Genomic DNA, 72,089 nt, shown 5'->3' with positions numbered 1-72,089 from the left:
AAGTACTAGCATGTTACCATAGAAGAATTGTCATATCTTGTTAGATTTGCATATATAATATGATCTCACGCATGATGCATATAGGGTGCGTCAGCTAGCTTGTCTGAGTCATTTTGTCCCTAATTTTTCACTTTAAATGGTAACATTTCTTTCTTCAATGCTCATCCCTACACTACCTGAGTAGCTTCTGCCCTACTACAGTTTTGTATATTTTTTTGCAGACTTTCGTGTATTTTGATGACTTTGACTTGTGATTCTTTGCAAACCATTTTTTTTTCTTTCCTTTTCTTGTTTCATAAAGTGGCAAAAAGGCCCTTTAAAGCCTTGGACTAAATCCTTTTGATAACTCAGCTCTTGGAAATTCTTTGTCTATAGACCATGACTTTTAATTTGCAATGTACTGTGTAGGCAGCAGTTTTACAGGTACTTGTCAATCTATTTTACTATAGTCCTTGTTCTTGCTATTTTTTTCTTGTCTCCTACTAGCTGTATTCTCTTTTTCATCTTATTTTCCTTTTAACCCTCAATTTTCTCTCTCCTGTTCATGTGAGAAAAGAGGAGATTTTACAGGTTAAATTTAACAGTATAAAGGCTTTCATGCTCCATTATTATCCATATCATGAATACGATTAGACCACACTAGTGTTGAAACCTTTTAATTTCACTGTAATTTTATTACTGCAATAACAGATCTTCCCCTAGTGTTGGACTACTAAAATGCTAAAGTAGACAATTTTACACAATGAAGTGTATGATGTACTTTGAATGTTCCATTAGACTTTCCTTGATATACCAAGATGTATGCTTTATATGGACTGCAAATTATATATGTAGCTATGTATGTATATATGCAAATATTTATGTTGTCAAAGTGCAATGTTTCTTTGCTATAAATGTCCCTGAAAAAATACTCTACATTTAAAAGACCATCAATCTGTGAAAGCATGCTATTCTCAGTAACCATATTGTATCACATCCTCTTCATACTTCAGAAGATTTGTAATGCAAGTACATAACAGGGGAAGAGCTAAAAGAGAAGTTGTATGCTTAGTTTATTTTTAGTTTGTGGAAGTTCTTTTTTTGGGGAGAAACAACCTATGGAATTATGAAATTTGGCTGGGGTGAAAGCAGTTAAAACCCAATTTAGATAAGTAAAGGCCTTAGCCACATATAGAAGACTATGCTTTGATATGGTATATAAAGCACATACATAATGAACTTGTAAAAGCAGCTGTAGGAGATCCAAAATTACTTGCAATTCATGTTTCAGTAGTGAAATAGCTGCTGTAGAAGTAAGTAAATTTTGAAAATTGTCTGTGAAGTGCTTTGACAATTTCTGGAAAGGAAACTTTTTGTTTTGAAATTTTATTCTTGTTATGTCGTAATGACTGAAATACTTTCTGTTGATAAACGAATTTATCTTCTTTTCTTCTCTTAAGAAGAAGAAAAACTTTTAATAATTTATTTTTCAGTTCAAGGGAAAACTTGTGCAAGAAAATCATAATCCCTTTATCAACCATCTTTAATGAAGAAGAAAATCTTCCTGATATACTAAATAATATAAAGTTATGCTTTCAAAAAAATAAATATGGAGGGGGGGGACATCTTTCATTACACCCTCTGATACTTTCTCCTTGTGGTTATATGCATATAAAATACAACAAATAGCTAGAATAAAGAAAAAAATTCAACTTTTGTAATGAGTCAGAAAATCGATGACGCTACAAGTAACTTCCTCAGACAGGAAAACTGTACCTTCATGTCTTCCACAGAAATAAGAAGTTCCAAAACATTTTCAGTTAGGAAATACTGACATGTTGGACATCTTACTGAGAATGATGGAAAATATTCTCTTTATGCCTCATAGCCAGCTAAGTAGAACTCCAAGAGATTAAAAACTCTTTAAAAAGTCTGCATGTTGAGGAGTAACTCATATATTTCTTATTATAGCATTCAGTTTGGCCAAATGTTTGATAGAATATTTTATCAATATTTACATAACATTCTAGGTTGTCTGATATACTACATATACTGGTCACACAACGTGAGGAAATCCAACTCTTAAAGAGTTAGAAGTTCACCTGCAAAATAGCAAACAAATACTTCCAGTTTATCTCCAAAACACATATACTTTCCATTTCTTATCATTGCAATAAAACTTTAAAATAACCGGATAGTAAAAAAAAAACAAAAAACCACAAAACGCAAAATTAGACAAGGAAAGGTGGAAATGGGTTTTACAACAAGCTGCTGGAGTTTTCTACAGGTAAGCATCAATTTCATCAGTGAAGAATAAAAAAATCATTTTCTTCTATGTCTATATTATTCTATCTGAATCAAGAAAACATCACAAAAACACTGGCAGTTATTCAGACCAATTAAAAATCTTCAGCTATTTGCAGATACAGATTTCAAGGATGTTTAGAAAATGTTAAGTGACTAGTTTTAAATATTCTCTTATCTTCAGTTGTTTCTTCTTTTATTTTTCTACAGTACTCTCTTTCTACCTTGAAGTCAATTTTTAATTTTTTTTTAATGCAAATCAGCTTTTAACGTTACTTTACAAAAGAATCACCCATGAGTGCATTTGGGATTTTAAAGTATAATTTTTTTTAAGTGTGCTCTTCAGATATAGACTTTTTTTACTTATTTTCTGTCATAGTGAGTTTTTCAAAACTCTCTGAAATTTTACATATCTGAAAATCATGAAGAAAGGCTGACAAAGACTGAATTTTCATCTTAGTCCTCTCTTCTTTCCTCCCCGTCCTCCAATACCTATTCTGAAAAATTTCTAATAAAATAAAATTCTGAATCAGCTCTGTAATAACCCAGTTAGTTCCTCAATCCCAGTGAAGCACATTTTCCTTTTTCTTTTTTTTCTGGAAAAATTTTTTTTTCTGGGATTCGAGATACCTCTTTTGGAACCAGAAACAGCACTGTCTCTCTCATGGTCTTGACAAATTCTTCTGCAGTGTACAAAGTCTAATCCTTTCCTCAGCACCTGCACAGTGTGACCTGGTGAGAACCAAGAAACATGAAATGGAGTGGTGTCAGAGTTGGGCCTCTGCGGCCCCGATGGTCAGTAAAGAAGAAAGGGTCTGAACACTTCGAGGATTGATGCGAAAGAGAGTTTTTTATTAACATGGCTCCTGTCTTTTATAGGGCAGGAGCAGAACTTGCTAGAAACATGGGAGGGGTATGCAAAATACAACTGTATAAGGAAAGACAGGGGTATGGTTTAACCTTTTAGGGAAAGGGTGACCATAAAAGGAAACTCTGCAATGCAGTAAACTTTGGCCAATGGGGGAACAGGATCAAGGACACAAGGGATATAAGGGAAAACTGGAGTACAATATAAGGGAAATTGTATAATAAGACATAAAATATAACACAAGACTTGAACACTTATTTCCAAAATGTCTACACTTGCTTATCTTAATATATTTGTCTTTTGGATATCTCCCACAGAGTGGTAAGATGCCCTGAGAATGAATTCAGTGCCAGACATTGCTGATTCTTTCTTTTTATCAACTGTGTGTATGATAATAAAATATTATATTGTCATAGTATTATGAATGCTTTAATTGGAGGGAAATGTTCCTGAGGCAATCTTGTAAGTGGTTTCTTTACCTCATAAAAGGTTTTGTGCTTTTTCCATGAAAAACAACATCTTTCATAGAAACAACAACTGAAACTATTAATTAGTGTCAATTTTAATTAAATTATGCTCTCCATTTAACAGTGATTAAATTGCAATAGCCAGATAAATTAAGATAACAACATTTAGTTTAATTAAATTAGGTATAGTATTACTTCTTATAACCACTGTGAATCACTAACACAATGGAACTACAAATTTCTTTGCTTTATCATTCATTTCTTTGTGGATATAAATGTACTTTATCATTAAATGAAAATTATTTACAGGCTTAAATATTTTTATATTTTAAAATACATTTTTTATTTGAATTAAAAAAACATTTTAATACCTGAAAAAAATACTATAAGAAAGTTACTTAATTTTTTAATTTTAAATCCAGGAGTCCTATATGTTTGTCAATATACTCCTAAAAAGAGTATTATACACATTTTTAAAAATATAACTCTATTTATTTTGAGATTTTTTACAACGGAAAACTTAATTTTTACTACTAAGTAAACAGTACTACTCATTAGTCCAAACTTAGTTGCTATCAACAATTGAAGATTAAACTGTAGTTTTAAAGATGTTTTTACAATTCAAGAAATAGATGAATGCAAGTACAAAGTAAATTTTATTTAAAAGTAACATCCAACCAACTGACCCACTCACCCACTCCAGTTTCATTTCTAGAAAGTAAGTGAAATGAAACTAGAAAGCTTGAATTAGGTTTGAATTTGGCTCCAGATTCTTGATTTAATGTTGACTTGACTAGAGAAAGTTTAAAAAATGCAGCTTGAAACGGATGTACCTCTGTATATGTTGTATGATACAAGGTAAGAAGTACGAAGGAGTAATAGCAGAAATCTGAAACAATTCTATTTATTGAGCTTATCAAACTAGAAAGCTAGTTTTGTTTCATACACAGGTATTTATTTTGTATTCCAAATCTTGCACCAAGCATTTATTTGCTGCTGAAAATAGGTATCTTTAAAAACAAAACAAAACAAAATACAACTCACCAACGTCAGGATTGGTTAATCTGATAGCCAAACTCTTAGAAAAGTAGTGTGACACGTGCTACATATGATTCCAAAGCAAAAAAAAAAAATCATGATCCTGGAAAGCAGCTCCCTTTATCACAGGAGTTATTCTTTCAGCATCTCTAAAAACACTTGGAGTTATTAATATGCAATTATTGTTTCAGCAGTTGCAAACCTAGAATTAATTGACGCTTAAATATTTGATCTTACTTACCTCTATTGCTTAGAAATACATAGTGGAAGCATCTCTTTTAGGTGTAGTCCATCTGCTTAGATGCTGTTTTCAGTTTGTTGGTTTTTAATTGCCTCAGTGTTTGTTTTTAAAAGAACAAGAGAAAGAATAAAAAATTATCTTGCTTTAGGCATGCATTTTTATACTTATCAACATAAATATTCTTTAAGCATTTTTAAGAGGGAGATAAATATTAACATTTTCATCAGCAGAACTGAACTCTGATAAAAGAAGGGAAAGTGTGTATGCATTAAACCAGTGACTAGACAAAGAAAAGCTTCAGAAATGTAACTTAATTGATGTCTTGAAGTTCTGAAACATCTGGAAGTCTCATCTTTGTATTGATGTTCCTTACTTATCCTAGTGATTTTATCTAGCTGTGGGGGAAACACCTATTTCTTACTTCCTAGTCACAGACAAAAAAAAGTGTTGAAGATACACAGAGAAATATTTTGAATAATTATCCGCTTTTTGAAGGTCAAAGGATTCCTTGAATATCTAGGGCAGGGTGTGACACAACACATCAAGCATCTTCTCTGATTAGAAACTAAACAAGGTACTATTATTTAGTGACCTTAAGTCACTAAAAGAAATATACTTGAAGTGTTTAGTTTTTTGGGTTTTTTTGCCTTTGAAGTGAAATGTATTGACGTAAGAAATCATAGACTCTGTGGGCAGCAACCTTATAAATTAGCCAGATATTACTCTGGTAATATAGCCTACTGCTCCAAATAACACCAGTCACTTTACCCCATGAGACTGTAATAGAAACAGAAAAGAAAGAGAAAAATGTAATTTCTGCTGTTTGCTGAGCAAGTATAAGTAAAAGGGCTTTTAAGAGTACTGCAAATTCACAAAACCTGCATTTTCAGCTATAGCATTTGTGGGGAGAAGACTGAAAAACAAAGTTCAGCAAAAAGGAGTGCATTTGCTATAGTTCACCCAGGAAAAAGTGTTTGCACACCTTAGGTGCAGAAATGCTAAGGGGCCTCCACTCTAAGGGAAACATGAAACAAAGAATGGAGTGGCACCAAGGTTTTCCACTCATATTCTGCTGAGATCAATGGAGAGATGAAAAAAAAAGGATGGAGCAACACAACAGTGTTGAGGTTATGTTCCATCTTAAACAATGCAAATAATGGAACTAAGCCAAAAGAATGATCCAAATGGTAATCAAAAGCTGAATTTTTCTTCATTAATTTGAAAATACAAATTACTTTTCACGTCCCTATATATGCTAATGACCAAAGTCACTCAAACTCCACCTAAACATGAAATTATATCAACTGTAACTTTACCTTTGCCCCTCCCTCAAAGACTGGTAGATAGAGTGATCAAATATCCAATATAAAGTGTTCAAAGAAATCCCCCTTTCATGAGACAGCATTGAACAGAACAGATGTCTAAATCCTCTCTTTTCACTGTCATCAAACAGCCCAATAAAGTATTCCTGATCTTTGAAAGGAGATACTTTTATCATCAAGCAATACAAACCAAGATGTTAGTCTGAGATGTTGTACAGAGATGTTTGGAAGGATTATTTCAATATGATACTGCAAGACAGTAGACTGGGATGATGGATACAAGTGTTTCTAAAGGCAAAGAGCACAGAGTATTAATATGACTTATTGCCTATTTTCTTTTTATGTAAGTGAAAATTACCATTGGCTTTGTGAAAGCACAAATTATATGAACCAGAAAAATTGTTTTAATAGGACATTGGGTGGTGTTGTATAGCTGGTACTGTATTTTACAGTTAAAAAAAAAAAAGGTAATAAGGCAATATTGAATTATACTGATACTTTGAAGATGTCAGTGAATGCATCATCTCGGAGTAATGTGTAGTGGAAAAATAAAGCTGTAAGTCGATTATAAAATAAATAAAAGGAATACATATATTGAATGTGTGTATATATATATATATCACCAACAGAGATTTCATTCTGACATTTATTCATTGGGTAGCACAGGTGTCCTAACATAATCCTTTTTCCCAGCAACCTTGTATAGTGTCTTGTGTATCTGCTGAGAAACAAGATGACTGAGTATCTTGCTAAATACTGAATACTCTACTGCATGGATACTACTGCTGGGGTTAAAATAAAAGCCCTGGAGTCTATGAAGGTTTGCATTTGGCTCCAGATTCTTGATTTAATGTTGACTTGACTAGAGAAAGTTTATGAAATGCAGCTTTCAAAGGATGTATCTCTATATATGTTATATGATAGCAGGTAAGATGCGCAAAGGAGTAATAGCAAAAATCTGAAACAATTCTATTTATTGAGCTTATCAAGTGGGTTTTTTTTCCTCTTTGAATGTATTTCTACAACATTTAGCAAGCTGTGAAAGCACAGGAAAGATGACAAAAATAAAAGACGTAAAGGGTAAAACCAAAGCATATTCATAAGTTTTTATCCGTGATGCAATTACTTGAAAATAATGTCTTTCAACAAAAAGAGTCAAGAGGTTTGAAGTTGTAAGATTTGACTTAAAAAGTAGTTAAAAGTTGTCATAATTTTATCGGCAGATAAACGGTGGGTATGTCAGCTTTCTGAAAATAAACTTCATCCTGAATACAGTGCGTGGCAGGAGGCAAGTTCAGAGGTCGAGCAGCAAAATGAATATGGAAGATTAGCACTGCAAACACAGATTACACAGCTCCTACCTGAAGACATGACACCCTGTGCTACAATCATCTTCCATTATGTAAAGTAAACAAGGCTATTACGTGGGTATTCCAGTGCTGCAAAGGACCTCTGCTGGAAATTCTACTGTTGATTGAGAAGGTGATGTTCTTTTCTGTAAATCAAAATTAAATCATCATGTCTACATAGTTTTAAAGTACTTAATATTTGCAGGATATTATATATAGAATTTATATAGAATTTAAATAGTCTCATGGATAAGATAGGATTATATTGCTTCAAAGCAGAAGAAAGATACTGACTGTTGATCCATGATTAAAACATTACAATTGATCATTGCCTATCCTTTCATTGGTCTTTCTAAATTCACCTAATCCCTGTTGCTATTTTACTTCATTCATAAGCTCTACAGACAAAATTCTGTGTGCAATTAAATGGCTAAGATCTCTGCTGGACTTATTGGGCCAGTTTATTCATTTGCATGCAAAAGTCCTAAACTACTGTCACTGTATTTTCTAATGTGGTCCACTTCTGCTAAAGAAGCCTTGCTGTCGTGAGCACAGCTCTCAGGCAAACCAGCTCAGGTAGTCTATCATACAGACCTGGTGGATACCAACAGGGCTATACTGAGACTGAGTCTTCATATGCCCAGTATAGCTTTAAAAATCCTTCCTTCCATCCTTCCTGTATCCTCTATAACTCGTCACAGTGGCCACTTGGAGATAATGCAACATGTGTGGCTGTGAGATACTCAGGAGCACCTCTGCATGCAAAGGAGGTTACCAGCACAGCTGGAGATAAGGGACTTTTCAGCATGTACCTAAGACAAGAGCATAATGAATCAGTTTGAATCTTCTGTGCAGCACTTCTTTCCAATTATGTGTACTTTAGATGGCTGAATCATTTCTGCTGCTGTTCGTCATCCCCTAATAATCAATGTCTTCACTCCAGGATATCTGAATGCCATTTGTGTGCTGGCTTTAGGATAGACAGCATGGTGCAGTAACCTGTTGTGTCTAGACATTTTCTTGGACAAAAACTAAACACCATTTAAAGAAAGGAAAATATACCATATTTTCTATTTTAAAACTATGATTTCATCATCAGGAGTCCAGATACTGATTACAGAGCGCTCTCCATCTGAGAGAAAAGAATTTTCAATGGAAATGTTCCTCAGATGAAGGAAAGTTTTTTTGGTCAAATGTCTTATTTTCAACCTAGAATTTCTTTTGTTGTTTCATTTATCCACACTGTCATCTCTCTTGAGCCCACTCTCCTGTCCATTACCTAGTTCAGTCAGTCCTGTCCAGTCTTAGAGGTGCCTCCATCTTATCACATTCATGTTGCTGAGGTTGGTAATAATGGCCCCCTCACACTCATCTTTCCTTGACAGTTCTCTGCCCTTGCCACTCACCAGAAATTATCAAATGAAAATTTACATCATTCAAAATATAATCCTGAGAAGTCCGGGTCTTTTCCAAAGTTATAAACAGTTATTGTAGCTGAAGTTCTATTTAGTAAATAGCTTTTTGTCCCTTACTTGCATATACAATTCATGCAACCAATGCAAACTAATTCAAGTAGAGGAAGAATGCTGACTTCATATCTTAGCTACAAAAATTATTATAAATGGACTTTCTTAGAGTGACTTTAAAAACCTTTTTTTTGCCTTATTTGTCAACAGAAAATGAGAGGCTCATTTGTTTCTAAAGACTAATAAAACAGTACTCAACATAGAGCAATATTATGCAAATTGAACAGTAATTTCTGCTGAATTTTCATTATAATAACGTTTAAAAAAACCCATCCAAGACAGAAGCCAATGGAAATGAAGAAGGTACACTGAAAAGATAAACTCCAAAATAATTTGGCTGTATTTGCCTCCTTTTTTTAAGAGTAAGTGTATATATAGGGTCTGACTGAGATGGAGCTCATTTCCCCATAGCAGCCCTCACAGTGCTGTACTTTGCATTGGTAGCTAGAAGGGTGTTTTGGCTACTGCTCAACACAGCATCAGCACTGTAACATTCCTCCCTCAATTGAGGGTAAGATCCTGGGAGGGGAGACAAGTAGGCCAAAGCTGACCCAAACTGACCAAAGGTATATTCCAGACCACATGATTTCAGCTCAAATATAAAAGCTAAGGTAAGGAGTAGGAAGGCAGGCTTTCACTGTCTCCAGTGGCTGCCTGCTGAGGAACCATCATGTGTGCTGAATCCCTGCTTCTTGGGAGTGGTCGACCATCACTGCTCATGGGAGTAGAGAATAAACCATGTTATCTTTCACTTTGCTTTTGCATGGACAAGCATTTGCTTCTGCTTTGCTTCTGCTTTAAATAAACTGCCTTATCCCAACCCACAGGTTGTTTTCACCTTACTCTCTCCCCTGTCTGGCTGGGGAGTAATAGAGCAGCTGGGTAGGCAACTGGTATCCAGCCAAGGTCAACCCACCAGTCTATAACAAACATTAAAAATATGTATTTTCATCATAAAAGAATGTGTTGAATTGCTAGGTAGAAAAGATGCACGGAGGACTAGGGCTATTATTATAAATAATGCAAGCCAGCATTACTATTATATCAAAGCTGAATCTCAGAGCTGCTCAAGGTGATAAGCATTCACATCATCTTGTTTCATAAATGAGTGCTTAAACTCAGAAAATTTTAAGATGGAAAGACAGAACAGTTACATGGAAAATGTCAATTACTATCCAGGGAGTCTGATAGATTGAGTCTGAAATGGGAACTAGATCAAATTGTAGTGAAAAAAAGGTAGACAAACTGATGATCAAAATAAGAATAGGGTAGGCAACCTCCTCTGTCTGCAGGACACTCTCCCTACCATTGACATCTTGTAAGAGACAGCTGAAAATCTCCCTAGAATATACTGATGATGTGAACTTGATCTCTCCTAATACCAATGGAGATGCTTAACTTACAAGCATAAATGTAAATCTAGAGGTCTCAGAGTTAAACAAAGTCTCAGCCATGCTGACCAGAACAACTCATCTACTTCCCAAATAAAATATGTAATGCTATTAATATAAGCTTACTACTGCTTCATTTTTTTTTTTTCACTCCAGAACCTATTTCGATCTTTCTAGTCTTCTTTAATTTGTACACAGTATTTTTATAAAGAAGAGGAACTGGAGTGTTTCTGTAGCAAGAGCATCTACAGTAACTTCCACAGCCCCAAATTCAGTCTCTCCTAACTGGCTTTTTTACCTATTCTTATTAACTATCACCTGTAATTATAGATTTTATAATCCTGAAACATCAAATAAGTGTTTCTTTTCTTATAGAACTTACCTTTGAATAGCCAAAAAGGGGAAAAGATTTAACACTCCATTATCTTCATTTTTATCATCAATACACAGTTAAGAAAATAACATATTTTGGCATTAATAGAATGGCAGCTGTTTGCTCTAATGACTGCTTAAAAATACAAATCACATTTAACTTAATATTATAAGGCAGCTGGTCTGGTTTAAATGCTTGCCCATATAAGTTTATTTATTCCATCAAAACTAGGTCTTTATTGTGTTTATTATATCATATCTAATATATTAAAATTAATATTGATGTTAGTCTCTGAGCTTCAGAGAAAATTATTGACTGTTTATAGATCATAATCATATAATTCATTAGTAATAGTCAGCTCATTCTCAGTAGGTATTTTGGATAATGTTGCTAAAAGGAATTAAAATATTGATAGTCAACATTTTATCTGATATTTTAATACAACTCTGTCTATTTCATGTGTAAGATATTCTAAAACCTTCAATATAAATGGAGTGACTCAAAATTTTAAAATTTATTTGAAAATAAGAATATGTGCATATTGTATATTAACATGCTAATATCCTATGAATGTTATTAGATTTAGTTAGCAGCACCCAGTATTTTCAAAACTTTGGGAATTTTTAAAGGATTATTTTATGGGTTTTTCTGTTTGTTTGGTGGTTTGGGTTTTTTTCACTAGGTTTCATGTACGTGTATTGCATGTTTTTAAATTGCAAGGAAAATCCTCTTTTATGATTTTTTGAGTAAAAATACTCTGAAATAAGAGCAGGAGGGTCTTGTTCACATTTTAAGTCTATGTCCCGATCACCACACAAGTAAGTGTGTGAAAGAATTCTTCTTTCTCATTCTTCTTTCTCTACCTTTCCTCTGAAAGCTTCAACCACACATATAATTCAGGGAAATGAGCTCTATTGTTATTCATCTAAGATATATGCATTAGGCTTGCATTTAAAAAAAAATTCTATTTTTTTTGCTTTAAGCTGTGATGTGTAGTATATTAAGGCTGTTAGGTTTATTATTCTACCATAACATTTTATACTGTAACAAATTAAAAGTATTCTTCAAAGCTTCGCTTAATTTTTTGTCATGAACCATATAACTCTTGTAATAATGCTGAATGAATTCATAATGATTAGACATTTATAATAATGAGAAACAATGCATTTTATGTTTTAAGCCTTAATTATTTACTATGAATCAATTCTAATAATACTGGCAATGTATTCAGAAGATATCCCTGTAGTTGTCATATACAAGGAACTTGTGATAGGTTTCAGTAATTTGATTGCCATGTAATTTAATGGACACTTTCTTTATCTTGGTTGTGATAAAATATATTATTTTTTAAAGGATGCTATTAGAATGCAAGAAACTGTAAGAACTATTTGCAAGATTGCTTTTCAAACAATGTTTCGAATGTATTTCTCAAGTCTACAAGAAGTTCAGAGAAGCTCACAGTTAATATGCACCAGGAGTCCTTAAGAGACTTCTGCTCTTTGTAGACTATTGCAATTACTTCTACCAATTCTTGACTTCAATGTCAAAGCAGGGACAGCCATTTCAGATTAGCTGCTAGACACACTATTTCTATTCAAAAGAAAATCTCCAATTGACTTCAGAGGAGTAAGTTCAAGACCTTTGTGGGTAAATAAACAACCATGAATAAGAAACTCTCTGATGTAAAAGGTTAGCACACTGCTTCCTTGACATACTCAAAAATCCTTTCTTTGTTTAAATAACTATCTGCAGTCCTACAATAGCTAGCAGTATCTTAAATGTGTACATAAATAATGAAGGTCACTTGAGTGTTACAGGATAATTGCACCATGATTTGCTTTACAGGACCTTTATCTTGGTGTGCTCAGAATATCACTGTTGTTGCATGTAGTCAACAATCTGATTTATCTGAAAATCCGGAGTGGATTAAAGGGCAAGAATAAGAATCTTGGTAATTAAAAAAGTTCAATGGGACCACATCTTAGATGCATCCTGTATGAATATATGAAACATATGCTAATGTTTCATATTGATTATGTGAATATTGGATAACACAAGTTCAGCAGACTACATATGACCTACAAATGTGCCAAAGCAGCAATTACTGAATCAGAAATTATCAAAAAGAGTACACTGAGGCTGAAGATGGATTACTGGGAACGGTGGTAATTGTCTGTGCTCCTCCTGACAGTATATCTGTCTGAAGAAAGAATGGCAGCATTGTCACAACAGAAGTTAGAACAATTGCCCTAAAACAGACTACAAGCCATTGAGCCACTTATTGCTTTACATAGAATAAGTCCTTGACACAAGACACAATGTAGATACAATGTAGACAACTTCCTTTTGAAAGGAAAACAACACATACATGGATTCATCTATCACAAGATTACAGTAATTATGAGGGTTTGAATTAATTGACTAACCTGATTAACACGTGTAGAATCGAGTCCAAGAAAAATGTGCTAACAGAACTATCGACAAAAACAAGTGGCTGTTTTTCTCGTTGTGAGTCTGAAAGATTTCAGTAATTCCTATTTTAGACCAGACCTTTCACTTCCATTGAATGGAGATAAACCAGCAAGTAGATACTGTGCTCTCTAAAAAATCTTCAACAGTTTGTATATGCAAATACTTACATATTGTCTGTGTAGTATATGTATACCCTATACATATGAAATTCAAACAGTGCTATAAAAAGTGATGGTTTTAATACTTTCAAGTTTCTCACATGAAGGGTTAATGCCACATAATCCACAGTGCAAGAAATAAGAATGTATGGTGCTGAAAGTCTCCAAGAAAAGAATTGTGAACAAGGTAGCTTAGAAAAACTCCACCACCTGTAAATATTTTATACTATTTTGATAAATGAAAAAAAAACCACTCAATTTCTGAAAAAATGTGCATTTTAGCATATGAAAACGGAGAACTTTTGGAAGTAGTAAATTCAACATCTAATCTCTGCTGTCCTCTTAAAAAAAAATAAATGATTAAATCTCCTTTGGAGTGAACATTTTTATTTTCTTAAATAAATAATTAAATGTTTACAATATTCTATACTGACTCTACTGTTAGAAAAATCTGCTAGACTCTGCATACATTTCACTCAGAGTCCTGGTTCTGAACATTCTAACAGTGTTTTTTTGTGCTGTAAAATGTTTTTTTGGTCCAGGCCCATGAACTTAACTTGTACGTGGACAGTATGAATTTTGAGAAGTTTCGCCCAAATAAGAGTTTAGACATTTATAATATACAGAAATAAACCACAAAACAACTCCTCTGAAGGAACATGAGAGCATTTCTGCTATTGCGTTACTATAGAGTTAATTTTTTATAAGCAATATCTCTTCTAGTGAGAATATTCGCTTAGGGTTTTTTTTAATAAAGTAAGGAAATAAGTGGTTATAGTGAAATACAGTCAATGAATCTTGGTTTCTCACACCCTCAATGTCTACCTGTTAATTTGACAGTTCACACCTGGTAGTACTTGATTGACCACCATTGTTTCCCAGGGATAGTCATAATAAGTGGGACTTAAGTTCCCACTAAGGAAACTTCCTACTTCCAAATTGTTGTCTCACCTTAATGGGGAATTAGGTGTTGATATGCTGTTGCAGAAAATGGAGACGATTGGGAGAGATATGAAGCCTGGAGGAAAATATACAATCCATAACAAGGACTCTTATTACTAAGCTAGACATAAGACACTAAAAAGGACATTATCCCAGAGGGGCAGTTCACCCCTGTTATCCCCCGTTATCCCCAGTTTATGCTTATGCAGTTCTGATGTTATGTATACCCCTGGTTATTGTTTTAAAAATCCCATTCTCCACATTGTCTTTATCTCCCCTCATGATTTTCCCGCCAGAGCCTGTTGCTCTCCCTTGTTTTCCCGCTCCTCTGCCTGTGATTGGCCACTGTTTGGTGCAGTGCAGAGGCAGCTGTTATTGGTCCTTTCCCCTAGATACCCAAGAGTTACCACCCATTCCCCTCCTGAAGCCCAATCCCTGCCTTTTCTGACCTGTCAATCCTTCTCTCCTCCCCTTGCCTGAGTCCAGCCCCTGATCCTATCCTATATAAGCCCGTGTTCCCCTCAATAAAGCTGGCATTGCTTCCTCACCCTCAGCTGTGTCCTAGTCTTTTCTGCAGTGCCCTATCCTATTCCCTTTCACCCACGAGCTGTGGCAATATGCTATGCTATGCCTTCACAGATTCTCAAGGCATGCAGCATGAGAGCCACTGCTGACTTAAACTTGTCACTCCACTGGTTAGGTTAAGCAGTGTCACATGAAATATGATCTTCTGTCCCTTTGTGCAGATGTATAATTATAAGTATTTTCAGAAAGTACCTTTGGGTGATAAACATGCATCAACTCTAGTTAAGCTTTTGAGAGTGATTCTTGGTACCTCACAGGGTTTCTAAATGAGATTTTTGTGTGTTGCACTGAAAGTCCATGAACAATTTGTTAAATCCAATAGGTCAAACACACAAAGCAAAGTACCGTGTGAGAGATTTGTAATTCTGGATCTGTAGATTTATAAATATCATAAAATGGTGTTAAAATACTCTACTGAGTTACTCTAGCTCATACCACAGAGCCCACAATAAAAAGCTATCATTAAATTGTCAGAACAGTAAGAGTATTTGTGGTCTCATTACTAAAGAAAGTATTAAAAGCTCTAACCTCTACCTAGCAAAGACCTTTGCAAGCTCAGTTAACTCACACAGAGTTTGAACTGTATGTTTCAGCTACAGCTGACCACATCTGCTATTGAGAAACTTCTTATTCTTTCCAAACTATTAATGGTTACTTTCAATAGTATATAAGACAAGGTGAGGATTTTGCAAATCAGGTGATAACAATATTTTCTTGCAATAGGTTGCACATATCCCATATATATGCACACATATATGAACGTACACATATATTCACCATATGTTCAGTGTGTGCATGTGTATATTAATAAACACAGGTTCAGTTTCATATATCCCGTCTTTAAGATTGTCTGCAAAAACAAAGATCTTGGTTTAATATTGTTATTTCCCCTGGCTCTTTGACATGGTGGAATTTATTCTCATATCATGTGTGCATGGCTAATGATGTAAATCTCTTTCTTATTAGTCTCGTAGGCAACAAGTACATATTTTAATTTTGACTGTTGTATTTTTTACATAAAGGCAAAAGCTGCATTTTAACTTAAGAGTTTTGCTATGAGTCTTCTATTTCTGCTATGTGGCTATGCAGAATTTGAAGAGGATATTTATTCAGGTTTGGTTTAGCATGATAGCATTCAAAGCTTGTCAGTTATAGTGAATCTGACGAAAAAATACATATATACAAGTTGAAAAACTCACAATGTCTTCAGTATGAATAATTAATGTTTGGAAGACAAAGTCCTCTGTAGTGAAATTCACTTCATAAAAAAAACTAAACACCTGGCAGCTACCAAACATATATGGTCTTGACTGTTCCTTTCAGAGAACAGTTTTTGGGGCATCTCCAAGGCCTGGATTGTCCACAGGATGCTAAAAGAAGGTGTGGTCCATGGCTATGTGTTTCTTGTTTCCTACATTCTTTTTATCAGAGAAAAAGCTAGTATAGGTACTAAAAAGATGTTAGAAAAAAAATTGAGGAAGTTTTAAATATGTAAAACTAAAGCTTCCCTGGTATGTCTTAGTATAATGAAACACACATAAAAAAAAAATCTTTTCACTTTTAGGAGGCAATACATCAAATCTGCCATGTATGTCACTGAATCTCTATTCTTTTATGTTCACATGTCAGCATGGAGTCAGATCTTACATTTGAACCATGACTGCTTACAGCTGGGTCAGAACTGTAAAACAAAGTTTAAAACAGAGAGTGCAGGGAAATAACATAGTTTCCTGACTGTAGAACCATTTTTCTTGGGTAGAAAATGGAATTATAGTCTGTGGACAAACCATTAAGGAGATGCAGTCCTTGAGAAAAAATATTTAAGGAGAACTTCTAATATGTTCTAAGGTCTCTTAGGACATACGGTATCTGAGTAGTTGTTTGTTCATTCCCTACTGAGATACATGATTTAAAGGAAAAACATAAAACTGGACCTATGTGATTGCCATTGTTTTTGTAAACTATTTTCTCATCAGCTTCTACTTTTACAGTATTATTCCATCAAATCCATTTCCCTGCTACTTCTCTTTTTTTTTTTTTAATCTACATTCCTACTTGCTTAATTCCTCTGTTTCCCTGCCCCTCCAGTGCAATAACAGGATATTGCTGACCATGGAGGCCAAGGTCTTAACCAGGTACCACTTCCACTGGCATTCAAATGCAATAATATCTCTTGTCCTCTGGGGGAGAAAATTATCCCAGACACAGCTTCTATTTATGTACAGTAATCAATTTGTATTTAAACATGGAAAGCTTCAGTGGAAATGTTTGCATGAATATACAAATACAATTTCCAAGACTGGTCTGGAAAATGTGTCCTGTGGGGAAAGCACGGAGTTAAAATGTTTGTTCTAACTAAACTGCCTGTTGGCCTTGTATGCTTCTCTGAAAATGATATTATAAACAATTCATTGTGCATTGTCTCAGTGCAACTGCTGTGAAGACATGTGAGGGAGGATCTGACAGGCCTTGCTTGACTAAGCTGAATAGAAACACCTATGAAAGCCATTCTGTGAACAGTTGCTAAATTCAGAAAGCTTTGCAAAAAAATCCCCCAAAAGTTGTGTTTTACAGTTATATCAATTTATAATTTAGTATTCAAGTTTTTCAAATCCCAACTGGCATATTTATGTGTCTTTATTTTAATGTGTATATGTGACTCCCTTTTGCATATGATGGAGATTCCAATTTAATTTGCCTGATTTTTTTACATTCTGTATGGTAACTTTTGAACAGAAACTAGGTGAATCATCTTAAGGAGGTGAAAAAGATGTGTGACAGCTTTAATAATTACTGTTGCTGGCTAGCAATCAAAACCTTAGTGTATTTAATCATAGGCTTCTCTTTTATGCAAAGCTTTTTATGAAATACTATTTGCATGTGCTATTTAAGCACATGTATCCTTGTATACCATATAGTTCCCATCTTCAGTATATTTCTAAATTAACAATATGGAAATTGACATGAGTGAGATTACAACCTTGCTTTCTTCTATGGGAGTCCTATTACTCTGCATCAGAATAGGTATGTTTTATCTGCACTATTTCTTCTTGCAGACGGACTCAAATCATGTAAGTACCATTTGACAAGTACACCTTCTGCTTGGCTTTAATAGATCAGTCATTTAGTCTACATTCTGCATGGGGTTCATATTGCAGATCTCTGTAACTGTACTAACACAGTGCAAAGACTTCAAAACATAATAATGATTGTGTAATGGTGATTTATATTTCAGTTCTTCCTGTTTGTTGTAAATCTACTTTAAAGTAGAGACATATGACAGGAGATCCAAACAAAGAACAACTTTTGTAATGCAGCGTGCAAAATGGGACTGAAAGTGCTTGGCTACTTCAGCAAACATCAGGAAAGGTTACCATGTGTTAATAAATCAGGCAGATAAACATCAGGCAGTGAAAAGAACTAGTTAAACTAAACGGCAGTAGTAATAGGAGAACAGGTGAAAACAAACTGTCAATTAGTAAACAGAGGTTGAAAATCACAAGGAGAACAATGCAGAAGAATAAGATGATGAAACAGGTTTTTAAATAGGAATCAACATTACCTGCTTTGAAGCATTCATTTAGTGCTTGAAAAATGTTATAGGAAGTGGATATCAAAAGCAAACCTGAACAACATGAAATCAGGTCTTAACTGAGGCTCCAAACAACCAGCGAGTCCTGCAAATCCCAGACGCCTTTTTATTTATCTGGTTTATAAACAGAAGGTTTTAAGAGTTTCCATTGTATAAGACAGTGATCAGTTGTCACTGTTTCAGCCACAAGTCCAACTGTATCTTTGTGGTGCTTCATAGTCTTCTAGTAATTTTTCCTCTAATACTTTTGTGAGCATAGGTAATATGTAACCAACCAAAAAATAAAATATGTCTCACTTCATTCTGAAAGAAGCCTATAAGCAACATTGTACATAATGTTATTGAACTCATAACAAGATTTGCTGTTAAAAATTATACCTTTTCAAAGCTGTATGAATTTGTAGGAACACTCTTCAAATGAGTTGTTGTTATAGAAGCTGGTTTTACTCTATCTAGGATACTGAATATTTACATAGTCCTTCAGCATTCATAGCAATTAATTGCATTCATTTCATCCTATTTACAAGACTAGACTGATAATTCAGATCACTGTCTTTAGAAAAAAAACCACTTCCTTGTCATGTTTGTAGTTTTCAACGCAACATAAATATTTACTACTTCTTTAAAAATATCATGACAGTGATTATTTGAAAGACAATATTTATAGAATTCATATTTTTCACATGTGGGAATGCAGAACCCACAGTAAATATGACTGTAAACCTGAACTGCACCAAATGATAATCTATTTTTTTCTATTGAGAATATAATGATTATATTTAATGATATAAATATCTATACGAAAATGTCCGATTTCAAGAATTGCTTTCTGAACGACACCTTGCTAATGATCAGACATATCGCGTAATGAAATGACATCTAATCATAGAAATCAAGTGTGTATATATATATATATATATATATAGGCAAACAGTAATTATGATAGAAAAGTTGTTTGAAAAGAACTTGATGGAAAGGGTCTATTGGTTTCCACATAAATGTAGAGCAGGGTCATTAGGCCATCTTATTAGAGACATAAAAGCAGTGCATCTAAAGTAATGTGGACTGAGCTAGTTTGGTTTTCAACTTCATGGGCTTTCTGTACAACTATAGTCAAGTCTGATAAAAAAATATATTTCTGTACTGAGGTTAACTTGGAAAACTAAACCTCGTTTTAAATTCTATTATTCAGTCCAAGAAACTACCAAGCATGATGTGTCTAACATTATTAACTCTACTACATATTGAAATACATAAATGCAAATGAACTGACTAGTCATGAATTGCAAAACAGCTAGTAATATATTTCTAAGGGGATGTTTTCCTTGTTATGCTTCCTATGAGAAGCTTATTCCTTGGAATGCCATTCAGAGTATATGGTATTTATATATCAATCTTACCTTGAAAAGGGTTTTTAAATTATTAATCCTGGAGGAACTCATATACGTCACATTGATACACTTTTTCCTAAGGTTTTTTTATGCTCCTAACCATCAGAGGATCAAAGTAACTGACTGTGCTGCAAAATAAAAAAATCTGAAGGTAACATTTTTGATTGGAATATCAAGGCACTAAGAGATTAGATGGACTTTCAAAGCCACACAGCAAGTCTTTTACTCTTTAGGGGATTTGAGCACCATTCTACTTGACTGAAAACCGTTGTGCCACCCTTCCTCTTGACTTAGAAGTTGATTCTGAAGTTTAATATTAGACACGGCTACAGAACCTTTGAGGAAAAAAAAGTGGAAGTAGGTTGGGGAAAGTAGCTGAAGATATTTATCTGGAATTTACAGTAGCTGAATATAATACAGTTTTCTAGAAATTCTGAAATTTTTATCATGGAAATACTATGTGCTATTTTGAATGGATCTCAAAGGTCAAGTGTTCATTGATGTCAGAATTCCTCAGATATGAACCTGTTCGTCCCAAACAGTTGCTGAAGCCACAGCCCAGCCCTGACCCCGCTGGTATGACAGCATCCAGCGAGTCCTGCATCCTAAGCCTGTGCCACACACTTAGCCCAGCAGTCCTGTTCCTTCTCGCAACTTCAATTTGATTTTCTGTCCACTCCTGCTCCCATCACCTTGGTGCACACAGGACAGACCATATCAGAACAGGGTGCACAGCAGTCTGATATCCTTCATGGTCCCTAAAGGCCCTGGTCTCAGGATGGGGGAGCAAGAGAATGGAAATACTCATCAGATGTATAAATGTAAAATCAGCACTCATATGATTTATTAATGATAATAAATAACTGTAGAAGTTAGTCAAAACTGGACTAAAAAAAAAAAACCAGAAAGAAATTACGGGATTCAGTTTAATATTCTGGGTTACACAGGTGCTCACTCACCCCGTTTACAGTGTCTATAAGGACTGTAGCTTCAGATATCTACACATTGTTTCTGCATCAAAGCGCTCCCCTTGGGCAATGCTCAAAAGGAAATAAAGAGAAAATTTCTTGTTTATTCTTAGTCTATGGCTCTCAGGAGTTTTTTACTTGTCAAAAGGTTTCATTTTTCTTTTTATGTCTTCTGCTGACTAGCACTCTACACTCTTCTACCTTGCTTTTGTCTTCTCCCCTCTTCTAACCCCCGATAAGCTGCACTTTGCCACTGTCACAATTTCAAAACCCTTCTGCAGCTTAAAATAATTATCAGAGGTTTGATTTTGGCACTGCTGTAGTAATGCTGCTGAACCTTTCCAGATGTTTAAAAGGAAAAAAATATTTAGAGCTTACAAAATAAAAAACAAGTTTTCAGAGGTTCACTCCATCTGTCTTATGTGGATCAGGATTTTCACCACCACATATAAAAAACTCTTCTCCTCCCCTTCAGCTGGAGTGGATGGTGCAAACCTGGCCTCAGCAAAGCAACCTGCTGCTTTGCAAATGGTCAATTGCTTGAGTCATTAACCATCAACATTTCAGTCTCTCACAACCTTAAATGACCTTCATGGTATTCTGTGGTTCAGAGGTAGATACAGTTTTGACACAGAAAGACAGAGATTCTTTTTAAGTTTCATATGTGGGGCCCACCTTGAACATAGGCAGAAACAAACACCAGAGATCCCGACATTCTACATTTATTTAGCTTTGGGAAAAACTTTTTCTCTTAGTACCTACTTTGAAGCTGTTGTGAGTTTATGTACATGCTCAAGTTGGTGTGCTCTAACAAGTTACTGTTCAGTAGCTAAGGTTGATTAATTAAAGCTATAGACATTCTTACCCAGTTTCAAATAAAACTAACTTTACCTGATGAGAAAGGTATTTTGTAACAGATACTTATTCTTTTTCCCCTATCAATTATATCCTTGGATTTTAATTTAGAACCTCTAATTTTTCAAGTTGTATAATTATATTCTTTTACCATATCTTCTCTTTTACATGTTTTATAGTAAATCTTGATTTATCATAAGAATTAAAATCAGAACCAAAGAGCATTCAATTCTAGTTATATCTTCTGTATAATTCCCAGCCTCATTCCTACCTCCACTTCTCTACCTCACTGCTAACAAGAATGAGGTCTACTTCTGCCGTACACATCTGAATACCGTCATCTGGAACCTTCTATTCTATATAATATCAGCTTTTTTGAAGACACATTGTAAGTATGGATGTCGATTCTTGCTGTTTCTTGAGAGAAATGCCTATTTTTATTCCTCACAGTTTAAAACAGGTGATGGGACATCTCTGAGGGGAAAAATAAAGGAATAAAAAGAAGATCAGGAAATTTTGAATAGTGTCTTCCAAAAAGGCATATGGAAATTATTTTCCTAGTGTCAGTGACCAGCACACTACATTGATGTTGGTCTAATAGAGGTATGCACTGTTCCTGTGTCTGAGATCTGGCTGAGTGCTCTATCAGAGCATAGCTGAACCCCTGAATTAATAACAGATTTTTATCACTTTGATGAATGCATAATAAGTAGACTGACAATGTGTTGTACATTTTCACAATTCTCAAGTTCTGCAGGAATCACTGTGGAAATGTTCTTTGTTCTAAAGTAAGAAAACTGATTGTCAAAATGTGTATTTTACTGGGAACCTTCTGTTTTGTTTTGGGGTTTTTTTTTGCTTATACTTATATTTTTTCTACGTGTCTTCTTTGAAGGCTGTTTACCTGTGATAAGTATAAATTCGGAACACAAAAACGGTTTACTCATAAAAACTATTTTGTGTACTTTGCACATAGCGTAAAAAGGGGAGGAGAGAACTTTATTAAACAGTCTTGGATTTTTTCCAAATGATACCTCGTGTTGCAGCCCAACATATAGGCATTAGACCATTATATCATGGGTGAGAAATTAGAATATTTCAGGTCTGTTGAACACTGTGAATGTTTCACAGTTGATTAGATTAAACTGCTAGAATGCAGGTGGTTTTGTATGCTGAAAAAAAATCCAGTGTTTAGTGGTCCTCAGATTCTTACTTTCACCTGTGCAGAGTGCTCGTCTAGTAAATAACATAAACTACATCTGTTAACACATGGACTGTTAATATGTAATATCATTATGCTGCCTTGTTTACAAGAGAATGCTGCTTTTATTTTCCTTTTTTCTTTTTTCCTATATTTTCTTTCTTTTTTTTTTAAGAAAACCATATTTTAAATAGCTTGGCTATGTAGCTTTTTAATTAGAAGACTCCCATACTACAGAAAGAAAGAAATGTGTTTCTAGTAGCAACGGTGGTTGTGTGGAATACATTTAAGGAATAAGCTGGGTAAACCAGCATAAATTTTTCACAGTCAATTCACAAAACTATCAGTAAAGAAGCAACCTCTCCAAATCTCTTTGAAGCAGACAGAAATCTCTAAGAAAACTATCCAAAGACACACTTGTTATTTTAGGTTTCAGCTTTTACACAGAGAGTCCTACAGTGCTGACCTAGTGGTCAGCAATATGACAAAAGAAAACTTTCTTTTCTTTCTGGCACTTTGAGATGTTAGGATAGTTATTCATAGTCTAATGCACAAAAATAATTCTAAATGTATTAGTTTTGGTCTCCACCATAATATCATCTTCATTTGAAAGAAGTTCTGTAGTCATAAATCTAAGACCAAAGGAGACAGAAGAATAGTTATAAAATAGATTCTAGGAGGAAAACAATTAAGTTTCCACATCCTACTGTGGGGAATATGTAAATGTTTGGGTGATAATTCAATGCAAAACTGGTGACCAGAAAAATGGTGACCATTCATTGAAAGGGAACCTTTTATTCTACTGCACATAATTGCTTGTTTTGTCCACCATCCAGATTCAGACTTTTTTTACTTGCTTTCTTGGTACCCTGACTTGCATTTTCAGACTCAGAGAAAGCCATCACTGTGACTGAACCTGAGTGTCTGTAGCTGACCCCTCAGCTGGACGAGAAATTACAAAGTTGAGCAGTACAAAAGATTCAGTTGGTAGAAGTGCTGTCATTGTCAGTGTTGGTTTTACATGATTCTGAATTTAGGCAACTTCAAAACTGCTTGTTTTCTCTTACTAACCAACTCCAAGTGATTTCTTCTTTGCAAACAAGATTCTGGGGAGTTCGTTCTTCCACTTTCTTAATTTATTTCTTTTTTAAATTGACTTTTTGAGATGGGTAACAAATGGTTTTGGCTTAAAAAATAATTTGGACTTCAAAATATTTGGGTTCTCCCCATTGTGTCTTTACTCCTGTTTTCATACATGAAGAATAGCACAGAAACATAGAATGGTTTGCATTGTCAGGGACCATGTGGTGGTTTGAAAAACCTTTTTTTTTTTTGAGGTAGTAATGGTTTACTCTACTGATAATACTGGACCAATCAATAGTCCACATGTGCCCTACGGAAATTACATGCCCACAGAAACTGAAGAGAAGGTAGTGAGGATAGTGTAGAAGGTGGGTAGCCATGACCTGAGCCATGAGGAGGCAGGGGGCCAGTGAGCCCCTCTGGGGGCCAAGGGCCAAGGACCCCCAGATCCCAGCTGAGGCTACAGGAGACCCGGTATAGTGTCAAAGCTGGACCGGGTCCCGTAATCAAGAGCTGGAAAAGTTTTCTTACTGTCAGCAGCAGCAGAAGACACTGAAAGCGGCAGCGGAGCAGTCCTGAACAGAGACAGTAATGGCTAAAAGCCAAAAGATAGCCAGGAGCAACGAGATAACGTGAAGCTGGCTGAAAGACCCAGAGATGTTCCTGCAGGAGGGAGAGCTGGCAACAAAACAGAGGAAAACTCAACAGAGCTGGTTTGGGGTAAGATTGTATTATTTTCCCAAAAACCAGAGACTCTCTGAAGAGGAGGAGTGGACTTCCAAACCCTTAGGGAGTCCCGAAATGCAGTAGCAGCTAGAGAGAGGGAGAAAGGAGCTGAAAACCCGAAGCTTGTCCTGAGAGCTAAGCCAGGACGGAATGTGGAGGAGGTGGCCATGCTCTCTGCTGCTGCTGTTGCTGTTTCTATCAAGCTGTTGAGCTGAGACAGAGCAAAAGAGCTTTGGTAAGACTGAACTGAAAGCTGCCTTCAATGTTCTAACCCAAGAGAAGTGAAGATCTACAAGGAAATCCCCCAAAGGCTTGGGCTCGGGGTTGAAATTTCCACAAAGTAAGAACAAAAATCCTGACTGCCATACGTAAATCTGCTGCCTCAGGAAAATGAAGGACACTAACCAGTGCCACAAAAAACTGAAATGAAGGAACTGTGTCCTGAGAGGTGATAGAAAGGCTTTTCTCTTTTCTTCTTGGACTTTTATTGAAGAAAAGGAGAAATTTAATTTAATGTAAATATATAGGTGGGTATAAATAAACCTTTGTAAATATTTTCCCCTTCCCCCAGTAATGAATGGTTGTATTTTGTCTGAAAACTCTCCACATGGGGTGAACAAGATATCAAGTCCATCCCGTCACTAAACCCTCTCACAGAGGCAAACTGCGGGAGGGGGGGTTTGAACTTAAAAATTAGATTCTTAGGAGTTTCAAACCACCACAGACCAAAAAGATCATCTCACTCCAACTTCCCTGCCATGGTCAGGGACTCCTTCCACTGGATGAGGTTGCTCAAAGCCCCATCCAACCTAATCTTGAACACTTTCAGGGATGGGGCATCCACAGTTTCTCTGGACGTCACCCTCACAGTGAAGAATTTCTTCCTAATACGTGATATAAATCTAACCTCTTTCAGTTTAAAATTATTTCCCCTTGTCCTATCTCTATATATACCCTTGTAAAAAGTCCCTTTCCAACTTTCTTGTACATCCCCTTTAGGTACTGGAAGTTGCTATAAGGTCTTCTGAGAACCTTCTCAAAACTGAGCAACCCCAACTCTCTCAACCTGTCTTCATAACAGATGTGCTCCAGCCCTCTGACCATCTTTGTGGCCTTTCTCTTGACCCACTCCAACAGGTTCATGTTCTTATGTTGGGGGCCCCAGAAGTCAGTGCAGTACTCCAGGTGGGGTATCACCAGAGCAGAGTAGAGGGGGACAATCACCCTCCTCTACCTGCTGATCACACTACTTTTGATGCAGTCCAGGACATAGCTGACTTTCTGGGCTGCAAGCACACGTTACGGGTCATGTCAAGGTCCTCATCCACCAATACTCCTAAATCATTATACTCAGGACTGCTCTCAATAAATCTTACACAATGTAGCATGTTGACTACTGTCCGATACACATTTTTGTAAAATATAGGTTTTTTGGTAGCAGAAAGAGGGTAGGACAAGAACACATACTCTGTAAGTGATACTATAAGTAAAAGAAACAAAGACTACCTCACCCAGTCAGGGAGAGTGAAGAAAGCACTACAACAAATTTTTGATTTTGTGAGTTTATTTCTATTTAGACTTAAATTCTTTTCTTCATTAATATAAATGTACCTTATTTTTTAGCTAAAAAAGCAGGTGAATTTCACTAGTCTGAAAGGAGATATATGTAGGTAAGAAAATATATATAAGAAGATCATAAATTCCAAGAATTATTAAATATTCTGTAAGGGTAAAAACATGATGATCAGGCTGAGATGCCTTTTTCAGTAGCATTGCTTGAGGTGTTATTAAAGCTCATAAACCTTCATAATGGATCAGTATCTTTATTATAATTTATTCAAGGTGTGTTACTTAACAAGTTTTTACAGATATGAAAACAGACCTGTTTATACATCTAGAAAATGTTGCTCCATATAATTGTGATAAATATTTCACAAGGAAAATGTTACTATTAATTATTTCACCCAAAATTAAAAAAAAAATATTCATTACAGTTCAGAATTATCATACCCATTAATACTCCCCAAAATTATTTTAGTGAGAAAGATGTTAATAAAGTGTGTAAAGAATTCTTTTAGAGAACTTTCAGCATTGTTACCAAAAGGCATGGAAATCCAATTCACTCACCTGTAACAAATGTCAGTGACCAAACAGCAGGACTACAGATAAAGTTCATGCTTAATTTCTGATAATGTTGAGACATGTGCAGTAGATTGACTACTCTTCCATCAGCTGCATCACCAGTCTTGAACATACATAGTTCACATTTTTTTAATTTTTGCTAAGTCAATGAAGAAGATATTAAATCATATACTTTAGTTTCTCACAGTACTTAGGGTCCCATAGAATTTAGAAATTGCTTTTAACTTCTTCATTGACTCCAAACATTGCATTCAACATTCATTACGTTAGTGACTTTATTTTATATGTGATCTGTATCACCATGCTCCTGCCACTTAGGGATCTATCTTTTCCATATTTAAGAAAAACTTGAAGTAACTGTTAATATTCTAAGAGGACCAAGATTTAAACATAGGAGCTTGCTGTTAGCATGTTGTGCCTTGAGGAAAAAATTGAATAAGCAAGTTGGGCTGTTCAATTATTTCACTCTTGAAAGAATAGTGATTCAGTTGAGACTTTGGGAATAGATTTTTGGGAGGGGACGCTAGCTCCATGCCTGAATATGTATTTTGCTTTGTTCCTAGGAAAAACAACACAAGATGTGGTGAACATATTAGAGTAATTGATTCATGGGCATATTTACTAAGAAAATACCATTAAAATAATATTTTTTTACATAAATATACCAACCAAATGAATATCCAACCTGGGCTTCTGCTATTGTATTAGATGGGATATGATCAAAGTGATTATTTTCCCTTATTCACCAAAATCTACTGATCAAAAAAAAAATCCATTTACTGCTTAGCACTGCAGACAAGCCACTCACACAAACATTTGAAAACAGTCTCTTCTGCCAGAAGCAGTTGCAGTTAAGGAGAAATATGAGTATACTGGTTGCCAAGAAGCAGGATGGACATCAGTTTGGCCTACCTAAAATAACTCTCCATGGTATAAGGCGTACTGTGAAGTCTCTGCCGGTGCTTCTTGAAGTTGATTATGGTATTGACTCAAAGCTTTTCAAACATTGCTTGTCTTTTTATAGCGTACAATTCATCGCTGTCACGTGATTGGCAATTTGTGTGTGACTTCGCACATGTAATATTTGCCATCTAGTTTATGAATCAAGGGGTTTACTTATTAGTCTGGTGCACAGACCTATCAAGTAGCATAATTCATCCAGAATAATTTATTCTATGTTTTACCTAAGTCTACTATGTCTTTAAGTTAAGGCAGGTTTAACTTGCACTTCAGAGATGTCTGGTATGGAATTTTCTCTTTCCAATGTAAGAAGCACAATTGACATTGTAAGATTCACAATATTCCATAGCTGTCTGGAAAAAATGCATATTCTTAGCTCAGCATTGTTAATCTGATTCGGTTCACCAAATACAAAATAAGTCATGTAGAAAGAATTGGTCAGGTTTCAGGTCCGCTTAGAAGTTCACATTCAATTTATGATTGCCCTGAAATTTTAACTCATGTTAAAATCATATTATATTATTTTTTTAAGTGGATTCATTTAATTAGATTAACCACATTGAATGGTTTTGTGTAATGGATATAACTTTACTTTAAATCTTGTCCGTAAGTAGAACAAGTAATGCAGTATGGAGAAAATAAAAACAAATTCTTGTGGCCGTCAACAACTAAGTGATCCCAGATGGAGGCAAGAAACTGGAATGGTTTATTCCTACAAAAACTGGTATTTTATGGCTCTGGGGTACTACATATTCATGGGGGGTTTGCATATTCATCGGGGGATCAACCTATTACAGTTGGAAGTCTTAAAATTTACACCATAGGGGAAAACCCACTTTGTCTTAGCGGAATTACATGGGGGTAACAGGTAACACAAACGGAGAGATAAAATGCAATAGGTCTTTTGCAGATGCTTGATAACATCAGGATATGGTCTCTCTGGCTTGAGCAGGGCACTCCACTCCACACCAGTGATGTCCTATTTGCTTCTTAAACTGAGTTTTTTTCCCCAACCGCTCAAATTCATAGAATCATAGAATCATAGAATCATAGAATCAGACGGGTTGGAAGGGACCTCTGAGATCATCAAGTCCAACCCTTGATCCAACACCCCTGCAGTTGCTAGATCATGGCACTCAGTGCCACATCTAGTCTCATCTTATAAACCTCCAGGGATAGAGAATCCACCACTTCCCTGGGCAGCCCATTCCAATGCCTGATTACCCTCTCTGTAAAGAAATTCTTTCTAATATCTAACCTAAACCTCCCCTGGCACAGCTTAAGACCATGCCCTCTTGTTTTGCTGATAGTTGCCTGGGAAAAGAGACCAACCCCCACCTGGCTACAACCTCCTTTAAGGCAGTTGTAGAGAGTGATGAAGTCTCCCCTGAGCCTCTTCTCCAGGCTGAACAGCCCCAGCTCCCTCAGCCTCTCCTCAGAGGACTTGTGCTCAAGTCCCTTCACCAGCTTTGTTGCTCTTCTCTGGACCTGCTCCAGCACCTAGACATCCTTCCTGAACTGAGGGGCCCAGAGCTGGACACAGTACTGCAGGTGTGACCTCACCAGCGCTGAGTACAGGGTAAGAATCACTTCCTTGGACCTCTTGGCCCCACTGTTCCTGATGCAGGCCAGGATGCCATCGGCTTTCTTGGCCACCTGGGCACACTGCTGGCTCATGTTCGGCTTCCCATCAATCCAAACTCCCAGGTCCCTCTCTGCCTGGCTGCTCTCCAACCACTCTGTGCCCAGCCTGTAGCGCTGCATGGGGTTGTTGTGGCCAAAGTGCAGAACCTGGCACTTGACCTTGTTGAACCTCATCCTGTTGGAATCAGCCCAACTCTCCAACCTATCCAGGTCCCTCTGAAGAGCCCTCCTGCCTTCCAGCTGATCGACTCCCCCCCAGCTTAATGTCATCTGCAAGTTTGATTTTGAGATCCAACAAATTCTCCTTCATTTGAATGAATCCAGAGCAAAATCTACTTTGAGATACTCAAGTGTACATTAACTGTTAGTGGAGAGATTGGAGAGGAAACGTATCTAAAATCAAAATCTTTGCTTAAAATTCAGTTTTGGGGGAAAATACAAATATTAATATCTATAGTTGTAATGAGACAATAAGTATAAAGAAATAATGAGGTCCGGAATTTGCAACCTTGTGCACTAGATATTAGATATTACACTGTACTAAAAATTGATAGGCCTGATAGAGTCCACTGGACCTCTTGTTTCACAACCACTGAATAACATTTTATCAAAAACATAACGTTGACATGAGCAATATATTTGCTTTGTGAATTTTGTTTGAACATTTTCCAAATAGATATTGAATGTAATAAAATTGAGAAAATTGAAAGAATCATTATGAAATTCATTAGAAGCAGAATGGAAATGATTCATTATGAAAAAGGTCAAGATTTTAATGATATTCTGATATTGAAATAAAAAAAGTCTTTCGAAATTTAATATTTTGGCACCTGATCAAAAGCTACATATATATTATTTTATTGTTACATGGAACCAGTTTTCTGAACAACTTTTCTAACACTACACAGAGTTACTCTTGGATATATGTGGGCGTGTGTGTACCTCATTTCATTTACTCCCATAACCTTTGTTATGTAGTGTTCAGAACCCCCAGCTGAAATTAAATGTGTAAGCTATGATAAACCAAGAGAGACGACAAGGTGTTAAAAGTTTCGGGTGCTTGTGTTATGAGTGATATGGCTTGTGTTATGAGTGATATGGCTGTTTGTGGTAGATATTTTGCAGTCTGTTTAAGATAAGAATCTCCATTCAGCTGATACTTGTCAGAGGACCACAGAACTTTAGGATTTGCAGCTTACAAATGACAGTTGTGAGGATATGTATATAATTTTAGCTATTTCTTGGACATGTAGATCATGATAACATTCTAAGGATGATAAAAGAGTAGATTAAATTTAGCCATGGCAGTTTAAATCAATCTAATTCAGTTCTTCTGAGACTCTGTTCTGTATGCAGTCCCCAGATAGTCATCCAGTCATGCAGTTCTGCTCTCTCAACAGTTTCAGTGTAAAGCTGGATAAGCATGAAAATAGTTCTTACAAGTGCCATCGTAAGTGAGGGACAGGATAGCACAGCTGAAGGACAGGTGAAAGCAGCAATGATAGACTTGAGGAGTATTTTAGACTCTGTTCATGAAAAATTTAGAATTGTAGAATAGTTTGGGTTGGAAGGGATCTTTAAAGGTGATTTAATCCAACCCCCCTGCAATGAGCAGGGACATCTTCAACTAGATAAAGTTGCTCAGAGGCCTGTCTAACCCAACCTAAAATGTTTCTAGGGATCAGACATTCACCACCTATCCATGCAACCTGTTCCAGAGTTCTCATGTTTATTTTAAATTATCATGCTAAGGATATTCATAAGATTTAATTTTTAAAAAATCAAAGAACCGTGTTTTGAATGGAATCTTAAAAAGTTTAAGATTTTAATTCAGTTTGAAAAGGTATGTCAAGTTAAAGCATCCAAATACTCCCCTCCCAAAAGGGACAGAATGGGGAAAGTGAAACATGAAGTGATTTGCTGAAGGGTATAACCAGGTGACAGAAAAATGAAGAAGAGAGCAATTTCCCCCAGCTCTTCAGTACGAAATCAGATCCCAGGTCCACTTTAAATGGTAGCTCCTTACAGTGCTAACTTCAACAACTCCAACTTTCAGTCTTTTCAAGCTTCAGTTGCATTAAGAGATTTTAAAAAGCACAGTTTCTGACAAAAAGATCTTGATGACTGATACATATGATCTTTAGCTGATTTCATTCATCATAACCAGAGGAATCCTAAAACTGTACTTCCATCATCCTTCCAAATGACAATTCACTGTAATCAGGTTTCCCTTGCAAGATTTACTCCTTTTTCCAACTCTGTGGGTGAGACTTCCATTGAAGCCTCTGGAAAAATACTTATCATTTTTGATTTCTTTTGAAAATACAGGTAAATTATCTGAGTAGCTATTTTAATAGATTTTTCTACTCCATGTATCCTTTCACTTCTCTAGCACAAACAGTTATAACACTACACAAAATAACACTGATATTTATAAAATGGAAAACAGTCACATTTATTTTATAAATGAATTTGAAAAAGTATGACCAAATATTTTCTAATATGTACTCTTTTTCTACAGAGAAGGAATATCTTGGCACTTTTATTAAAAGACTAAATCAGCATAAAATGACCAGAGATGTAGTTTCAATGTCTAAGGCAGTTATTGGCCTTCTTTACAGAGTCTAATGAGTGTATCACTTCTAGAATTCAGCCCTCTTTTTGTCATCACACACACACATATATACACATATTTGTAGTGAGAGGAATTGTAAAAAACAATAGTAATTCATTTTGAAGCAGTGGTACATTTACAGCATGAAGTTCTCTTTTTTAGACTGCCACAGGTTTTATGAACAATCTAACTATAACAGAATTGAAATTTAATACAAGTTAAAGTGATCGATAGTACATGCTCAACATTATATTTAAAAATAAATAGTCCTTGCCACAGTCGCTTGTGATCTGACTCATTATCTTCTTATCACATTAGGACACAATGGCTGTGTATCTACTGTTGCTCAAAGTCCCAGCCGAATCTAGACTGCCCACATGCTGGCTTGCATATTGATACAAATTACAGGCAAGTGCTGTGGTTTTTTCAATTCTTCTGAACTACCTGTAAATAAATTCAATCATGAGCTTGAAAATGGTTTGAGCACAAGTCTTATATGACCACCGTGTCCCTTCAGAGAGATGGTACAGTCCTAGACAGAGATTGGACAGGTCATTGCAGTGGTTCCTGCTAAGCTGCAGCTTGTGGAGTTACTGGATCATGAGGTTGCTCTGGGCTAGTTTCCACTCCCTGACCTTCCTGGAGATCAGAGAGAGAGTCTCTCTGATGCAGGGTCATGGGTCTACCCTCCTCAGAGTCTTTCCAGAAACTCTGTCACCTCAGTAGGCTAAGTTTTCCTTAGTTATAAAGAGTAGGTAGGTATACTTTGCCAGAGGCTAGTCATTTCAAACCACAACGTTGTTTTCTGTTTTTTTTAAATCCTTGTTGGTGCTTAAAATATGCTTTTTCTGGGTACTTTTCGACACTTTTATGTTTTCTGATGTTCAAACAGGTTTGCTTGCAGAGCTTGGCTCCCTATTTGCTTGAGCACACCAAAACTATTCTGTCTGGGAGAGATGCTTCATTGTATTTCATCTACTGTAGTTATAGAAAAAGTTGGTAAAGTTCACAGGTCTATGTTAACAGCTATGCTAATTAGACCTCACTGCTATACCTTCTGATTGAGAATCAGGATCCTTTATTGCAGTGGCATAAGCTGAAAAATAGAACCTTGTATGTCCAGACACATTTAGCACAATTATTACAGAATGATTTCCTCCTGTTTCTCACAGAATATGCAAAATGCATGGGAGATCAGGATAATATACAACGTCATGCAGACCAAGAGTAAAGAGGGTAATTTTGAAGGCATGAGCATCAAGCCCACAACCTAAATAGGTGTCCACTAAGCATTTTTGATCCTTAGTTATTTGTCCTTCTTGGTTTCACCACATTGCAGGAGGCAGTATGTCCCTACCTGAGCCTTGCAGGTGAAATGGCAGTAAGAGAAAAATTGAAACAGAGCAATTGCTAGAATGCTCAAGGTACGTTGAGCTGATAAGTTGTTCCCAAACTTGCTATATGTTCAAATGTTGTTTTCCAAAGCAAGAAGCACTGATTTCTACATGAAAGGTGATACATCGTGTTGAAAAAAAAGACTATAATATGAGGTTCATCTACATTCATAGTGTATATGAGTTGTTGAAGTGTCTGAGTAGAATACATCTTCAGTTAGAAAAACTAAGGAGTCTACAGAGAAGTTGTTTAGTGTTAGCCCTATTCTGAAGATATGGTTAATATAGTCAAAAGAGTGTAGAAAGGAATTTATGTTATCATCCAGGAGAAGTATTTTTCTAGTAAACAGAATGACTGTTTAAACTCCAATTACGAGATCTCCACTGATTATAAATGAACCTTAAAGTCATTAATAGGGACCTCAGTCTAAATGTTTTAATCTTGACTTGATTCTCACTCTGGGGATTTGGTTCATTTACCTACACAAAGACATCTATATTTCTTAGAGATCTAAGACATGTTAGAGATCTAGCATGAAAGATGATAAAGGATCATGGAAGACCTATGCGCTTCTGGATAGGCATTTGGAAGCCATAACATGGTACACAGGACATCTCAAAAGACACTGCATTCGTGATTAGGCAACAAAACTAAGCCCTGACTTTCATGAGCCGAACACCATAAAGAAGCATGGGATATCTAACAGACCTACATTCTACACACAAGCAGTTGAAAAAAAACCAAAACAACCAAGTAAAAAACATCCAAACCCCAGTAGTCAACTGTGATACATTTCATTGTATTCCCACTGTTACAACCCGATGATAATGTTTAACTAATCAAGAAACAGAAGAAGATAACATGGTAAGAAACAGAAGAAGATAACATGGTTTGGAATGATCACAGAACTGGTTTTGCAGCATTTGGGATGAAGAGAGAGAGCATGTGTGGGGAAAAGTAGTGTCTAACTAGAATATTTCTACTGCCAGACCAGGCGCTGGCCAAACCTCTTATGCTTGGGTGGTAATTTCTGGTAAGAAGTGAATTCCTCACAAATAGTAGCCACATCCAAAATTCAGAACATTACATTACCTTATACCTTAGCTGGTAACAGTGACTCTAATGTTCATCTGTTCAAACTCAGAGCAGAGATCAGAATCTCACCATCCAAGTGACTCAGATAAACAGTTACCTATTCACCATTCTCTCCTGCACTACCTGTAAACAAATCTGTAGTTGAAATAATTTTTAAATGAAATGTAAATCTCTTTTTTTTTTTTCCCCAACCAGCCTACTGATCCTCTTCTTAAATAAATTGTTCTTTAACAATTGTTGCTAATTGGAGAGGACAAGACAAGCATTTGCAAAGTTTTGTAAAGACAAAAGAATAAAAATATTTTCCCAGAAGAGATTCTAGAGTGAGTTTAGCAAAGTCAAATTCTGTGAACAAAGCTGGCTGAGTGATGGGAACAGAATCTAAAGAGAGTCAGCTCTGCTGTTCAGAAGCTGTATATCTTCAAAACTTTAATTTCAAATAGATGTGTGTAAAATCATTTATTCTGAAGGTTGGGTTCTCACATAGAGATATTTATAGCTAACCTGGAAACATTGCATTAGGAAGAATAGACTGTTCCATATTTTTCTGGGATTTATATTGCTAAATTGATATCAAATTTTTTCTGTAAGTATTCCAGAATGAATAGACATTGAACATTTATTTTGGTTTTTATTAATCTTTACTTACATAGTAGAAGAACTTTAAATGTAATTAACTTAAACTATAATAAAGAAGAAAGCTGATGTGACCACCTTGAAAGCAGAGTATTCAATATTTAAAAGGAAATTGTAACTACCAATAGCCTTGACATCTATGAAACATTTTTTTCATTAAATAGTACACTTGTGAACACTTACATTATTTTACCCTTCAGTGTAGAAATATTGTACCAAATTACACTGTGGAGAGTGTTTAGGATTTGTTGCATTAATTTTTTTTATTGGTGCTGTAACATTTCCATGAGCATTTATTATAATAACAGACACAAAAGAAATACAATCTTTCTACCACTTAGATTATTTTAACTCTGAATGTCACAAGTCAGCCTAATATATTTCTGAAAATTTTAACTTGTGGTCTTGAAGATTTGTATTTGTACTAAAATACTTGATATAAATGTTTGTATAATCCAGTTACCTAAATTTTCTTAATACTTATTAATCACTGCATTTAATAGGACATACAGGTTCCTAAATTCAAGACTTAACCCAATGTACGATAATGTTCTTAGAGATGATGTCTTGACAAATGCAGGTAGTGTTGTCCCTATTAATTGAAACCATTATAAATATTTATTTTAGACACTATTGCTGGGCTAAGTCTGCAAGTAAAGCTGTATCTGCATTAATAATCAGAAGTTATTTTCATATTTTGCTCCAACTTGGCTGAGAGTCTTTTCTTCTGTGTATAACAAGATGCTGATTATCAGATAGACAGAAAACGTTGTCTTTTAAATATTTTCCATAAAAGATTATTTTGTTACAATTGTCTTAAAGCTTTTCCCAGTTCCATTTTATAGCACCTGTTTCTGTTATAAAACACTAATTTAATCTTTGGTTAAAAGAATGATTCAGCAGTTCAGTCTTTTCGACAGCATTTGAAAATCTTACTAGATGCAGAGAATCTCCAATCTCTCTGGAGGTAAAAGATTTTGTTAGAAAGGGAGCTTGGCATTTGTTGTGCAGGAATTTTATGAAGATAGAATCATAGAATCATAGAATCATAGAATCATAGAATCGATTGGGTTGGAAAAGACCTCCGAGATCATCGAGTCCAACCCTTAAAAAAAAAAAAAGAAAAAAAAACAATGGCAAACTGCCCCATGCAGTACCTCACTTGGATGTGTCTGCAGTCTTGGAAGCTTGACTACCCTACGTTCTCCTACAAATGGACCTTGAGCTTGTTTGGAGGTTCTAGCAGGGGAGCGCAGTTACCGTATACCCTTGACCGATGAACGGTACCGTCTCTATCGGGGAGGTCGTCCTCTTCGACCGAGCGCGCAGCTTCAGGAGGGACGCACATGGAGCGTTGAGGGAGGAAGGGGACACCTGCCTAGCCAACCAGATCAGCCGAATAAACCCTGGCGATCAATGGGGTGACAGATGTCGCAGCCAGATCGCCCTCACATCCAAGATAAGCCCTTGGACTTTTAAATTGAATCTTTTTAAACACAATTGATGTAGGTAATTTTATAATTTGAGGCTTACTCTTTAAAATAGATTTTTAAGAGATTTGCTAGTTATTGTAAGGTTATAACTACAAAAGCAATTTATAGAACTAAATCTCTCCAGTTATTTTCATTGACTGTATAAAAAATGCAATACTTTTGAAGTAAGAGTTTGCAGTGAACAAGTCTTAAAAAGTAACACCATTGTTGGTAGAGTTGTGATACAAAGAAGGATTCATTTTTGAGGATTCAGTCAAGTGGAGCATTAGCCTGTTAAAGTCATCCTAGCCGTTTCTACTCAATGATCAAGGAACATCTGGTTGCAAATGTATGGTTGATCTCACCTTACCCAATGAATTTCTGTCACATAATAACTGATATATTAAAATAAGATAAAAGGAAGGATATAACATTATACAGACACATTAATTATAATAAATTATTGATATGATACAGAGTGGAGCCTGTTGTTGATCACACAACTTCCAATCATCTGTCTTCACAGGAGATCAGATGTAAATACAAATCTTTGAGAGCAGGTGATGAAAAAAGAGTTTTACAGAATCATAGGATATTCTGAGTAGGAAGAGACACATAAGGATCATCGAGTCCTACTCCTGGCCCATACAGGGATTAAACCCATAACCTTGGCATTATTATTACCATGTTCTAACCAACTAAATTTTGAGGATGTCTGCAAATTCAAAAAGCTGGGAGGGTGAGAGAATGGCAATGCATAACAACCCATTGAGATTTAAATTCTTAAGAGACAATACCATGTATTAATAACCATGAGTGTAAATCCAACACTATGCAACTAGAATATTTCATTAAGTTCTCACAAGCTCTGTAAGCCTGGAAGAGCTGTTGAACAATTGTTCAGGAAATTAAGTAAACCTAAGGTACTAAAAGAACATTATATCTTGAATTAAACTTTATAGAATTTAAGGTAAGAATAATACAGACTAAATGTGCATCCCTGTGTACAAATGAGAACATCTCTTTACATGAGAAAGATGTTTGTTCTCTCACCTTCCGCTGCTGTTAAGAGAGTATGTAATCTGTAAACCTTCATGCTATATAATAGACTTTCTTCTTTTTCCTTTTTTTTTTCTAAAAAGAAAGGTAACAGTTTACTTTTAAATTTTTCCCCTAGTAGTATTTCTTGAACATCCCTTTACAATGACTTTAGAATACTGAACTGAAATTAAGAATGAGTATCTTCTACAAGTGCTTCTATATTAAATAAAACCTAAGTATCATAGCATGTATTTGAGATGCTTCATAGCCTATAAGATTTTAATACACACATTTTAAAGATCGGGTTTTATGTATGTGTCTGTATGTACACAGGTGGGCATTATACATATATGTTTGCCTGATTTGAAGTGAAAGACACAATATTAGACACAACCCAGGGCAAACTATATATAGGCACTAGAAATTGAATGTTAACATTATGCCATACAATTTAGTTCTTGCGTTATGGTAGTTCTGATGGTCATGATTTATGTTCTAAAACTGCTTTTGATATTAATATTAAACTTCATAATTTAAATTATATTAAATCAAAATTTAACTTCTCAGGTGAACTCTTCAGGTGTAAAACCAAAAAAAATTGCTTTGCCTTCATGGATCATGATTTTTAAGCAAATAAGAATCATCCTATCTACACATTGTTATCAAAGTCAAATGATGACAGGATCTGTTCAATCCCTTGGCAGAAATAAAGTTTGAACAACATGCACTGTATTATGTTTCAAATGTAGACAACTCTTCTGGAATCTAAGTTTTATGATTTCATATCCAGATTCACAGCTCAGTTGTTGTCTTTTATTGTGATCCTTAGGTTTGGTTGTTTATTTTTTTTTGTGTGTATACATAAATTTTAAATTTACTTGCATATTCTGCAGCACTTGCAAATATGTCTTATTTGAAACCAGAATAGAAATCACAAATGGAATAGTGCAGAAGAAGAGAATATGCAAGAAATATGACATCTACCTACTATATATTCTGATTTTCTGACTATTTAGAAGAAAATAAGCATTTGTTTTCCATGATGTCTTAAAAATAAGGATCAAATCAAGAATTGGTTCAGTTTAATTTTCTGTTTGGTCTTACACAGGTACTCTGATTCATACTCTTTTCTTCACTTGTCCCCACAGTTTGTTTCTGTCTCAGATAATGAGATTACTGGAATATACTAAAACTACATGTGTGTCTGAGTATATTTGATAAACCCAATGTACAAATGTAGAGCTCAGCAAGAAACAAGGATTCCATTTTGCCAGAATATAATGCACCAGGCTTAGTTTTCATCTGCACTGGGAAAAACCTGACATCTATTGCAAAGATGCAAAGAAAATGTACACAACATTTATATTAATATCAAAATTATTTATTAAAAAATATAGTCACTCAAGATATAGGAAATTGATTCAGCTTTGTTTTCTCTGCCATGAAGGGATTTGAACCATTATCTATTCCTGCCATATTGCAATTATCACTCTATGAGACATTCCCAAAGTATAGCATCACACCATTTTCTGGACTCTACACTATTCCAATGTGAGTAGCTATCAGTGTTACCCTCCTGACTCTTCTCATGGTTTTTCAAGAAAGTTTATGTTGGAGCTGTATTTTCACATGGCACACTGTTCCACCCAAATTGCAAAACTGAGCCAACAAAGTTTTCAATTCTAGTCTCAGGAACTGGTCAGTGACTGCACACCACTGTATTTTTTAAGTTCAAGTTGTGTGGAAAGATGTTTATGTTACTTTAGTAATGGTTCCATCCCTTTTCCAATAAATATCCACTTTATAATTCTCTCTTTTTTGACATTATTCTGCAAAAAGTGAACAATTTTGCATACCTTATTCTCTTCTCATTTCTCTATGCGTCTCAGAGGCTAATGAATCACAACCCTTTTTCTTTACCAAACAGTCTGCGTCTTATTAGACATCTATCTATAGCCCAAAATGCCTCTAGGGAGCAGTGAAAAGGAGTAGATCACAAGTAAATTGTATTTATGGTTATTTTATGGGAAGAGATCAGACATGATAGGAATCACTGCAAGAATACAGATAAGTGAGTTTTACCGTATACATTATTTGACTTTTGGTAAGCATTTTCCCCCATAGTTTGCTTTTTTTCCTCTTCATACAGGAGTTGTTATTTTCCATTTTATAATTATATTTAATAAAAATTTGTAATATATAATTAAATAAAATTTATAATTTTATTTTAAAATTTTTAGTAACAATAGCAACTTCTAGCAACTGTTTGTTCTTAAAGAAAGATGAGATAAGATCAGGTTTACACCTGTTTGCAATATAATAAATTCATTACATTAATTCATTGTATAATCACAAAATCTGCTTAGAATATTACTATCCATCTATTATCCATATACTCTCTTTGGTGTTTATTCTCTGACAAACTGTATGGGTTTTTAATTAGATATCTTTATTTTCCCCCTTCAAATGCAAAACGAAGACATGAATCCAAAACATTCCTCATTATTTTTATTGACAGAAAGAACTAAAATTTTTGTAAAAATCTGAAAACCAAAAAACTTCTGTCAAAAAGAATTATCTAATTTCCACTAGGGAATGTGAAGTCTAATATTCTGACACATGTCAAAACCACCCAAAATACTGTGTTTATGAACACCATTAAATGTTTGTTTTAGAACAGTTTGACTATAGGTAAAGTCAGCCTACTATATTTCAACACCCCTCAGAGCAGAGTAAAACTTCTTCATGTGTCTATCTTCAATTACATATCAAGTTTCTTGATCAGGCTACACTTGCAGTGATATATCTTTTTGTCTCATGTCTTACTAATTGTGGTGTTACCACAGAAGTGACATGACAGTGATAAAACAAGTGTGTCCGGACACAGTCATGACAAGAGAGTGGTGTTCAGTGCATGACAAACATGAGGCTGTTCATGAGGAACTATGGGTTTTAGATGGCAAAACTGAATAATGATGTGGAACAAAAATTTCCCTAGAATCATAGTTTTATTTTATGAGTTTGGTATTTAAATAAAATTGACATTTTGACATTAAAATAAAATATGTATATTTTCTATTTTTTGTATACACAAATTCCTAAAGACAGGGGAATTTCAGATGAGAAAAGGCTATGGAAGTGTTTTGCCTCATACAATAACTGTATGTTTTGCTACATAAAAAATAAATGTAAATACAACACCATCTGTAGTTGAAATTGTTTTAAACCTCTGAATGTTTCTACTCAGGAAAGAACTTCTTTTGTCACACAAAATCTATAAAATTTTCTTTTTCTGTATAATGTCTTTTCAATACATTATGTAAGCCACTATATTATGGAATTCCCTTTTGTATGAGTATGCAACCAGATTTAGAAACTGTATCAGATGCCAGTTGTATAAAACCATAGACTTGCAACCACTGGAAAACAATTTTTTCCTAATATACGAACACATTTGAGATTTCCAGAATGTTTCTGTTCCAGTTCAGATAAACTCAGCATTTTCATACTAGTATTAAAATGTGATTCTGTATTGTTTTTCCTTTCAGAACAGAGTAAATCAAACAAAACCTAAGAGAAAAAAACCTCAGACTAACCACTACCTTTGTGAAGATAGTTCTCACACTGCTTATAGAATGCTCCTTTTGGGTGTCCTACTCTGTCTGTCTCCCGTGTCCTGCAGAATATCTCAGCTACAGAGCTAGTCTCCCTTTTGGCATTTCTCCTTTGTCAGGCAATTCTATTTGGGGCCTGAGAAATTAAAATTAAATCAAGTTTTAAAAATAATGATTAGTCATTGGAGTGAAAAGTTTCAGTTTTAACAAAGTCATATTTTTAAGAAAAGTTCCTACCCTATTTCTATTTAGAACGGTGTATTATGTCATACATCTCCAGAAACGAAGACATGAAATGGCAGGTAAAATATCAAGTAGCTAATGCTTAGCATTTTGAGATTGTTAATTAGTTGCTTTCGTGCTTTTTGTGTGATGAATATTTTACCAATGGTTGCTAATTATTATAGCAATTAGGTTTAATAAGTTGGGAATTTCACAAGCTTAGGTCTTCTGGGTTACACTTTAGCAAGTAGGGAATGGGTGTTAATTAAGGACAAAGAAAAGAGGAATTAAGAAGATTTGATGGGTTTAAGGAAACAACAATTAAAGAAAGTGCTAGAGTAATTTGCATATTTTAATAAGTCAAGAACTCTTAGATATTCAGGAAAAAAATTACATTTTTGTTACACAGTGTAATTTTTTTTAAAAGGTCTTTTCAGATTTTAATGCTTTGTCTCCAGAAATATGAGATAAATGTAAGTTTTACAGTCTTTATTATTAGTGCTTTAAAACTGGTTCTAGACCTCAAATAGGTAGTATTGACATAAATATGATCACTAATAGAGCTTGCTCTTATTTACAGAGAACCACTGTATTGTTCTGAGTATGGTATCTATTATGAAGGGCCTGCACAGGCTTCCTCACCTGCACCTATGACGGGCTACCAAGCACCAAGAAACTATATGTCCGGTAAGGAGCAGATACATACATATTGAAAAAAAAAAAAAAAAAATCCCTTTTTATGTCTTTTTCCCTCTGGTGAAAACAACAGAAAGGATTTGTAGGGAAGCAAATTTATCTCCATCAATAAAGAAAAAATCACCATATATTCATCAACATCAGGACACTATCAAACTTATAGATAGTCTTTTTTTTTTATATGCAACAAATGAACAACCCAGCTGTTGGTGTGAGGAAAACCCATCTTACTTCGAATGCATTAGAAATAGCTCTAAACAGACTACATAATAGTTATGAACATCCACAGTGATGTGGACAAAGAGTAGAATGCAACCCCATTGTTCCATGAAACAGTGCATTTATGCCTGGGCATTTTAATTCTTTAAGACTTTAGAGCCTAGGAAAGGTCATTGTAAGGAAAAATCAAATAACGTGCTCTGCTAAAGCATTTGTTCAGAAACAGCTTATCAGAATGGAAATGTTAACAAGTAGAAGATGATCTATGTGCAATTCATGCCAGAAACACCAGTTTCTTAATGGTTGTGCTACTGTATGTTTACAGAGCCATTGTATTGTCTACTCCTTTATATGGGTCTGAATCATGGGTCATTTACCACCACCACTTGTGACTCTTAGAATGCTTCCATCAGCGCTGTCTCCGTACAATCCTAAATATCTGTTGGACTGATTACAAGACTAATACGTCTGTTCTAGAACAGGCAGCAGTCACAAGTATTTAGGCCATGTTGCTGAGAACACAGCTGCGATGGGCAGGGCATGTCTCAAGAATGAAGGACCACTGCCTCCCTAAGATTGTGCTCTATGGTGAATTTGCCACTGGCTGCTGCAAGAGAGGAGCCCCAAAGAGAAGATACAAGGACTCCCTGAAACAACATCTCAGCTTTGGCCATATTGATCATCATCACTGGTCTACTCTGGCCTCCAATCAGGAGACATGGACACACACTATCTATAACACTGCTTTTTCTTTTGAGAACACACGCAGAATCATTCTTGAGGAGAAAAGACAACGCAGAAAGAACTGTGTCTTGTCAATACCACCTAAGGAGACTTTCCGCTGTACCTTTTGCAACCAGACTTGTCTATCTCACATTGTCCTTTTTAGCCATCAGAGTGCTTGTAGCAAGCATGGATAGAATCCTTCTCAAATCTTCATTCATGAAGCCTAACCATGATGATGATGCTATTGTGTGGCAATTTAACATTCACAGTATTAAATTTACATGAGCCAAGAGGGGTGTAAACTATTTATTTGTCAGCTAGAGGAGTTGATATGAAGAGTCGATCATTAGTGTAACAAGAACCATAGGTCTATAGAAATCCACTAGAAGTTTAAACATCAGATGCTGAAAATGCCACACAGGTCTCTGACTGAGGAGTAGGACAATGCTTCCAGGGTGCCCTTTTTGGGGGGATGCATGATCAGGTTAATTAATGAAGAGGTGAGAGGGAAATGAAGAGAAGTAAGAAATAAGAGAGAAAAGTGTGAGAGGTTTCCATGTCTGTGGATCAGATAAAATAATCATAGAATCATTGGAGTTAGAAAAGACCTCCAAGATCATTGAGTCCAGCCTTTAATCGAACAACACCATGTCAACTAAACTATAGCACTAGGTGTCATGTCCAGTCATTTCTTGAACACTTCCAGAGATAGTCACTCCACCACTTCCCTGAGCAGTCCATTCCAATGTTTGACAACCCTTTCAGTGAAGAAATTCTTCCTGATGTCCAGCCTGGTGCAGCTTGAGGCCTCTTGTCCTGCCACTAGTTACCTGGAAGAAGAGGCCACCCCCAGGTTGTTACCATCTCCTTTCAGATAATATGGTATTAGACTGTAATATAGAGTGTTCATTGAGCAGGAAGAGAGGAAGAACATCTGCCTGTGCTCCCCACAAACACAGTGCCATTTCTACTACCAAAATTGAACAAAAATATAATTATGTTCCTGTTGTAGACATAATAACAGAAGAATTCTCATTTTCAGTAATAACACAGGCAACAAACACCTGACCTTCTACTGTTATAGCCTTTCAATTGCCACTTATCATGGAACAGACTGTCATAGGAAGTTTTAATGTAGCAGCACAATAAGAATAGGCATGACCAAAATAGAACTACACAAAGTTAAAAGTTATCATTGATTGATAGAGATAATAACACAAAACCACTGCTAGTCACACAGGTTTAGCCATCTGCTGCTGCAGTTACTACATCTTTCTTTCATGGGGCTAGGGCACTAGCAAACATAATAAAACATTTGTTCCATTTAGAAAGAGGCAGTTACAGTAATGCTGCCATAGGCAGAATAATAACAAAACCACTTTCCATCTCTCCAGATGCTCTTTAGTTTCAAAAAAATTAATTTCTATGTATGTGTTGTCATTTCAAAGGTGATAGTCAGAAATTCAGACTCGAGATAGTCTTCTTAATTTCTGAATCCCACTTATCATAAATAAAGTTGCATAAATAGTCATTTACGTATAAATTATCACATTTCTGAGTCTGTGAGTGAAAATGTCTTCTGCTGACCTAGCTGATAAATTGGGAGATGCTTAATCAAAAAACAGTATAAAGGAAATACCACAGATCCTTACAGAGTAAAGATGGTGTTCCCAATAAATGTGCTGCCTAATCAGACAAAATTTAAAGATCTATAAATAGAGTTTATGGAAAGCAAACCTCTTCTTCATTTTCACTGAAACCCTTTCATCATGGAAAGTAAAAAATATCTCCTTTAAGACCAATTCATAATACCTAAATCCAAGCTTTGCTGAATATCACTTTTATTTTCATTTGCCTTTTACAGTCATTCTGTGAATAGTTTACTATTCCCTCCTGGAACCACAAATTTGACCATCGGTTGCCCGATCTAAGAGAAGTCTTCTCTATCATCTCATCTCACTACTCCTTTTGTCTGCAATGCTCTCATTTCCCCACTGATGAAGCCCCTGGTAAAAGCAGTGGCTTGTGAGGTGGAAGGGAGGAGTGTCAAAACTTCTCTGTGCTCAGTATAGCAGTGGTGCACACTTTAATTGGTGTGACACTTTGACTGAAAAAAGGAAAAGACAGACCTTTCTTCTATAGTTATCCAAACTGTAAATCTCCCAAGATATATTTTGACCAGGCTGAAAGCCTGCTCAGATAAAATGAATGTTGAAATAAAAATAAATGTAAAAGTAGGATTACAATATGAGAACTGTGAGGTTCCTTGAAAAGGTGGCTTTGAAAAAGTGTTAGATTTTACTGTTAAATAACACCATATACATTACATTCTTAATAGTATTGCACTACCATAATAACTAAATTATTGCTCTGTTATCTTATAAGAAATCAGTGAAATCAGGGTAATTTTGTATAGATGGCAAGGTCACTGTAACACTACCCCAATACTGTGCATATGGCTGCAGAAGTGCTCTCAGTAAAGAATGGGATATGCACTTACAAGTCTTAAAAATCAGCATTTGCTCTGATCCGTACAATCATCATTCTGCAATATACCTAGAGCACATCTACATAAACAATGTCTACATTGCATTTGATCACACAGTGGCAAATTTTATCTGTGTGGTGAATAAATGACTGTCATACATTATTTGGAAGATTATTTTGCAATTACCTCTGATATTGAGTAGACAGAATGCTATTGATTATCAGTGATGATCATACTCAGTCTATTAAAATTATTTGTTGATAATAAATTAGCTCATGACTGCAGGCTGAGGACTTCACGCTTATGACTACTTCCTTCTTGATATTGAACACTGCTAGAGGAAAGACCTTTAGTGACCTATGATAAAAATGTCAAATCTCATGTTTCTGCTATTCTGCAGTCAACAGCCCATGCCTAATGAATGTCCTAAATTTCAAGACAGAAACTCAAAAGGGCACTTGAATAGGGGGAAATATAACAAGGAAGACTAAAGACCTCTTGAAAATCTCTAATAGATAGGTGAAATGCAGGAACTTTTTAATTCTGTGTAGTGATTCATAACAAATGAGATTTTTGCTGTGTAAGGGTTGTCTCCATAAGAAAATTACATTAGTTCATTTGGTGATTTACAGTTCTTCCGAATGAGAATGTGTAATTGCGTCAAGAAAGACAATCTATTTCCTCTTTCATTATACTTTTAACTTTTGAAAATCTGTGAGTTCCTTTGGTCATCTATCTTTCTGACAAAAGCCTTGTGGCAATGTTCTGATACTAAAGGCAGACTTGAATCAAGAGATGGATCTTGTGTTTTAAAGATTACAAGATTTAGGCTCACTATGATCATCAAGGAAAGGAACTTACACAGTCATAAACCTTCAGCTAATTTACCATTCAAATCTTACTCCTCTAAGAAACATCTCTGATGGAGGACGTGGAGCTGCTAAAAAATAATGTGAATACTCAACTACAAATAACAATTCCAGAACACAGGAAGTGTTTCACTACTATTGTCTTTAAAACTGCACATTAAACCAACTCACATTCAACTGGACCATTCATCTAATTTGTTAAATGACACTTGACAGATAAAATTACCGGAACTCTCTTTTTCGAGAATGACAGCACAAATAAAAGCCTTTGGAGAGCACAAAATTACAGTAGGAAGAAGGTAGAAAAGGTACCTTTGTTTTTTCTATTAAGAACCCAAATTTTCATGGTGCATATAGCAAGGTTCAGCTGTTAAATCTTTCTTCTGATCTCCCCATTCTTGACATCCAGAGCGTGTGATCCTGACAGGATAGAGCTGACAACTTCATTTGTATCCCACATCTCTATATTACAAACATGCCACCTGGAAAGACCTTGAGTGCTTCGAAGTCCCCCAGACCATTTATATCTATGTCAGTACATCAAACTCTACAGCAGTCATGTTTACCTCAGTTCTTTGTCAACCTTGTTGAAATATGAAGTGCCAATTTGTTTATTTTGTATTTTACTTTCAGAAAGATGTCATGTGTGTGGTTTGGCATTTTATTGACAAAGAAAATGTATTCATATCATCAGCACTAAGAACTGGCATCAATTAAGTGTCTGATGAATACAACTACAGAGGTATAGAGGAGAAAGTAAAAGAAAAAAATTAACCTAATACAAGGAGAATAGATACCAATTAGGTATATGACAACCCTGCAATATTGCTATAGCAATCAAAAATTAAAAATTTTTCCAACCAAATAAAAAAATAAAGCTTAAAAAAGAGTACAGGTGTGTAGGGGAAAGCACTGGATTTCAAATGATCTAATAAAAGATCATAATTTATTTTTGTTTCTAAAGAACCCAACAGGATCATAAACCAATATATGCAATGGAAATACAAGATCAATCTAAACACTACTGAAGTAGAACAAATATGCCGAGAAACCTCTTAGCTCTGTGTATAAAGTAGTGTTAAAAATCCAATTTTTTCAGAAAAACAATGCTACAATAATTTTATATAGTAAAAATACTTTTTAAAATAAATTATCATTTACTTTCTAGATTCATATTCTGTCATTATTTAGCATGTCAGTTTAAGCCAGAAAGTGTCCGAAGATATTTTATGTTTCCAGTAATAAATGGCAGACTAGGAGACTACTTTTGCATTAATTTTCAATTTTTAAAGGATTTTCCAGCAGTGTGACTGTCACTTTCCTGGCATATTGATCCACTAATGTTCCAGATGTAAAACTATCTCAAAGCCTGTGTCGTGGCTTGGTTGTTTTCGTTATGTTTTGCTTTGGTTTTCCTTTAAGAGATTTCATCTAATTATTGACAGATGAACTGCTAGTATCTTGTAAGATCTGATGTTCTAGGACCACAGTAATATGGTTGTTCTATCACTGTGTCTTGACTACAGAAAATCTCACTTTCTTTTATAAGCATCTTTGACCATCACACTTTAGATTAGAGCTCTAGATTACACTTAGTGTTCAGTTCAGTGAAATGCAGAAGCCTTTTCTTCTTCTTGCCTATACACTCAGTAAGAAAATCCATGACTGAGGTTTCCTTTTCCTGGAACTAGATGATCAGAGGAGTTGCTAGACAGTAAACCAATAAAAAAAATATTGTTTTCAAGAGAATTGTTTTTAGTGAGAATGTAGGAAACTGCATTTAATTGAAAAACCCACAGATGCAGACAAGAGCAACAATTTAAAAGAAGGTACATAAATGTCCTATCTTAATAATGTCAGTTTACATAAAAACATCTTCAAAAACTTTTTTATTATTGGACCAGAAGTATTTGGTGCTATCTGATTTCTGTAGGAGTACATTGTTTGTGAGTTTTTGAGGGATATTCTTTGAGTTTTGCACATCTGCATATAGTGGTGATGGATGAAGAGCTCATGGATATGTATGACCAGCTGATGGATTCTGTAGTATCCCTGGCTATCCACTCCAAATAGACCCGTTCATCTCACAACAAATCCTGCCACAACAGACGCTGCTTAACAGCCAATATCCTTCTAAGACTTGAAGCAAAATTCTAAGGAAAGAAGAAAGTTGGGTCAAGGTATTCCTCTCTAGGATACCAGACTTTCACATGCTTTTTTCACCATATGTCCCCAAAATTTTGTTTGTATATATGGGTAGGGAGAAAATAAAGTAGGGACAGCAAGTAGTGATAACTCATGGGGAAAAGCCTATATACTAATGAAGATAATTCTGCTTTGACATTTCTGTGCATATACATCTAAATTTTCCATGATACTGCTTATTTCAAAGTAACAAATCTGTCAATGTCAGCTTTTGTTACACACAAATATACAGTTTTGATGTAGCTGGTTCCTCGGACTGCCTGTCAGCCTGTGTGTCTCACTTAGTTTGCAGATGAAGGATAAGGACTTTCGCAGCATGGAAAAACCAGGACACTGAGAAATAAGATGGTTTTGTTCTGCGGGCATTCACTTACACATGAAAAGCTCTCTTTTTGCTTATATGAACACAAGACAATTCTGCTTTATTAAAATTTTCTGGTTCTGTAGCACACCTAACTGCAGCATACCAAGTGGATTAAAATGCCTAGTATATAAAAGAGAATGCTTACAAAAGTATAGAGATGTGCTATTAAACATATTAGAATATAAAAAACTGGTTATTAAAGGTAGGTTAATTTTCAATTCTATGATAACTGATTGCCTAAAAGAATTACTGAAGCACATAGAACTGCCTGTCACTAAGAATGCTCAGGGGTCTCACTTAAGACCGTCTGTCTGTGTGCATCTATATTCTGTCAGTCTAGAGTTCCAAATTCCCTCATCACAGAAACTACATTCGTTTTAGCTCTTACTTTGATTCTGGGTTAAAACACTTTTCTTCCAACAAGGAAACCTAGGCCTGAGAATGGACTATGTCACATTTAATTCCCCCAGCCACAGAACTAATAGTCTCAGAGATTCAAGTTAGACTTCAGTCTAAAAGTCTACACTTGAGATAAGCAAAGCCAAGAGAAATGAGAACTCCTAGACTCTAAATGAGATATCCACCTCATCTCCAAGAACCCTCCATAACATAAACCCTGGAGTAAGATTCACATGCTTAATTTCGTATTTATGTGGTATATGAATGCTGATGGAGGAGAGCCACCAAACTGGTGTAAACACAATAGTAATGATCAGTCTTGCATAAAATATATTAAGTGATCAGAGACCAATATTTTTGCGATTTTAAGTTCTTAATTCATACAAGTCAAGTTGCTTCACTGTTTTTGACAGGATTCATAACAATAACTACATTTACATATATTTATTTATTTATATTAGACATAAACCATCTGAATGTGCTGTGTTGAATGGACACATTAAGAACCTCAAAGAATCTGATTTTAATAGTTTTTTTATTTCCTCTGATCTCAGGAAGAGGCTGTAGAGAATTTCTACAATCATCTATCCTAATCATAATTCATTTTATTTTTATTTTAAAGAATTATGAAATCATATTATCTTTTTATATGCATTTTTTTACATCAGGGTTTTTTGGGTTTTTTTCAACTGCAGTCAAAATCTGATTCCTATCTTTGAATCATAGAATATGCTGAGTTGGAAGGGACCCAGCAGGATCATCGATCATCAAGTCCAACGCCCTGCACAGGACACCCCAAGAATCATACCATATGTGTGAGAGTGTTGTCTAAATGTTTCTTGAACTCAGACAAGCTTGGTCCTGTGACTATTTCCCTGGGGAACCTGTTCAAGTGCTCAACCACCCTCTGGATGAAAAACTTTTTCCTGATCTGGCCTGAGTAATAATCCAGAGGGCCCTCAAAGTCTTCTATCCCTAGCAAATTTTCAAATTGTAATGGGAACTTTCATTTTTTGTGTAAAAAAGTTACCACCAACAGCACAGTATGCCTCCCAGTGACAAGACCCATGCAGAAAGGGACCAAAGACATTTGTGACTTTAACTACTCACACAGGTAAGAATTGTGTGAAAGGGTAGGCACATAGCCTTGCTGAATGTGAGCTGGTGTCTTGATTAAAGCTATTTTTTCGTACTTTCCTTTTCCCTTATTTTTGGGTTGTTGGCTATCTCTCAGCAGAATAGATTATTTTATCCACCTCCCTCAGTAATCCTCTTTGACACAGAGTTGTCAACCTAATCCACAAGAATCTTTCTGATTTTCACGTATCAGCCTTACCTCAATGGGAGGAAAGCAGGGCGGATACGCATGAGCTAAGGTTTTAAAACTAAAGCAAAGATGATTCGATATTTTCATTTGTTTTATGTAAAGATCTTTCAATGTGGTTAATTCATTGCCACCAATCATTCCAATGAAGTTACCAAGGTAAGGTAAGCACTGTGGTTAATGATACAGGTGTGATCCCATCTGAAAGTTTTAGAGGACTGACACATGTCCGGTGTTGTCATGGTTTCTGGAACCTGTATGCATAGTTCTTGAATTCTGTGTGATACTGGGAACATGCCTCTCAGCGTGTGAGATTTCCCTGTGGAATTTCAAACCTGAGTTTTCATTTTTATATTTTCATCAAGCTGAAAATTTCAGAGTTGGTAATACTGTAATATTACCTGGGGGTGACAAATTTAGCCTCAATGAGCTGTCTTCACATGGAAGCAACTGTCATGTGGAACAAACAAATTGTTTTCAAATCTAATTGAATTCTGATACAGAAAGTAAACAAGAAACCAACATATAATGAGGAGAAACAATACCATCAGATCAGAGAGAACATCAACTATTTAAAAAATTATTTGTAATATTGCAGCTCTGGGAAAAGGCTGCCAAGCAGGATCTACATTCCTATAGTCTATCTAGCAGCTACGAGCTGTAATTACTGCTTGGAACTTTCAGAGAGATTAAAACACTGTTTGTGGCCAAAACTTCCACAAGTTTATGCAAAGAGAAAACACACTTATACTTTAACACTATTTAGTCAAAAATTCTATATTTTCACATAAAAGGTCTATAAATATAGTATATTTAGGGGAACAAAAATATTTCCAAGTGTTTTAGTAAATCTTTGCAAACATAATATAGTTATATAGTTATATAATTATAATAATAGCTAGTTACTGTTATTTCGTATGAATATGAATGAAATCTGCTTTGTATATCATAGAAAAACAAAAGTATTTAATAAATCACCTTCTTAGTATATCAAGTAAGAATGGAAGTATTTCACAAATTATCAGATATGAATAATGTTATATAAACCTTTTAAACCAAAGAAAGTATATAAGTTAGTTTCTGTAGAAAAGTTACTTATTTCATGATTCCAAATAAACTTAAAATCAGAATAATATCCTACTATTTCTCTATGATAATCAAGATTGAGCCACATCTCACCTCTGGTAATATATGGTCTAGCAGGTAATGCTTAGTGTTCTGAATTTATCTAATATTTTAATATTTTAACAAAATAACAAAAAAAAACAAGTAATAAAATTGCTTGGTAATGCTTCTTAACATTTCCTTGACATCAGTGAGTCAATTCCATAAAAAGTTTTCTGTAAGATGTTACATAACAAACTGTTTCTTCAGCCCCATTATTTTAAAGAGAAAGGAAAAACTTCCAAAACTACACTGAAAGAACACCATTTTGAGGATTTTGAAATGAAGTACTTAAAAGTTTAAATATATCTGCATAAAGATGGCTTATGAAAATTAACTCACGAAGTAATATTGCACATAGAACTACAGACATGAGTATAGATTCCTTTTTCTACAGAACTCCAGTCTTATTCGGCACCTAAAGCCATGAAGTAGTGTTGGGTCTTTTCTATAGGAGTTTGTCACAGAAGGTGAAGAACACAGTGATGATCGCAAGGAGCTAGGATTACTCTTCTGATATAGAAGTTCAAGGGAGTATCAAGTACATCTGTTTTGTCACCTCATCTCCTTCAACCTATCCACCAGCTAGACCCCATACCGCTGATTATGACCCTCTGGAGTCTGCCAGCCAGCCAACTATTAATCCATATCACTGTTCACTCACCCAGTCCACACTTCCTGAGTTTTCCTATGAGGACTTTGTGAGAGACAGTGTCAAAAGCCTTTTTGAAGTCAGGTACCTCACCCATCCAGGTAGTTGTTTCATGGTAAAAGGCAATAAGGTTTCCTTATTTTGGAAGTGGGAAAATTTACATGATTTTAGAAAGTCAATTCACATGCTTTGGTCACAGAAATGGGTACTACTGTAGAGGACTATGAAAAATAATTTGTTAAAAAACTATTAAAATGTCTAATATCTGCTTCTAGAGCGAACACTTTTTTTTTCGTGTTGGCTTTTGGTAAGAAAAACAAATATTTCTATGTAAAAAATCAAGGAACAATGGAACAATGTTAGCAAAGGAGAAAAGTCTTACTGAGATGTGGGTGAGTAATAAAAAAGAGAAAGCTAAAAGGTGCTTGTAAAGGTCAGTTTTTCTGAAATATATTAAGATCCTTTATTGACTGGGGCTTTATTTTGCTCCCATCATGGCTAAGGATATATATTCCAAATCAGTTAAAAATTTTCTAGTTTTTGTAACATCAGTAAGGTTGTATGTGATGGATTCCTGCAGGTTTTAGTTCAGATCTAATGAGATCTGACCCAATTATAAACTTATTCATGGTAACTGAGAAGCTACATCAAAAAGATGACTTCAGGGAAGTTGCTCTAAAAGTTACGGGAGGTAATGTTAGAATTAGAAAATTAAATGGGGACTTCTTTACTTTCTGTGCTTTAAGTTAGAAATAATGGAAAAAAATGCAGAAAATTTCTCTTTTAGGATAGTTTTATTAGAGGAAGTAATAGACATGAAATATAGACTGAAGAAGGGGCAGCTCCTCTATTGCATTTGAGAGAAGTACTTAAGTGTTAATGTAACTACTGTAAGATGGGATATGTTGAGTTACATTGCTGAGTTTAGTGCACTAAAATACATAATTCTGATTTAGCAGTCTTTGTTGATGATGGTTACTACATTTAAAATTGTTCTAGGCAAAAGCGAAATGCATGAGAAGGCAAGAAAAAAATTGTAAGGTTTTGAAATTAAAATTAATATAGAGTGTAATAAGTTCTTAATAGAAAAAGTAAAGCTTTATGAAAACCCAAAAAAGGCACATTTACATCAGGAAAATGTAAATTATGCAACGTGGTTACCTGGGATATCTCTGCATTCATATTAAAGACATTGTAAGATATGTCATGAATTTTTCAAAATTATACCAGAAAAAAGTATTATTCTATTTTTTTTCTGAAAGACATGATAAAAGTCAGTTTAAGGGCCTTCAGTTGCCAATTAATGCATTAGATCTTTTTCCTGTGATGGCAAATTCACACGAACTACTGTTAAGAAACATTTACGAATCAATAAACTTTCCTGCAAGCAATAAGGTGATGTAGACCTGCTATTGTTGGAAAAATCTTCCAGTCTTCTGCAAAAGCGAAAACACTATGCTCAGGTTGAGAAAATACTTAATGCAAATTCAAGCAAAATCTAGATATTTTTGAGGTCCTGTTGAAATACAATCCAAATATTATGAGACATAACAAATCTGCAAGAAGGTTTGATACTTAAAAGCTCACAGTAATTGAAATGAAATCAGGGGTATAAAACCTAAATATAGTCCACCTGTTCACCAGAACAATAATTTCTAAAGGACAGAATGAAACATGTATCTTATGGCTGAACTAGAGAATAACTGATGTCTGATAGCCTGTGAGTGTTGACTTTTTACTCTCATTTACTGTGTTGTTGCAATATGATACTACATCTATCAGTGCTGTTTTCAAAAGGTGACATTCCACTGACAAGGAGTAAATCTATTTTCTGTTTCAGAAAATATTGTCCAAAAATTTTTAAATAAGCTTGTAACATTTTTGTTTCATATGAATATGTTGTATTGTAATCCACATTAATTTTACTTTAATATTTTAAATTAATATAAAGGTTTGGGTTTCTCAAAAATGCCGGGTATAATGATAGGACCAACTTTCAGTATTCACTGTTAATCTAATTGCAGTTTATTTGGTAATTAAGAAGCTCAAACTGGAGTAAACATAGTCAAATTAATTATTTTAATTTTAATGATTGCTAATATAAAATATTCTGTCTGAATTTCAGAGATATTTATTTTCAAATTGAATTTATACCTCTGAAAATGGTGTTTGCATTTGAATAAGAAAAAAAATCTACATAAAGTAGGTTCATAGCTGTCTCTTAAAAAAAGTCCTAGATATTATTTATTGCTTCATAAGTGACAATTTAAATGTTGAAATTTAAATTTTAATTACATTCTCTATTTGTCCTCCTCCTCCTCTACTCTCTTATGCCTGTTTAGTAATAATAAATTTTTGGTTCTTACTCAGCAATTTACAAGCAAGCTAGAACTGTAATACAAAAATGCACATAGACTGCTTTTAGTAAATCATAGAAACCAAATATTTCAGGAAATAGGATTCTATTTTACACTGAACTTAACTGGATGTGGCCTTCAGAAACTTTATTTTGGTTACTGAGCGAAGAACTACTACAATGTAGTCAGATTTAGGTATATACATGATAATAACCAAGGAAAATTAGGGTATGTATAGGGCAAATTTGGCCTGCAAAAAGTTTTCCATATAATATGGAGAAAAGAAGACTTGCAGTGGTATTCTTCACAACACAAAAGACCCTTTCCAATATAGATATAGAATGCCTGAAGACATTTGTAGGAGATACGAACAGGAGGTTGCAATTCAGACAACTGAGTCAGCTATGTCTGAGATCTATATTGGACCTTGCTTATACATGATAGCATTCATAAAGTCTCACGATTCCAATCTTTGGTCCAGGCACCATCGATTTCAGATGGACAAAGAAAACAGTGTACATAGGTGTACAAAGATACACCTTTTATTATGAAGTTTAGAATGTGACATGTAAGAAACAAGGCAGAATAATTTCCCAATAAAAAGTTTAATTCATCTAAGAACTGAATCATGCTTTGTGATGTACGGTGTTAATTATGAAAAAGTTAGGACTATAATGTTGCTATTTTAGCTACTAACTAAGCTAGTGTGATGAATCTGAGTCTCCGTGCCAAGGAAAACTTCCTGATCAATAGCAGAAAAGCCTTACTATACCATGGCAAGACTAAGAGTTTGTAGATTTGGCAGGGTGAGACTGGATTGAGCATCCTGGTTATTATTATTTGTCTTTTGACAAAACTGGGATGTAATATCATGCATACTGATAAATCCTTTGGGAATAGACTTGGGGGAAATTCCCCATTCATATATCATGGATACTTTTAACTTTTCTGCAAAATAAACACGTTCCTTCTGATTAAACATTGAGATATAACATCTAAAATCGATAAAAATTTTCATTACAATCTTACCTCCAAAATGAGTAACAACATAAGTGAAACTGTAAATTCTTGAGTACTGCTGTTTTTTAATTGGATCACCAATGGTTGGGTTGGGTGTTCTTTCATTTTAAACTTTATCTTGCTAAATTTTCTTTTTATTCTTGGACTAATATTCACTGCTTTACATAGACAGTCTTGAAAGGTTTTATCCTCCAGAGAATAGTAAATAAGTTAATCGGTCTTGTTGCTCTAATGTAAACACTTTTCCTTATCACAAATGTAAGAGAAAGAGTATTTAGCCGGCTTATGTGGGTGGGTAAAAAGAGGTAAAAAAAATTAATCTGATCCTCAGATTGTAATTATGGGGGAGTATTCTACTGCTTGCATTTTCTATTTTCATTATAATGTAGCACTTTGTAAAAAAACCACAATATTTGATCTGAATACGACTTTCATATAAATCTTTAGGAATGCAAACTTTTGCACTTAGATTACTTTGACACTATTCCGTAAAGACTCTATGACTATTGCTCTGTTTTTCCAGTCTTGTAATTGACAATTTTGCTAAAGTTGCTGTCATCCTAACTTGTTTTAATATCTCTAAGATTCTTTTTTAAAATATGTATTTGATTTAAAAAGTCTTTCTTCTACTAAGACTATACCTGCCACCTTAGGGAAGTCCTCTCAACTCAGGTTGCATTTAGATACTTTTTAGGTGGCATTGCCTTTTGCCAAAGATTGGACTGTACAGATCATTTTATCTCACTAGAAAAAAAGATTGAATTTGATCTGTAAAGCAGTCCAAGACCATCGCCCCACCCTTTTCATAAAAGCCTATATTTAATACCATGTCTCAGTAAACTCTGATGTCTACAATTTATTTCTTTGGTAATCTGAGGAGTAAATTCAGGGGTAGGAAAACCCAGTTGACTATTCAGGTGAGCTTAGTATTTTATGCATAGTACCCTATGACATGAGTGTCTGGAATAGACCTCATTTTAGTGATATAGGAAGCCGTTTTGCCCTGTCTACTTTTATTCTGATGTAGCATGCTCAGTCAGCACAGAGTATAGCACTGTAAATTGCACCCTTCTCACAGCCTTCAGTGACAGGGTTGGCAGCTGTGCACTAAAGCAGACCGAACACCTGAATTACTGCACCCCATGTGCAGCACCTTACAGAGATCTAGTCCAAGCATCGCCTAAATAAGAAACCTTGTCCAAAATAAATCGCTGTAGCATCTCTTAAAATACCACGCGTATGTAATGTGGAAATCAATTTAGCTGTAGCTTATTAACTCCTCCTTATTACAAGAGGTGATTATCTTTATGAGGTTTAAATGAATATGCTACATATCCGGATTGAATAAACTGCAAAGATCATTTATGTTTCAGAATGAGTGCACTCGACGCAAGAGGTGCATTAGAAGTGCTGCTATGCAGCTGAGTCGTTTCAAAGCGTATGGATTGAGAATTGCTGTCAACCTGCATACTTTTCATCATGTGATTCGTATCTGCTGACAGATGAGCTGATGAGGATTACAATTACTGTAATATGGGTCCTAGACTGGGATCCATTGTCCATGGCTTTCTAGACCACTCTCTGTCTACCACTTAGCTTTTGCTACAAGTCTGGGGGCTTGCTTTGACTTCTTTTACTTGATAAGTTCTTCTAAATTGTCTTTCACCCTGTCCTCTGCATTAGTATGACAACTTATTGTCTAGGAGCAACTTTTTTAAATCATCTTTTCTTCTTTCTACATCAAATAACAGAAAGTTATAAATGAGTGAAGCTGATGGCCTTTTTATTCTAGTTCTGTGAATTTTTTATTTATTCACTTCTTACTTTGAACATCTTCTTCAGAACAGATTCTTATTTTAATTGGTTCCATTGTCACTGACTTCAAAACTATTGGTTGAATGATTGTATTCGCATTTTAATATTTGATTCAAAATGCGACCTATTAGCTTCCAGTTTCATTAACCTTTCAGATAAGGGAAAACCTATCTTTAATCAGTACCCCTGCTGAGAGTACTGCTGAGAAATGTAAAACTAAACTGTAACTAGACTATAGCAACCATGCTGATCATGGAAGGCTAGTAATTATAAATTTCCCTTAGGTATTTGATGGTCGAAAATATGTCATCCCCACAGTGTCACTTGCCAGGAGGAGAATATGTCATCACTGTGGCAAATCCTGCAGAGAGACTGTGTCCCAGTATTTATACTGCAAACTATATCACACTGACTCTTAGGGAGAGTAAAGCCGGAAGACAATCTAATCCTGTATAAATAACCTGGAAATCTTTTTTCAGAATCTGCACTAGAGAATTTACCAAACTGTAGAACCCACCACTGTGCATTTGCTTGAATGAATAATAATTATTCTTCCAAAGTAACAGCTGGAAAAGCATAGCAGTGAACCAAGATATAAAATGAAAATACATAATGGAAAATAAATACTTATTGAACTTCATATATTAAGATCAGAAAAGAAAAAATAAAAGGCACAAAATTCCTAATAACTTGCATGCAACAAGAAGCCACATTCTGAGTAACCACATGAAGTTAACTGCCATCGCTAAAGCTTTTATTGGATTTTTTTTTCCATCTCTCCCTGTCTATCTTTAATTGATAAAATGTCAACATATTGTAAATTCTAACTCCTGTTTAATTATACTGGTAGAAGAGAAGTGACAGGTCCTCCACTTTGGCCACAACAACCCCCTGCAACGCTACAGGATGAGCACAGAGTGGCTGGAGAGCAGCCAGGCAGAAAGGGACCTGGGAGTTTGGACTGACAGGAGGCTGAACATGAGTCTGCAGTGTGCCCAGGTGGTCAAGAAGGCCAATGGAATCTTCGCCTGGATCAGAACAGTGTGGCCAGCAGGACCAGGGAAGTGATTCTTACCCTGTACTCAGTACTGGTGAGGCCACACCTGCAGTACTGTGTCCAGTTCTGGACCCCTCAGTTCAGGAAGGATGTTGAGGTGCTGGAGTAGGTCCAGAGAAGGGCAACAAGGCTGGTGAAGGGACTCGAGCACAAGTCCTCTGAGGAGAGGCTGAGGGAGCGGGGGTTGTTGAGGCTGGAGAAGAGGAGGCTCAAGGGAGACCTCATCACTCTCTACAACTCCTGGAAAGGAGGTTGTAGCCAGGTGGGGGTTGGTCTCTTTTCCCAGGCAACTATCAGCAAAACAAGAGGGCATGGTCTTAAGCTGTGCCAGGGTAGGTGTAGGTTGAATATTAGGAAGAAATACTTTAAAGAGAGGGTAATCAGGCATTGGAATTGGCTGCCCAGGGAAGTAGTGGATTCTCTGTCCCTAGAGGCTTTTAAGATGAGACTGGATGTGGCACTTAGTGCCATGGTCTAGTAGCCACAGTGGTATTGGATCAAGGGTTGGACTTGATGATCTCAGAGGTCCCTTCCAACCCGTCTGATTCTATGATTCTATGATTCTATGACGGCATACGTGATTTTTAACTAGACCTGGTTCTACAGATGTTCTGTGGTCTTGCTTCCTAAATCTACGGCACTGCAAAGCACAAAAACAAGATAAAACAATAAAAAAGCTGATGGAAAATTTAGATTCATAAGGGTAAAGTACCATACCAGTGTGGAGAAATGCATAGGTCCATTTCCACAAAAAGACTGGCAACTGAATACTTTGTGTTTTGTTGAATGTATATTGGTCTAACAGAAAGATGATCAAATGACCTTAGGTGCCTGAAAATTCCTTGAGAGTCCTGAATAAAATGTCCATGATTTGTAATGAAAGGTCTCAGTTATGCTTTCTTGACCAAAATGGATCCATTGAACATCAACTGTGAGTTCAGTTGATAGCTTTCACAATTCTGTAATCTAACCGCATGGACACTGGTTTCAGTTTTCGTGTTTTTTTGACAAATGGTAGTTCACCAAATGTTAGATATGTTTCTGGTTAACTGAGAAAAGAGTAGGTTATTGTTGGGATACTGCAATAAACTTTTCAGGGAACTCCTTATTCTGAGATAAGGTGAAGTATCCAAAGGCACATTTTCAAAATCTCAGAGGGTAATTAGGTACACAAAAGGGGGAAAAAAAATCCAGAAAACCCCCACAATCCTGATTTTAACCCCCCTAGATATAGAGCACAGGGTACACCAATAAATTGTTCCTTTATAGGCAATGAATTTCTAGCATTTTTAGAGTATATGGTACATACCATTTCCTAAACTGCATTTAGTTTTTCAGGAACTCAAATTGAGTTAGTCACTCCATACTTTAGATATTTATTTCTGTCCAACTTACATTACTACCTAGATTATATAACGCCCATGAGCAGTTGGTTTTCAGCAGGTCCTCAGCATCATCTTCTGTTAACACGATCTGAATGCCTTGCCAGCTTTCTGGAGACACCCAAACTGGACCTCTGTGATGCTGAGGGGACATACACCTATCATTAATCTTATTAATTTGTTGCTGCTGTGTATCAGGAATACTATATAGAATGAAAGAATGTAGGCAGATGTAACACATGTAGTTCAAAATAAAACGAATCTTCACAGGACTATGAAGTTTAAAAAAAAAGGCAAAAAACCCTCAAAAAAACAGCCCCACCCCCAACCAAACCCCCAAAATATCAAAAAAACACAAAAACACAAAAACACAAAAAGAGAAAGCAACCAACTCCAAAAGGCAATAGCATCATGTATAAGATGCATCCCACAATTTGGATAATGGTTGAAATTAGTTTCCTAAATTACTATAATAGCGTTATTTTGTCTTCACATATTAATATGTCAGGTACTAAGGATAAAGTTGTCTTACTGATTTAAAGAAGTCTTTAACAGATGCACTGCTATGACATCTGGTTAATCCTTGCCAATCCTGAAAATTAAATATCTGTTCCATTATTCCATTAAGCAAAAAATGTAGTAGTTATTCCAGACATTTTCCATTTGCCATTCACCTAGAAACTTCTCTCAATCTGTGACCCTTATAATTTATTCCCTCTTATGTCTACAGGAGGGGTAATGATTCCTGTCACTCCCCTGCATTTTGAGCATCATGCAATGCCATAGAAGAGGTACATATAATTCTTTCTATATATTGTCTTAAACCCGGCTGTCACACTTGAGCATTTCACCCAGAATATGGATACTCCTGATATAGTGTGGAACAATAATGATCTACCTTACTCTGCTGTAAGCACAGAGCCTGAACAGCTGCTAAACTGTAGAGAAAAATGTTACCAAGAAAACATCATTTCAGTAAAAATTTACATGCAAAGAGTGTAAGCAGCATCCTACATATTACATGTACCTGTGTTCATATGTCGTTTATAGGAAGATCTCCCATGGAGGAAGAGTATGCTAGAGCAGATATTTATATTTCAATCAATATGCAATTGTGAGTTTTGGTCCACACAACCTACCTCATCCACTACATCACTGATATGAAAGGAACACTACAGAAATAATAGTCTGTTAGTTTTACACATCACTTTTAATTTTGGCAGACATATGTAGATCTGAACCCTGGAAGGAAAAGACACTGAAGGAAAAAAAATGTTAAGGTACAGCCCATTTGTTTAGAGCAGAGCACTGGACTTTGAATATTTGACATCATCCAGTTTTGGTGACTAACTGATAAAAGATTTATATAGATTTCCTCAAAGAAAGTTTAGCATATGGAAAATAAAGAGTAGTGATTCTACCTTGGTACCATTCACCAGAAACAGATTGAATTTTTTTTATTGATTGTAATTGCACACAATGCTGCTGTTCCAAGAGACAGCTCAAATCAGTAGCATCTTAATAAGTAAAGTCCTGATGCAACAAACAGTATGCTGCAAAACGCACATGCTTCTCTCTCTTCTCCTGTTGTATAATTCTGAGCCAAATCTGTAAAATCTTAATTGATTTGAGGCCCAGCTATTTAGACACCATTTATCTAACTATAGTATTTCAAAACAGTTGCATTCACTGAGCAATCAAACTTCCCTCTCTTTCTTCCAGCTGCTCATTTTCAGTCAAGGTCCAGAATAAATGTTAGTCTGCTTTATGAAAACTTAAGACACAACTTTTCAGATTTTCTTCCAAATAAATTAAACTTCAACAAGAAAACATCAATGTTTAAGCATTCACAAATCTTCTCTCAACTTCAGGATAATCCCATAAGATTCTGAATCCCTTTGTGTCTCCATTTCTGCTCTGGACATGCGTTCAGATGCCTGAAGCTGTGGTTAGATGGGCAACCAAGCTCTTCTAATGGCTTGTGGCTGCCAAGAAAGGGAAGCTTTGCACTTCTCTTGCTTTCTCTCAGTCTCTCTCACTTTCCCTCCTTACTCTACTTGCTTATTTCTAAAACAAATAAACAAGATATGTGAAACTGAATTTATCACTTTCCGAATGATATCTGCTTGGTTGACAAGTGTCTGTTCCTCCTTCTCTACATTCAGAGGAAAGAAAGTGCTTATCTCACATTATCTGCATGTCAGTTCACAACTGTTTCCTGTTGTTTTCCACATGCAAAGTACTAGCACTGACACTGAAGAAGCAAGTTCGGTGTGGTTTTGTCTTGGACCTTAGTGAGAATAACTCTAAATTATGTCTAGCAGAATATGTATTTGCTGATGACCCTTTCAGACAAATATAAAACATATTTTTTATCAGGGGTATTTGCATTTCAAATATCTTCATTAATCCAAAATCAAACTATTGTTTTTTACCTCCTATATTTAAAAGGTGGATCCATATGTAATCTGACGCAGTCAATATTCTTCACCATTTAACTATTTTCTTACTTTGTTTTCACATTCCTATAATTAATATGGATCCATGGGACTTGTAATGATTTCATTCTCTTTAGAAAAATTACATGATGATCCATGGAGTTCCTTCCAAATCATGCCATTTTATGATTCTGTGAAAAGGATAGATAGACAGAAATTGCATTTTGGATTTAGTGGTTCAAAAAGCTCAGAATGTGGTCATTACATTTTTCTTTCTTTGGCATTTTGATCCACTATCTGATGGTAAAATACCTTAATATGGACTTAAGTCAAGTGATGAGTGACGTCCTTATTCCTCGTCTTTAATCTGTTCTACTTTGAATAAAATAATTGCATAGACATTGATTAGAGAATGAGATTTATCTGTTAAACAAATTGTAAGACATTCATCTGCCCTGTACTTTTAACCCCTGTCGTTGCTTCATCAGGTATTCAGACAAAAGCAGTGATCATGGGGAAATCAACATCCAATGCCAGATGAAAGCCCTGCTTCACAGTTTCAAAATTTGTACTCAATATTAGTCACCAGCAGCTGGAGAATGAAGTCGTGAATCTTCTCAGACAAATAACATTAAAGAAGATAAAATCTCAACAATATCTCTATGATCATTTTGCTGTTATAAAGAACTGAATTATCTTTAAGTTTTCATGCAAGTACATAACATGAAACGCACTTATGGCAAAGTGTAAAGGATTGTATATATAGGAAAATATTATGTAATTCAGAATAACTTTGTTCCTTCAAGCTGAATAAAAAGCTTAACAAAACAAAAACTCCAAAAAACAAACAAACAAGCAAACAAACCTCAGAACTAAGCAAAAAAAATAACCAAAATAATAGCCAGAGTTCTTACTGTATTATGAGCCACAGATCGAACTGAGTGAAGCTATACTCACAATGACTTACTTAGGATCTTATTCACTAGAAATAACTCAACTGCTCTAAAAGGTATTGGTTAAAAATAGAGGTAATCTGTCCTTTCATCTACACCGAGTAGCTGTGCATGGGCATACATAGTCACAAAAGACCCACTCAAATTTTTTTCTCACTTTGTTGATTTGCAGGAAAAAGTCTGCCCTATTCATGTGGGGTAAATACAGTCAAAATTGAAGCTGTTTATATTAATAAGATGCAGCTAACCAGCAGTCAGTGAACTATGCGTTCATGATAGGCAAAATGTAGCGTTCAATACTTAAAACACCTAGACAATTCTAAACCACCTTCTGTAAAACATCCCAAGAGAGTCACACAGGAACACTCCCCTTCAGAGTCCACCCCTACACCACTCCCCTGCCCTTTCTGAGAGTGAACATTTTTCTATTTCTGTGCCTCCTGCTGGAGATGTAGGTATTCTAGGTTTACATGACATGTCTCTACAAAACAACAAAACATATTCTCATGAGAAAGCCCTCACCTCAGCTTCACATGTACATCAGAAGTCTTCATCCCTAATAGTTGCACTCAAACGCAAAGCTGCACAACCCCATGGTATCTGATGGAAGGTCACTCAGTAAGGTCAAGGCACCAATTGTGACATCAGTGGGGTGATTTCTGACACTGTTAAAACAGGTTTTGACTGCTTCTCCATTACCTTCTTCTTTTTTTTCTCTCTTGAAGTTCTTCTCAAGCTGATGCTTTTAGTCTTAAACTATTTTGAGTGATTGATGGACATCTTCTTCTTTAGTATTGTCAATTTGGGACAAACTCCCTCTTAGACAGTTTTGGATATTCTGTTGACACTCCCTGTTACACTCACATCTGTGCTTTATCAGCTGTTGGCATCCTGGTCAGTTTGCCTAAGAAGGGCTGAGCAGGCACCCCCACATTCACTGTTAAGGAGCACAAGGTTTTCTCTCTCCTCTTACTGTTTCTTCTTATCTTCAATCGTGTTTAAAGTTTGTCCTGCAGTGAAAATAATCACAAGGGATTGCACTGTATAATTTGTAAGTAATGTTAAGATTTTAGTGGTATTCCAAATTCATTAGTTATAAATAGTGTCCAGAAAACTGGCTTTTTGAAGGAAGATGGAGAATGCAAAGTAAATGGATTACTTGAAAGACCTAATTAATGAAGTAGGACTTTATTGTAGTATTTAAATTAATGATTGCATAAATTTACATGAACATTAATAATGGTTTTCTCATTAATCTTATCACCATCTGACTTAAAAATAATGGCATATACCATACTAACAGACAAGAACTAACCTTGTTCACTAGAGATATCTTTCTTCCAATTTCCCCTTTCTTGGATTCTATTTTTCTTTCCTTTTATTAAATCTATTTAACTATTCTTTCAGCTTACTGGCAGAAATAACTTGTTTACCTCCTTCCTATTCTTTAGTAAAAGCAAGAAATGATAGTTCACTTCCAAAATAAAGGATAAAATTGGATAGTTCAACATCTGAGGTAAGATAAAACCACAATATTGTTCACAAGGAACATTCAAGTTAACATTTTGATGAAAAATGTATGTGTTGTTTCTGGTTAGAAAATACTCTTTCATTTGATAGGAAGGCTCTATTCTTAGCCAATTTCTGGATGTGATTGAAATGCAAATAATATCTTTCCATTAAAAAAAATAAATCTGCATACCAGTAGCTTTTGGATTTACTCAAATTTTAATTTGGACTCATTTATATACAAGCAAACACTTTTCAGCCAGTGACTTATTTTAAACACATTTCCTATTTCACATATTGGAATCTTAGTCTGCTCTTATAGCTAGATGTAACTTTTCATATTGATTACCTTTGGGAACAACTTTCTTTTAATCCCTAGGGATTTTTAACAATATTAACCCAGACAGTGTCTAAGGAACTGGATTCGTACAGCTAATGGTGAAGATAAGGGATTCCAGGAATCTGTGAGTAACTCAAAAAATTTGTCCTTAGTTTCTTGGTTCAGCTGGCACTATTTTGTAAACCACTTATTCTTTCTATTGTTGTCTTTATTCTAAAGATAGTGAAATATGGCTGCTTATGAAATACAGTAGTATTAATTTTCCTGTTAAGCTACAAATTTATAACACCAGGCTGGGCAAAAGTGTTGATCTGTTGGAGGGTAAGAAGGTTCTGCAGAGAGATCTGGAAAGCTAGATCAATAGGCTGAGGCCAACAGCATGCAGTTCAATAAGGCAAAGTTCCAAGCCCTGTCCTTGGGTCACAATAACCCAGTGCAGTGCTACAGGCTGGGTCAGAGTGGCTGGAAAACTTCCCAGTAGAAAAGGACCCGGGGGTGCAGGTTGACAGCTGGCTGAATATGACTCAGCCATGCATCAAGGTGGCCAAGAAGGTCAATGACATCTGACATTAGAAATAGTGTGGCAAGCAGGACCAGTGAAGTGATTGTCCCCCTCTACTCAGCACTAGTGAGGTTGCAACTCTAGTGCTGTGTTCAGTCCTGGGCTCCTCACTTCAAGAAAGACATGTTGATGCTGGAGTGTGTTCAGACAATGGTAACAAAGCTGCGGAAGGGTCTAGACAGCAAATCACATAGCTAAGGGAGCTGGGGTTGTTTAGCCTGGAGAAAAGGAGGCTGAGGGGAGACCTTACCGGTCTCTACAACTACCTGCCAGGATGTTGCAACAAGGTAGGGGTCGACCTCTTCTCCCAGGCAACTAGAGACAAGACAAAAGGAAATGGCCTCAAGTTGTGCGAGGGGAGGTGCAGGCTGAACATCAGGGAAAATGGTTTCATGGAAAGGGTGGTTAAGCACTAGAACAGGCTGTCCAGGGAGGCAGTGGAGTCACTATCCCTGGAAGTGTTCAAGAAATGACTAGATGTGGCACTTAGTGGTATGGTCTAGTTGACACGGTGGTGTTTGGTCAAAAGTTGGACTCGATCTTGGAGGTCTTTTCCAACCTTAATGATTCTATGTTTCTGCAATACATATATTGTAATGAAGTAACCTTCTTAAAAAATTGATATTTTTTTCAGTTCTAAACAGAACTGAGATATAAACTGTAGTATCATAAAAACTATTAGCATGATTCATGACCCATGATGAATGAACTCATCAAGAAGAGTTGATAAAGGCCGGGTATTTCTTTTATAACCTTGGTGAATTAATTGTTTTCCAATATGATGATCATAGTTTAGGCAAACACTCCTTCATCCTCAACAGCATTCAGACTTGAAAATGTATCTTTTCCTATTTAATATTCATGTGTGATCATTCTTGGATAATGCATGCAGGACTGGATACTCCTTTTGCAGTATTTAAACTACAGATTAAATCTTCTTCAATCCAAATAGTAATAAAATAGAAACTTGACAAAATTCAAAGTATTACTTATACAGCAGTGAAATTTACAGGCAGAAATAACCCAAGGAAGAAAATTAAAAATGCTATAGATATCACTTTTTCCTTTTTTTTTACAGTACAGTGGAAGTAGTATTCACGGGAGAATAATGATTTTATGAATTATTCATGTTTGATAATGCCTAGAAGGTGCAGTGAGTTTAAGCACAAGGAATTTACCTTATGCTGGTAATCTGTTACTACGACTTTAACAAATGATATAGATGAAGACATCTGACATACAGAAATATTATGTTGGACAGCTGTTTGGCAGATCAAGAGCATAGTCAGAGACCTGTGAGTCATGAAATACTAGTGGGAGGTAGTTATACAATAAGGTAGACAATTTCACAAGAAATTGTTTCACAGGACTATAGAGACAGAAGATGAAGCATCTCTTGACATCCCTCTCAAAAAAGAAAGAGAATAAATAGCAGGAACAAAAAACAAACAAACAAACAAACAAACCAAAAAGAACGTGGAAGTAATAATCAGAGTGATAAGGGAACCCCAAAATCAATAGCAGCTGACATACCAGTAGCTCTGAATTTGGCTGCAAGTTTTGATCAGAGGCAAGACTGACTTTCACGACAAATAGCTCTGTCTAAATGGCTGACTCCCAAACTCTATGGCTACATTCAAATTGCCTGTGTGAAGCAATCAAGTTTAAAATCTGTTGCCAGAAATAAAAATCACAGCAAAACTTCAACCCTGGACGTGACGAGAGCAGACTTCAGGCTGCTGAGAACTAGATAGTAAGGTTCTCTGGGAAAAAGCTTTTGAAGGTGCTGGGGTCTATCAGAGCTCATAATTTTTAAGCACCACTTCCCAAGGGCACAGGAGCAGGCAATTCCAAAATGTCAGAAGTCAAGCTGGTGAGGCAGAAGACTGGCTTGGCTAAGCAGGGATCGTGTTTTGGAGCTAAGGAAAAAAATTATATGCCCAGTGGAAGCAACATGGTCAGCTGGTCGAGGGAGGTGATTGTCCCATTCTACTCTGAGCTGGTGTGGCCTCACTGCAAGTCCAGTATGCGCACAACAATATAAGAAAGTTTTTGGCACCCAATAAAGGAAAGACATAAAGCTAATAGAGAGCGTTCAGAGGAGGCCATGAAGATGGTGAAGGGTCTAGAAGGAAAGCCGTACAAGGAGCAGCTGGCATCACTTGGCTTGTCCAGCCTGGAGGAGACTGAGACTGAGACCTCATCTCAATCTATAGCTTCCTCATGAGGAGAAGCAAAGGAGCAGGTATTCCTCTCTTCTCTGTGGTGAACAGTGACAGGATCAGAGGGAATGGCATGAAGCTGTGTCAGGGAAGGCTTAGTTACATATAACAAAAAGATTCTTCATCCAGAGAATGGTTGGGCACTAGAACAGGCTCCCCAGGGAAGTGATGTGACTCTTGGGGATGTTCTGTGCAGGGTCAGAGTTAGGCTTTGATGATCCTTCAAACTCAAAGTATTCTGTGATTCTGTGAAGGGTCCTGGTTTTGTCCAGACCATGCAGAGGCCCTGTCTGGAGCAGTGCTAGTCGACTTTGGCCAATGCAGTACCAGGAAAGTGCTAATAGATAGACAGTCTGATCTTGAGTTGCTGTCTGAGTCCATGTCCTGTCCCTGTTTTATTGACACAGACTCTGTTTCACAGAATTGTTTGTTCAGAAGACACTTAGAAATTATTTAGTCTGCAACTGGAAGATAAAAATTCAGCATAATATCCACAGTTGAAATTTCATTTCTATGGAGACAAAAAGGTGAAGCGATAGCTGAAGAAAGATGAACATGTGTGAAAAAATGCATAAATGGAAAAAAAAGGGTTAACCTAGATACAAATTTTAAAAAAAAAATCATTAATAAGAATAGAACAAGAAGAGAAAATATTTTTTTTCCTGAAAATAAACTGACTGGTTTAATTAGATCATTCAAAGCAATAAAAATGTATTTTGACAACTGGAACTGATACTTCCTTTACAATATAGTCTTGTATCGTTTAATTTTTCTTTGATATGTCCTGATAGTGTGTGGAATTTATCCTCACTTCATTCTTCCAAATCCTATGTATGTTTGAAATCCTTACTCTTATCATCCACATACCATATTGAAATATGTTTAAATGAGATTTGACTTAAGCTTCAAACCTAACACTCAGCACTATGTTGTTGTGTAATTACTGGCTCATTTGCTCTATGATATATTTAATTTAAAAAATTCAAGTCTGTGAGGAAAGCAAACTTGAACTGTTTGACATTGGTCAATAGGCTCCAATTGCCTGAGCATGTTGGCAGTCATCCACAACGTTAGTCACGATGTCCTGTTGACCCAGTTTGAATCCTGTATTGAGACTGTATATAGTCTATTATTTGGATTCAGCTTTGGTTTGAGGAATACCATTTCCAATTTATGCAAATTTTAATTCTGTTTTCACAGCTGTTGACTAGTTGTCTTCCTACTGCTTTTATCTTGAGAAATTTATCATGTTCTATTCCCTTCTGATGCTTTTATTTGGCATTAGGAATAGGTTTACATTTCTTTTCCAATACTACATTCTAAGCCTCACACAAAATCCTCTCATAGTCCTTCTGAGAACCCAACATGGTGGCTTCTAATACAATAAGGTTGAGTTTTTTCCTATGTTCTTTAGCCTCTACATTATTCTTTTTTTTTTTTTCTTCACCAGTTCTAAACACTTTCTCAGTTAGTCCTGGAATAATTCAACTGCAATTTGAAACAGTAGCTGTGACTAATATTCCATGACACAGTGTGTGAAGCAAGGATATATTCTGTCCTTCATCTTCCTCAGTATCTGTTTAAAACCCAATATCAAATAAACCCTGCAAGATATACAGAAGAATCTGATCATTTTCTTACTAGGCACATCTTAATCATTTCACATGTCTACTCCTTTCTATAATCATGCAGGCAAATAATTCCACAGAGGTCCAAGCAGTATGTGCCAGAATTCCATCACATTTGTATTTATACTTTTCTCTTCTTCAGAGTTGGTACCTGTAAGTAGTGTATATCAACTGCTTATAGGCTACACGGTCAAGAGTAAGAATAACTATTCTGAACTGGTTAGGCTAAAAAAAAAAACCAAAAAAAACCCCACACAAAACATTTAGGGAAAGACCAAATTCAAGAATTTTTTCTATAAGTAATAAAATTATTGCATATTTTGTATGGATTTCTGATATATTTCCTCCTAATATTCCATGGCATGTTATTTTTTTAAAAAACCTCTTTATGTAAAATACTTATGTAAAAATGCACATTACTGAAATAATATTCTTCTATTTATTAGTTAATAAATTTAAAGAATTCCTGGGGTATAAAAATTTAATTGAATTCTACTTGCTTTACACATCATCAAATTCAATAAATGTCTTGTAATACTAACTAATTTAAAATTTCTCTGGAAGTTTTGTATGCCAGAATCCAAGTCAGTTAGCTTACAGTGATACTGCAGTGCTGGACAACTAAAAAATAACAATACAGGATTTTTGATGCCTAAAACTATGTAGATTTCACTGAATACTAATAGTGAAGTGATATAATGAGGGAATTTTTCTCTGGACCACAGTCAAAGTGTAGTTGATTCAACTTTCACTTTTTTCTTGTAACTGTAACTTATATAAACTTCAGGAGAAAGAGCACCAAACATTAACTTAAATGGACTAAGCATATACTTAATTGCTTTTCTAAATAAGTGTGGATTTATAAGCATATTTAGAAATAAGCTAGAGGTATCGTTGACTGATCCTGAGTTGGGGTTTTAATTATTAGCTTTGCTTACTTGTAACTGAAATTTGTACTACAATTATGTTACTATGGAAGTATAGTTTCCCAAGAAATTAAAGTTCATCCAATCATAAGACAAGAAGAAAAACCAGCTTCATTACTTAGACAGAACTACTAGTTTACATAATTAGAGCACAGAATAGATGTCTTCCCTTCATAAACCCCTTCTCTAAGTCTGATGTACAACTGGTACTCTAGATTTTTTAACTGAGAGTGAAATATGCAAAATAAAAAAGTTTTGTTAATTATTCTTGCAGCATATCATAAAAGAAATGATGGAAACACAAAATATCTGCCCCCACTAGTGTATTCTACATCAGCATACCTCTGCTCTCCTGCTGTTTCTATGCCCAAAGCCCCATGTCTGAGCTTTCTGTCTTGCTGATTGATTTCAGATATGTTACAATCCTGTCTGGAATCTTCTGGAGTTGAAAAGTCCATAGTTCCACTGCAACAGAGAATTATTTATATTTCAGTTTTTGTTTCTTATTGGGATATGTCTGTTGACTCATTTTCCTGTGCTAACAATAATGACAAAGGCTGGAATATTTATCATCAGAGAAGTAACTGAAATATTAAAAATTATCAAAACCTTAAATACAGCAATCCATTGCTAGTACATCATAAATTTTCAATTTGACTACAATTTAAAAGGCAAAGTGTGCGTGTGTGTGTATGTATAAAAGGTGTTTATACTCCCTTAATGCGCCTGACACAGAATAATGTTACTCTTACAAATGTAGATGTCAATTATATGACACCAAATTTGTTTCTGAGATAAGATTTCAGCAATACTTCTCAGTATTGCTGAAAGTTTTGCTTGTCAATATTGCTATATATCATATATCCAATGTTATTTCTTGGATCAATTTTTAGCATACATGACCACATTCAAATTTATATATGAAAATATATTTGGATGCACATGCATTTTTTTTCTTTGAGTATCCTTTGAAAAATGTTTCAGAAACAATGGCTGCTCCCACGGTCTCCTCCTGTCTCACGATACATGTTTGACAGGGTAAGAATGTAAATCGTTAATTGAACAGTTATTGGTTATCAAACAAAAATATTAACATATAGTAGAATCA

The 72,089-nt window shown here is 35.4% G+C and overlaps 1 long non-coding RNA gene across 1 annotated transcript; it reads right to left on the bottom strand.

The window, feature by feature from the left end:
* Positions 1 to 21,152: 21,152 nt before the first annotated feature.
* LOC113953531 lies at positions 21,153 to 36,759 on the bottom strand. Its single transcript, XR_003529905.1, has 3 exons — positions 36,460 to 36,759; positions 31,448 to 31,451; positions 21,153 to 21,163 (listed from the first exon to the last, which is right to left on the bottom strand). It is a non-coding gene; the product is annotated as an uncharacterized LOC113953531 (long non-coding RNA).
* Positions 36,760 to 72,089: the final 35,330 nt, after the last annotated feature.

This window comes from Corapipo altera, unplaced genomic scaffold (genome assembly GCF_003945725.1).
Source record: "Corapipo altera isolate COAL_440 unplaced genomic scaffold, ASM394572v1 1, whole genome shotgun sequence".
NCBI lineage: Eukaryota > Metazoa > Chordata > Aves > Passeriformes > Pipridae > Corapipo > Corapipo altera.
The sequence above is the reverse complement of the archived record's forward strand: the minus strand, read 5'-3'. Positions and strand labels throughout refer to the sequence as shown.